The sequence below is a fragment of the Bombina bombina genome, chromosome 3 (genome assembly GCF_027579735.1).
Source record: "Bombina bombina isolate aBomBom1 chromosome 3, aBomBom1.pri, whole genome shotgun sequence".
NCBI classification, from domain to species: Eukaryota; Metazoa; Chordata; class Amphibia; order Anura; family Bombinatoridae; genus Bombina; species Bombina bombina.
The window spans coordinates 1,244,277,586-1,244,349,674 of record NC_069501.1 but is presented as its reverse complement, the minus strand read 5'-3'; positions in this window follow the sequence as shown (position 1 = coordinate 1,244,349,674).

Below are 72,089 nucleotides of genomic sequence, written 5' to 3'. Positions count from 1 at the left end.
AATTGCAATGTATATCAATGAAACAACATAAGAATGCGGTTATAAAATAGCGGTAAAAATGTCCGTTATAAGATATTGCTCCTATAGGAACAAAATATAAAAGTGCTGTATATCGCTTGGAGTACCGGTTGCAATAATACTTGCGGACTGTCAGTTACAGTTAAGTTGTGGCCACAACTCTATTTCCCAATTAAAAGGTGTAGTGTCTTATTCTCCATGGTTAGAAAATTCTTTTCTCTCCCCCTAACCGGACCTCTGATGTCTCTTACCTCCTTTGTTTGGCGGATCCGTGGGTCTTGGAATGGTTGCTGTATTCTTTATTGTACCTTTGGAGAGGAAAGGAAACTCGTCCTGTGTTGTCGTCTCTCTGTTGGATTTCCCAGCAACTCAATCTACCTAATTGTGTGTTGTGTCCGTATCACGTGATCCTGGAGGGCCAATCAGGTAACTGGATCATGGGGGGAGTGTGTCTTCTTCGTGCTCGATGCTTCTAGGAGCCTGTATATCCACACTGTATAGTCTTTATGTCTACGTGTTTCAGCGTTTCACTGCGCCTTTATCAAGACTTCTAGTGTGTGTGTATAGCTTGGCTCTTTTATTGCTCCGGTGGGGCCGTTGAACCTGTAATTTCTTTTACTTTTTATACAATAAATACATTTGTACATAAAATAAAGGGTGTGCGTTTATTTAATTGTTTGCAAACAGTTCCACATATTGATTCTAACTTTGGCTTAGATTATTAAGTAGCAAACTATAATAGTCAATAGCGCTGTTTTCTCTCAGATTTTATGAGTGCCATATAATACAGGAATATATCTTTCTAACTTGTATATTAATAGTTTCTCTATTGGGTGTTCCATAAATATATATGGTTAGACATACACAAAGAGATAGAACTGATATTAAATAACCACATTCCCCTAACACCGTGGACGTTTCTGTTTAACCACTTCCCTCCTTTAAGGTGCACGCTCCGACTTCAACTACTGACAATTATGGTAAACACAGCTAAACAGTATATCCAATTTAATTGGAAAAAACTTACATTACCGACGGTACAGTTATGGATGGACAGAGTTACTATTGCTTTAGAGTTAGAACAATATCATTATACCAAACTTAAGAAACTAGATGACTATCATGCCATACGTTTTATATGGGACAAATATATGTTTTCCCTAACATCCCTCATCAACCAATGATGAGCAAATATGAACGTACACACCTACAGCTAGATTACAAGTTGTGCGTTAAGGTAAAAAAGCAGCGTTAACAGGTCCTAACGCTGCTTTTTTGTGCCAGCTGGTATTACGAGTCTTGCAGGTATAGGTGTACCGCACACTTTTTTGGCCTTACCGCAAAACATCTTACGTAAATTTCGTAAAGCCTTTTTTCTATGGGACTTCCATAGCACTGGTGTTACGAGTTTGTCCTGGGAGGCCAAAAAGTGAGCGGTATACCCTCTACCGACAAGATTCCTAATGCATTTTAAAGTCAGTATTTATGAGTTTTACACTACAAAGCTGTAGCATAAAACTTATAACTAAAGTACTAAAAAGTACACTAACACCCATAAACTACCTATTAACCCCTAAACCGAGGCCCTCCCACATTGAAAACACTATAATAACATTTTTAACCCCTAATCTGCCTCTCCGGACATCGCCTCCACTATAATAAACATATTAACCCCTAAACCACCGCACTCCCGCCTCGCAAACACTAGTTACATTTTATTAACCCCTAATCTGCTGCTCCCAACATCTCCGCCACCTACATTATACTTATAAACCCCTAATCTTCGGCTTCTGACATCACTGCCACCTACATTATATTTATTAACCCATAATCTGCTGCTCCCAACATCGCCGCCACCTACCTACATTTATTAACCCCTAATCTGCCGTCCCCAATGTCGCCGCCATTATTCTAAATTTATTAACCCTTTAAACCTAAGTCTAACCCTAACATCCCCTAACTTAAATATAATTTAAATAAATCTAAATAAAATTAATATCATTAACTAAATTATTCCTATTTAAAACTAAATACTTACCTATAAAATAAAACCTAAGCTAGCTACAATAAAACTAATAGTTACATTGTACCTAGCTTAGGGTTTATTTTTATTTTACAGGCAAGTTTGTATTTGTAACTAGGTAGAATAGTAACTAAATAATTATTAAATATTTAATAACTACCTAGCTAAAATAAATACAAATTTACCAGTAAAATAAAACCTAACCTAAGTTACACTAGCACCTAACCCTTCAATTAAATAAATTACCTAAATTAAATACAATTACCAAAAATAAATACAAATACCTAAATTACAAAACAAACACTAAATTACAGAAAATAAAAACAAATTACAAGATATATATATTTTTTTTTTAACTAATTTTTTTTATTGAGGTAATGGAATATAATCACAAAACAGAAAATGTGTCATAAACAAGAGGAATAGTTGTACAATTCTCATATAGAAATTAAACTGGAACTAAAGCATTAAAGTACCAGCATTACAATTATTAATGTCACTATATTCAATCAGAAGCAGTGCCATATGTACATAGTTGAGAGCCGTTATTATACAATACATCAGGTTCAATAGACAGAAAATAGCTACTTACATGAGTTAGTACATCATACCTGAAACCATGAGCATAAAGTGTAAAGTAGTTTTATGGTAAACAAGAGTGTCTGGGACACATAACGAGGAAACCTCAGTTTTTATATAATATATCTAATGATCCCTACCCTGATGTAAAAGGTACTCTATAAACTAACAACGGGATGGTGTAGGAAGTTAGCTTTTGTCTGGCCACTCTTGGGCCAGAGAATATAGGGGGGAAATTCAGCGGGCAAGAGCCGCTTGGTGTAAGGGAGGGGGATAATAAGGGGGGGGGTGGAGCCTTTAGAGATAGCTATATTGTATATCAAAGTTGCCAGAAATGTTATGTTTGCTTGTGTTGGTATACACAATTTGGAAAACCTTCTAAGTAGGGCGTAGCAATCCAACATGAAGCAGAGCACACATGGAGTGTAATCTTATATATATAAAGGAAAATTTTGACTTATAGCAGAGTTAGCCCTTAGTTGGGTTAGGTGATGGGGAACTTGGAATGCGAATGGTAACCTTTGCGTATATGGATATACATCTAATACACCACAACTTAAACAATATAGGCAGTTATCACTAATATTCCCCATCCAAGGGTTCTAATAATACAGATACTATAGTAGCATTGTAAGGGAGCTTCCTAGTATGTAAAAAGAGGGAGTAGTTATAGAAAGTGTTAGATATACCACCTAAGTGATGCTTACAAAAGGTTATGACTGTAGCACAAAAGATATATCTAAAGTGTAGGATAAATGGCAAGTAGTTTTACCCTGACATGCTCCTGATAACTACATGGCATATTAAAGCATAAAATGTGAGTAATCCTGTAAGAATAAACAGTCGCAATAAACTGTGCTGTGCAAATTAATTCATATGGGAGTTATGGTGAGGAGACCATGTCACTGTAACTAAGACAGTGATGTCAAAACAGGGGCAAACTATATAACAACATTCACAGTAGGGTAACCTGAGAGTATCCAATAAGATTGCTGAATGGATATATGATAGGTTGAAGTTATCATAAGGGCATAACTTAGGACTGTAGGTACATTCCCAATTGTCAAGTTTGTTCTATAACCCCATCTGGTATCAGTTTTTCAGGTACAAAGGAGTAATGAAGCAAATGTGAACTTGAGACCTCTGATATATACCGCATGCAACATTAAAATACAGTATAATGCCAAGGAGACTGAAAGCTAGATGCAATAAGCCAACATAAGTCTAGCGTCTGATAGAGCATATATGGTATAGTTCAACCACTGGTGCAAGACAAATAATAAAATAGAGTATGGTATTTAAATTAACAAAATGATTAGAAGCTCGTGTTCAGGTATCCCATATACAGTAGCTGGAGCAATAGATATGTTTATCAATAATATTCTCTACCTAGGATTCTCTTTCACGTCTATATTGTTCAATATAGTGTGTAGATAGAGTTGTTCACATAAAACAAACAAAAATGAAAAAAAAAAAAAAAAAGCAATCATCATAGAATATACCGGTGGACATAATATATATGGAGAAGCAACTATGTTCGTATAAGCAAGCTATTCTACTCTATAGAAACTGTGTTAAGGGAAGTAACAAAGGTTAGTAATTAGTACCGTATTTTTCGCTCCATAAGACGCACCTGACCATAAGACGCACCTAGTTTTTAGAGGAGGAAAACAAGAAAAAAAAAATATATAATTTAATTTCTATTTCCTGATGCCTGATGTGCCAAGGGGAGGGGGCTAACCCTAAACCCCTATCCCTAAACCCCTAACCCTAACCCTTAACCCTAACCAGGGGCATATTTAGGTTTTGTGCTGCCCTAGGCATTTAAGATTCTGCTGGGGAGGGAGATAAGGGAGGGAGGAAGGGAAGGAGGGAGAGGAGTGAGAAGAGGAGAGGAGGGAGGGAGAAGAGGGAGAGGAGGGAGAGGAGGGAGAAGAGGGAGAGGAGGGAGGGAGAGGAAGGAGGGAGAGGAGGGAGGGAGAGGGAGGGAGAGGGAGGGAGAGGAAGGAGGGAGAGGAAGGAAGGAGGGAGAGGAGGGAGGGAGGGAGAGGAAGGAAGGAGGGAGGGAGAGGAAGGAGGGAGGGAGAGGAAGGAAGGAAGGAGGGAGAGGAAGGAGCCAGGTAGTGCAGGGACACAGCATATTTTTAATTACTAATAAAGAGAAAGAGTAAGGGTCCCATCTTGCTGCAGTCCTGCTTCCCCTCAGCATTCTCTGCTTACTGGACTGGTAGTGTGACACTGTGCCTATTGGCACAGCACGAGAAAAAGAGCCAGTCTCAGATCAGTGTACTCTCTGTCTGTAATCAAACTGGTATCAAACTGTAAGCCGCAGCAGTGCACCACCATAAGAAAAAAATGAGTGGCTCCCGGTCCCGCCTCCAGCAAAGGGAAGAAGAATCATCAAACTACCGTATATAAAGTTAAAAAGAAGCGTTTATTCAAGTACAGTCTGTACTTGAATAAACGCTTCCTTTTAACTTTATATACCGGTAGTTTCTTCCCTTTGCTGGAGGCGGGACCGGGAGCCACTCATTTTTTTCTTATGGTGGTGCACTGCTGCGGCTTACAGATTACACTGACCGGCTCTTTTTGTTGCGCTGTGCTGATAGTAGGCACAGTGTCACACTACCAGTCCAGTAAGCAGAGAATGATGAGGGGAAGGACTGCAGCCAGCAAGATGGGACCCTCACCCTGCGCCTGGTCACTGGTGATATAAAGTTAAAAATGAAGCGTTTATTCAAGTACAGTCTGTACTTGAATAAACGCTTCATTTTAACTTTATATACCGTAGTTTCTCACTCGTTTGCTGGAGGCGGGACCGGGAGCCTTCTGACTGCAATCCATTATCTGCGGCTTACAATTGATTGTAACTGTAGATGCTTGCTATGCAGAAGCTACCGGTATATATTATCAATATATAGATGCTTGGCCAGGGGTTTAATTGAATGCACAGTAGCGCCTCTCTCTCTCCTGCTTGTGTGTCCGCTTCAATTGATGTTTATGGGTTATTATGGCTATGCAAAATCATCACGAGAAATAGAGCCGGTGTCAGATCAGTCTTATCTGACACCGGCTCTATTTCTCGTGATGATTTTGCATAGCCATAATAACCCATAAACATCAATTGAAGCGGACACACAAGCAGGAGAGAGAGAGGCGCTACTGTGCATTCAATTAAACCCCTGGCCAAGCGTCTATATATTGAAAATATATACCAGTAGCTTCTGCATAGCAAGCATCTACAGTTACCTTACCAGCATGCAGAATTATAAATGGAGCCAGTAGTTTGCTGGGCAGTATGGCGGTATGAAAACAAAAGCTAATGCCAGCAATAAAGTTCCCAAATAGAGTGTGTGGGTCTGTTCAATAAACTACTCACTCACTGTCTCACTCCATATGCTGCCGACTCAAGCATCCTAGCCTCATGCATTAGCGCGCCGTGGACAGTTTTTTCCATCTGTTTTAAGCGCGATGACTGCCTCCAAAAAGTGCCGCCCCCAAAATTTGCCGCCCTAGGTCAAGCGCAGGGCCTGCATTCGCTCCATAAGACGCACAGCCATTTTCCCTTACTTTTGAGTGGGGAAAAAGTGCGTCTTATGGAGCGAAAAATACGGTAAGTTGGGAATAAGAGAATAGGAGGGATATTCTATGGGCCATGGGTGAGCTATCCTAGCACAAATGAGGGCTTCTGGAATAGACAAAATGAGACCATGATATCCCATAGAATGTAATAAAGTACTCAATTATAAGATATTAATACAGCAAATAGTAGTACATATAATTAGGACAAATAATGTGTAGCTAAGATGAGAAGAACCAATAAGTGTAGTGATCTGAACCCATAGCTCCATCTCGGCCGCTGACAGAGCATAGGCAAAGTGTTAAAGTGATAGTACTCCTTATCAGAGATAAATAGTTAAATGCAAGAGGGATATATTAAAACTACAGCTCCTGACATGAAAAATGAAGGTATAAAATCTGTGTAAAAACACTACGGAGGGGCTACTCTATATGTAAAGTGTGGGTAAACCTATAGAAAAATTAGGGATGATAGTCCCACCTGTATTCTTATGGAGAACTGTGGAAATTCACAAACATAACCCTGATCTTTAATGCAGTCTAATCACAACAGTTTTAATAGGGTACATATAACTACAGCTAATGGTGATAAGCATATCCTATGAACAACAAAGATTAAGTTTCCAGCGCCTAAAACAATTAATATACCTGCTTCACTATAAGGAAGATCCCCTATCAGAACTCCAGCCATTTGTAAGAACCTTGCCATCTTACTTAAGAGATTCAACAGAAATCCTTATTTACTCAGAAATATGGAGTGGGATGACAGTTACATCATGGTAACAAGTGATGTAACATCCCTATATACATCCATCCCACATACGAAAGGACTTGAATCTATCGGTTATTTTCTAGAGAAAGATACTAACATGCCAGATCATCAGAAAACATTCATAATGGATGGTATCAACTACATTTTGGAACATAATTTCTTCTGTTGGGACGGAACATTCTATCGTCAAGTCTGTGGGACAGCCATGGGGACCAGGTTCGCGCCTAGCTATGCCAACCTGTATATGGGCAGGTGGGAAAACATCTTCTGGGAGTCATGAATTTTAAATTTGTTAGGATTCACAATTGATTAAGCACTGATTATTTGCATATTGTGATTTTTTGTTTTGTTTTCTTTGATACATTGGACACAATTTGAGTGTTCTTATCCACTGGTTTCACCAATAGATATCATTCAATTTTTTGATCAATAACAGATATTATTTTTATTATTATACCATTCTCAACTAGACCACCTGTGAATCTAGCGGCATTCATTATTGTCTAAAATTTTTCAATATGATATTTGATTTCTGCCATTAGCCTTTTTTTCTGTAGTCTTTTTCCTTTATCTTCTATATCCTCATTTTATGTATACAATTTTAGATTTACCACCATTTATGGTCCTTTAAGAATCGACACTATCCATCTGTGGAAATAGTGTATCCTCAATCTGTAACCAACTAGCTCAGATATTTTATATTTTAAGTTATATCTACATTGCACCGAGATTTTTATTAGTGTGATCTATTGCATTTTTTATTGTATATTTTTTATTGTATTTGTTTTTTCATTGGATTATCCACATTGTGACATCATTGGCTCATATAAGATGATTGTTTATAACCTTACTGATTAAAACGATTTTAACGAAGTATTTGGTCAGGTTTGTTCTAACTGTTTTAGCTGATCCTCCCATCACTCTTTGACCACAATTTAAGCCCTGTGATATACCTAAGCCTGTAGGCGCTCCTATATACACTTTCTACAGTAACTATGATAAGCATATCCTATCTCTTGAAATATTAACTAGAAAGGTTGAATAGTGCTAACCTAAAATGTATAAAAAAGCTTTTTAAAGCATTACATCATCAATCTGAGACATATGAGATCCGAGTGTAACAGGATGAGCAGTATTAAAAAATTCAGCACTCTTAGGGTGAGTTCCACAGTCAGATATATCTCTGGTAAAGTAGACGGTAATATATTATATATATCAGACATAGGGGTTAATGAAGTTTACCAGTAGAGCTAGCTTATACAGTAGTTTTATGCTAGGGACCTAGCCTTTATCTTTTGTATAGGAGCTGATCCAGGAAGCATATTAAGATTAGGAATAATAAAACAAATAAAATAATGCATCTGTAGGAAACACTGGCCTAAATAACTCAAAAACAGTATGTAAGCGATTCATTAGCAATCACACATATTCAATACAGGTCTCTTATAAACATATAGGAATAAGTAACTTGCAAGTACCGACAGGGCAGTAACAGATTACAATCAATGAGGGCAAAAATATTGCCAACTTGGAGCCATAAGTGACTAACTAGGTCTATGAATGAGAGATAATCCCTGTAAAAAAAGGTAATCACTGTTCTCTCCAAATGAAGCTGGGCCACATTCGTGTAGGGCCACATAGATGGGGGATCCGCCATGTGGGATCCGTTCTGCAGGAACATATCTCGTTCCGGGTGATTAGCATCAGCCTCCGGAGATCTCGCTAGTGAGAAGTAGAGATGTTTTTGCGGACCGTACAGTTCTGGTAGGTAGATTAAGCTGCAGCTGCTTTCACTTAGCGGGACGGCCCGACAAGTTGAGATCTTTTGTGGTGTGGGTCGGGTCGCTTCCTCAGGCCCCTCTGTGGGACTAGACACTTCTCGCTTAGTAATGTCTCTAATGCACATCACCAAGCTATCAAATCCAGCCTGCATAGCCTCCTCAAATCCTGCTAGCAGCTCCAATGCTGTATGATAGGAGATCTCCATTTTGCAGATACACGTGGCGTTACTGATTATAAGTAACGTGGCAATAAGGTGGATTTTTCAACCTCCTCAATGTTCCCTGATTTAGTTTAAGTTCATACAGGTATCTGTAAAGATGAATGGCCAATATTTATCAGATAGTCCCCTATATTAGGGATTAATGCTGGGAGCTCCCCATGTATGCGTCTTGCTATGTTGGCAGTTGGCTCCACCCCCAAATTACAAGATATTTAAACTAATTGCACCTAATCTAAGAGCCCTATAAAAATAAAAAGCCCCCACAAAATAAAAAACCCTAGCCTAAACTAAACTATCAATAGCCCTTAAAAGGGCCTTTTGCGGGGCATTGCCCCGAAGAAATCAGCTCTTTTACCTGTAAATAAAAAATACAAATACCCCCCCAACAGTAAAACCCACAACCCACACAACCAACCCTCCAAATAAAACCCTAACTAAAAAAAACAAAGCTCCCCATTGCCCTGAAAAGGGCATTTGGATGGGCATTGCCCTTAAAAGGGCATTTAGCTCTATTGCTGCCCAAAGCCCTAACCTAAAAATAAAACCCACCCAATACACCCTTAAAAAAATCCTAACACTAACCCCCGAAGATTAACTTACCGGGAAAAGTCTTCATCCAAGAGGCAAGATGTCCTCAACGAAGCCGGCAGAAGTGGTCCTCCAGACGGGCAGAAGTGGTAATCCAGACGAGCAAAAGTCTTCATCCAGACGGCATCTTCTATCTTCATCCTTCCAACACGGAGCGGCTCAATCTTCAAGACATCCAGCGCGGAGCATCCTCTTCAATCGACGGCTTCTTCGGAATAAATGTTTCTTTAACTGACATCATCCAAGATGGCGTCCCTTAAATTCTGATTGGCTGATAGAATTCTATCAGCCAATAGGAATTAAGGTAGAAAAAAATCCTATTGGCTGATGCAATCAGCCAATAGGATTGAGCTGAAATTCTATTGGCTGTTCCAATCAGCCAATAGAATGTGAGCTCAATTCTATTGGCTGATTGGATCAGCCAATAGGATTGAAATTCAATCCTATTGGTGATTGCATCAGCTAATAGGATTTTTTCTACCTTAATTCCGATTGGCTGATAGAATTCTATATTGGAATCTATGGTACGCCATCTTGGATGACTTCACTTAAAGGTACATTCATTCCGAAGAAGCCGTCGATTGAAGAGGATGCTCCGCGCCGGATGTCTTGAAGATGGAGCCGCTCCTCGTCGGAATGATGAAGATAGAAGATGCCGTCTGGAGGACCACTTCTGCCCGTCTGGAGGACCACTTCTGCCCCTCTGGAGGACCACTGGAGGACCACTTCTGCCGGTTTCGTTGAGGACATCTTGCCACTTGGATGAAATACAATGTTAAAATTGCAAAAATTCAAATATGGTTAATTTAGAATTATTTGCAATGTATATCAATGAAACAACATAAGAATGTGGTTATAAAATAGCGGTAAAAATGTCCGTTATAAGATATTGCTCCTATAGGAACAAAATATAAAAGTGCTGTATATCGCTTGGAGTACCGGTTGCAATAATACTTGCGGACTGTCAGTTATAGTTAAGTTGTGGCCACAACTCTATTTCCCAATTAAAAGGTGTAGTGTCTTATTCTCCATGGTTAGAAAATTATTTTCTCTCCACCTAACCGGACCTCTGATGGCTCTTACCTCCTGTCCTTGGCGGATCCGTGGGTCTTGGAATGGTTGCTGTATTCTTTTTTTTTTTTTTTTTTTAAATAGTTTTTTATTGAAGTCATAAACAAATGTAACAACAATGTCACATCCAACAATAGTGACATAAAAGAAAAGTACAGTGCTAATACCATGAACTTGCCAAGTCAACAACACAGGTTATGCCAACATAGTATACATGCATGAGTTTAAAGAGTGATACTCGATGATGAGTAGTAAAAGGATGGAGAAGCTATAGTTGGTTAGTGTTATGAAGAAGCATAGAGGTATACTAGGCAGTAGAGCTAAATAGAAGGGACATATAAATCCCGTTTATTAAAGGCATTAGCAAAGAGTTTGGACTATCAAGATTAAGACCTCAATTTTATATTTTATATGATATGTAGACTAGAAGTGACCCCACCTTGTGATAGATAAATACACCATAAAATATTTATTTAAGAAATATAGAAGCAAGGGGGGGTTGGTTTTATGGGGGTAGGGGGAGGGGGAAGATAGAGTATATTCTCCACATTGTCATAAAGAGCATTCATAACGTTATATAATCTAGTAAAAGTAGGATAGATGTGGATTAGCTTGTGTTTGGCAGCGGGGAGAGGGGTAAGGGAACGCAGCAGGCAAGAGCCGCTCAAAGTGGAGTGGGGAAGGGAATGGGGGTGGCGGAGCCATACAGGACAGGAGAGTTAGTATGGAAGGACTTATTATTAGTGATGTCCCAAACTGTTCGCCCTCGAACGGTTCACAGCAAACATAGCTTGTTCGCGTTCGCGGCTGCGGGCGAACACATGCGATGTTCGATCCGCCCCCTATGTGTCATCATTGAGGAAACATTGACCCTGTATATCACAGCCGACTGACACATTAATCAACATCAGACACTCCCTCACAGACCCTCCCTGCTACTCGGAAGCCGCAATTTTAGACTCATAACGACCTTGCTTTCTTAGTGAGAGGAAATACATAGCTAGACTAGTGTATTTAGTGTCCACTACAGTCTAGAAGGACTCCACTCATCTCTGCTGCAAGGACAGCACCCCAAAAAGCCCTTTTTAGGGCTATATTTTTCGTGCCGTATTTTTATTTATTTTTTTCGTATTTTTATTAGCATTTGCCTGGCTTTCAGCCTGTGTATTTAAAGCTCACAGCATATGCTGTGATTACTGCCACCACTGATATCTCCCTAACAACATTAGTTTAAATTTAACTAACCAAAAAAATGTTATTATTTTGCTAGTGTAATTTTTTTTCATTTTCTATCAGGCCTGTGTCACACAGCATATACTCTGGTTCATTGCTCTGTGCCAGTCACCATTGTTAATATCCGTTTATAACATTATTTTAAATTTTAAAAAAAAAAAAAATAATAATTTTGCTAGTGTAATCTAATTACATTTTCTATCAGGCCTGTGTCTGTCAGGCTCACACAGCATTAATATACCTCATTTTTTTCAGTCTTTTGGTTAATTGGTCTGTGCCAGGCAGCCACTACTCATATCTTCTTCACCTTAATTTAAATATAAAAAAAAAAAGTTAAATTTTTTTTATAGTGTAATCTAATATCATTTTCTATCAGGCCTGTGTGTTTTGCTGACATACAGAGCCTACTGTGTTTACTTGCTGCCCTCCCTAGTCTATGAGCCACGACTCATATGTGTTTAACCTTTTTTTAATTTCCCCCCCCAAAAAATAATTTAAATCATTTTTCTAGTGTAATCTAATAGTATTTTCTATCAGGCGTGTGTGTATCTGACTTACAGGGCCTACTGTTTTTAATAGCTGCCCTTCCAAGGCAATCAGCCACGACTCATATGTATGTGCTTAACCTTTTTCTTTAAATTCCCCCAAAAAAGTATTTAAATCATTATGCTAGTGTAATCTAATTTTATTTTCTATCAGGCCTGTGTCTAACTGTCTATCTGACTTACACAGCATACTGTTGTTAATTGCTGCCCTACGTAGCAGCCAGCCAGTGCGACCACTCATATGTGCATTGCACTTCTTAACATTATTTTAATATTAAAATCTAAAATTTTAAAATATTTTGCTAGTGTAATCTAACTTAATTTCCAATCAGGCCTGTGTTTTTGTCACTTACACAGCATACAGTGTTAAATTGCTGCCCTACCTACGATCCACGACTCATATCTGCCAGCCTGTGTGCCAGGCCCAACTAGCCAATTAGTGGCACCAATCATAATTCTTGTAACAGTATCAAAAAATTAAAATTCATAATTTTTTGGACTGCAAATATTCAGTCTACTAGTGCCATTGAATTGCAGTTTCCTCCTGCCTGCCAGCCTGTGTGCCAGGCACAAACTAGCCAATTAGTGCCACCAATCCTAGTTGTTGTAAAAGTATTGTTAATCTTTAAAATTCCAAATTGATCGCTTGTGATTCATCAGTTTGCTCGTGCCATTGAATTGCACTTTTCTCCTGCCTGCCAGCGTGTTTTCCAGGCACAACTAGCCAATTAGTGGCACCAATCATAATTCTTGTAACAGTATATAAAAAATTAAAAATCATAATTTTTTGGACTGCAAATATTCAGTCTCCTAGTGCCATTGAATTGCATTTTACTCCTGCCTGCCAGCCTGTGTGCCAGGCCGACTTTCAAAATATTTACACCAATCATATTTGTTGTCACAGTATTCTTAATAATTAAAAATTAAAAATTTTGGTAATTGTTGTTCTGAATCCTCAGTTTGCTCCTCAGTTTTTAGGGCTATATTTTTCGTGCCGTATTTTTATTTATTTTTTTCGTATTTTTATTAGCATTTGCCTGGCTTTCAGCCTGTGTATTTAAAGCTCACAGCATATGCTGTGATTACTGCCACCACTGATATCTCCCTAACAACATTAGTTTAAATTTAACTAACCAAAAAATTTTTATTATTTTGCTAGTGTAATTTTTTTTCATTTTCTATCAGGCCTGTGTCACACAGCATATACTCTGGTTCATTGCTCTGTGCCAGTCACCATTGTTAATATCCGTTTATAACATTATTTTAAATTTAAAAAAAAAAAAAAATAATAATTTTGCTAGTGTAATCTAATTACATTTTCTATCAGGCCTGTGTCTGTCAGGCTCACACAGCATTAATATACCTCATTTTTTTCAGTCTTTTGGTTAATTGGTCTGTGCCAGGCAGCCACCACTCATATCTTCTTCACCTTAATTTAAATATAAAAAAAAAAAGTTAACATTTTTTTATAGTGTAATCTAATATCATTTTCTATCAGGCCTGTGTGTTTTGCTGACATACAGAGCCTACTGTGTTTACTTGCTGCCCTCCCTAGTCTATGAGCCACGACTCATATGTGTTTAACCTTTTTTTAATTTCCCCCCCCAAAAAATAATTTAAATCATTTTTCTAGTGTAATCTAATAGTATTTTCTATCAGGCGTGTGTGTATCTGACTTACAGAGCCTACTGTTTTTAATAGCTGCCCTTCCAAGGCAATCAGCCACGACTCATATGTATGTGCTTAACCTTTTTCTTTAAATTCCCCCAAAAAAGTATTTAAATCATTATGCTAGTGTAATCTAATTTTATTTTCTATCAGGCCTGTGTCTAACTGTCTATCTGACTTACACAGCATACTGTTGTTAATTGCTGCCCTACGTAGCAGCCAGCCAGTGCGACCACTCATATGTGCATTGCACTTCTTAACATTATTTTAATATTAAAATCTAAAATTTTAAAATATTTTGCTAGTGTAATCTAACTTAATTTCCAATCAGGCCTGTGTTTTTGTCACTTACACAGCATACTGTGTTAAATTGCTGCCCTACCTACGATCCACGACTCATATCTGCCAGCCTGTGTGCCAGGCCCAACTAGCCAATTAGTGGCACCAATCATAATTCTTGTAACAGTATCAAAAAATTAAAATTCATAATTTTTTGGACTGCAAATATTCAGTCTACTAGTGCCATTGAATTGCAGTTTCCTCCTGCCTGCCAGCCTGTGTGCCAGGCACAAACTAGCCAATTAGTGCCACCAATCCTAGTTGTTGTAAAAGTATTGTTAATCTTTAAAATTCCAAATTGATCGCTTGTGATTCATCAGTTTGCTCGTGCCATTGAATTGCACTTTTCTCCTGCCTGCCAGCGTGTTTTCCAGGCACAACTAGCCAATTAGTGGCACCAATCATAATTCTTGTAACAGTATATAAAAAATTAAAAATCATAATTTTTTGGACTGCAAATATTCAGTCTCCTAGTGCCATTGAATTGCATTTTACTCCTGCCTGCCAGCCTGTGTGCCAGGCCGACTTTCAAAATATTTACACCAATCATATTTGTTGTCACAGTATTCTTAATAATTAAAAATTAAAAATTTTGGTAATTGTTGTTCTGAATCCTCAGTTTGCTCCTCAGTTTTTAGGGCTATATTTTTCGTGCCGTATTTTTATTTATTTTTTTCGTATTTTTATTAGCATTTGCCTGGCTTTCAGCCTGTGTATTTAAAGCTCACAGCATATGCTGTGATTACTGCCACCACTGATATCTCCCTAACAACATTAGTTTAAATTTAACTAACCAAAAATTTTTTATTATTTTGCTAGTGTAATTTTTTTTCATTTTCTATCAGGCCTGTGTCACACAGCATATACTCTGGTTCATTGCTCTGTGCCAGTCACCATTGTTAATATCCGTTTATAACATTATTTTAAATTTAAAAAAAAAAAAAAATAATAATTTTGCTAGTGTAATCTAATTACATTTTCTATCAGGCCTGTGTCTGTCAGGCTCACACAGCATTAATATACCTAATTTTTTTCAGTCTTTTGGTTAATTGGTCTGTGCCAGGCAGCCACCACTCATATCTTCTTCACCTTAATTTAAATATAAAAAAAAAAAGTTAAATTTTTTTATAGTGTAATCTAATATCATTTTCTATCAGGCCTGTGTGTTTTGCTGACATACAGAGCCTACTGTGTTTACTTGCTGCCCTCCCTAGTCTATGAGCCACGACTCATATGTGTTTAACCATTTTTTAATTTCCCCCCCAAAAAAATAATTTAAATAATTTTTCTAGTGTAATCTAATAGTATTTTCTATCAGGCGTGTGTGTATCTGACTTACAGAGCCTACTGTTTTTAATAGCTGCCCTTCCAAGGCAATCAGCCACGACTCATATGTATGTGCTTAACCTTTTTCTTTAAATTCCCCCAAAAAAGTATTTAAATCATTATGCTAGTGTAATCTAATTTTATTTTCTATCAGGCCTGTGTCTAACTGTCTATCTGACTTACACAGCATACTGTTGTTAATTGCTGCCCTACGTAGCAGCCAGCCAGTGCGATCACTCATATGTGCATTGCACTTCTTAACATTATTTTAATATTAAAATCTAAAATTTTAAAATATTTTGCTAGTGTAATCTAACTTAATTTCCAATCAGGCCTGTGTTTTTGTCACTTACACAGCATACTGTGTTAAATTGCTGCCCTACCTACGATCCACGACTCTTATCTGCCAGCCTGTGTGCCAGGCCCAACTAGCCAATTAGTGGCACCAATCATAATTCTTGTAACAGTATCAAAAAATTAAAATTCATAATTTTTTGGACTGCAAATATTCAGTCTACTAGTGCCATTGAATTGCAGTTTCCTCCTGCCTGCCAGCCTGTGTGCCAGGCACAAACTAGCCAATTAGTGCCACCAATCCTAGTTGTTGTAAAAGTATTGTTAATCTTTAAAATTCCAAATTGATCGCTTGTGATTCATCAGTTTGCTCGTGCCATTGAATTGCACTTTTCTCCTGCCTTCCAGCGTGTTTTCCAGGCACAACTAGCCAATTAGTGGCACCAATCATAATTCTTGTAACAGTATATAAAAAATTAAAAATCATAATTTTTTGGACTGCAAATATTCAGTCTCCTAGTGCCATTGAATTGCATTTTACTCCTGCCTGCCAGCCTGTGTGCCAGGCCGACTTTCAAAATATTTACACCAATCATATTTGTTGTCACAGCATTCTTAATAATTAAAAATTTTGGTAATTGTTGTTCTGAATCCTCAGTTTGCTCGTGCCATTGAATTGCACTTTCCTCCTGCCTTGCAGCCTGTGTGCCAGGCCCACCTAGCCAATTATTCCCAGCAATCATATTTCTTTTAACAGTATTGCAAAAATTGTCAATCATCACTTTTTTGACTGTCGGTATTCAGTCTCCTAGTGTCCTTGAATTGCATTTACCTCCTTCCTGCCAGCCTGTGTGCCAGGCCGTCTTGCCAACTATTTACACCAATCATAATTGTTGTCACAGTATTGTTACTAATTAAAATTAAAAAATGTTTTGATTGTTGTTCTTAATCCTCAGTTTGCTTGTGCCATTGATTTGCACTTTTCTCCTGCCTGCCAGCCTGTGTGCCAGGCCGACTTTCAAAATATTTACACCAATCATATTTGTTGTCACAGTATTCTTAATAATTAAAAATTAAAATTTTTGGTAATTGTTGTTCTGAATCCTCAGTTTGCTTGTGCCATTGAATTGCACTTTCCTCCTGCCTTGCAGCCTGTGTGCCAGGCCCACCTAGCCAATTATTCCCAGCAATCATATTTCTTTTAACAGTATTGCAAAAATTGTCAATCATCACTCTTTTGACTGTCAGTATTCAGTCTCCTAGTGTCCTTGAATTGCATTTACCTCCTGCCTGCCAGCCTGTGTGCCAGGCCTTCTTGCCAACTATTTACACCAATCATAATTGTTGTCACAGTATTGTTACTAATTAAAATAAAATAAAAAATTGATTGTTGTTCTTAATCCTCAGTTTGCTCATGCCATTTAATTGCACTTTTCTCCTGCCTGCCAGCCTGTGTGCCAGGCCGACTTTCAAAATATTTACACCAATCATATATGTTGTCACAGTATTCTTAATAATTAAAAATTAACATTTTTGGTAATTGTTGTTCTGAATCCTGAGTTTGCTTGTGCCATTGAATTGCACTTTCCTCCTGCCTTGCAGCCTGTGTGCCAGGCCCACCTAGCCAATTATTCCCAGCAATCATAATTCTTTTAACAGTATTGCAAAAATTGTCAATCATCACTGTTTTGACTGTCAGTATTCAGTCTCCTAGTGTCCTTGAATTGCATTTACCTCCTGCCTGCCAGCCTGTGTGCCAGGCCGTCTTGCCAACTATTTACACCAATCATAATTGTTATCACAGTATTGTTACTAATTAAAATTAAAAATAATTTGATTGTTGTTCTTAATCCTCAGTTTGCTCGTGCCATTGAATTGCACTTTTCTCCTGCCTGCCAGCCTGTGTGCCAGGCCGACTTTCAAAATATTTACACCAATCATATTTGTTGTCACGGTATTCTTAATAATTAAAAATTAAAATTTTTGGTAATTGTTGTTCTGAATCCTCAGTTTGCTCGTGCCATTGAATTGCACTTTCCTCCTGCCTTGCAGCCTGTGTGCCAGGCCCACCTAGACAATTATTCCCAGCAATCATATTTCTTTTAACAGTATTGCAAAAATTGTCAATCATCACTTTTTTGACTGTCAGTATTCAGTCTCCTAGTGTCCTTGAATTGCATTTACCTCCTGCCTGCCAGCCTGTGGGCCAGGCCGTCTTGCCAACTATTTACACCAATCATAATTGTTGTCACAGTATTGTTACTAATTAAAATTAAAACATTTTTGATTGTTGTTTTTAATCCTCAGTTTGCTCGTGCCATTGAATTGCACTTTTCTCCTGCCTGCCAGCCTGGTGCCAGGCCGACTTTCAAAATATTTACACCAATCATATTTGTTGTCACAGTATTCTTAATAATTAAAAATTAACATTTTTGGTAATTGTTGTTCTGAATCCTCAGTTTGCTTGTGCCCATGAATTGCACTTTCCTCCTGCCTGCCAGCCTGTGTGCCAGGCCCACCTAGCCAATTATTCCCAGCAATCATATTTCTTTTAACAGTATTGCAAAAATTGTTAATCATCACTTTTTTGACTGTCAGTATTCAGTCTCCTAGTGTCCTTGAATTGCATTTGCCTCCTGCCTGCCAGCCTGTGTGCCAGGCCGTCTTGCCAACTATTTACACCAATCATAATTGTTGTCACAGTATTGTTACTAATTAAAATTAAAAAAAATTTGATTGTTGTTCTGAATCCTCAGTTTGCTCGTGCCATTGAATTGCACTTTCCTCCTGCCTGCCAGCCTGTGTGCCAGGCCCAACTATCCAATTAGTGCCAGCAATCATATTTCTTTTAACAGTATTGCAAAAATTGTCAATCATCACTGTTTTGACTGTCAATCTGCAGTCTACTTGTGCCCTTGAATTGCATTTTCCTCCTGCCTGCCTGCCTGTGTGCCAGTCCCAACTAGCCAATTAGTGCCACCAATCATATTTATTGTAGCAGGATTAGAATTTTTGTTAATCATAACTGTTTTGTCTCCTAGTGCCATTGAATTGCAGTTTCCTTTCTCCCAGTGTGTGTGCCAGACAGGCCCATTTGCCAACTAGTGCCAACTATCATATTTGTTGTCACAGTACTTTTAATATTTTAAAAAATTAACAAATTGTGATTTTTAAAACATTTTTTTTTTGTTGTCAGTCTTACAGCGTATACTGTGCCCACTTGCACAGTGCCACCACTCATATAATTGGTGTAATAGTATTGTTAGTGTCCATTTAAAAAAAAATGACAGGCAGAGGCAGACCACCCCGCAGGTTCCGTGGTCGTGGTTGTGGTGCTGTGATTCCTTTAGACACTACAAATATGCACATTGTTCAGACACCGGGTGCCAGGGAGGACGCGAAAAGTTCTGAGGAGGACCTAGTTGAATGGCTAATATAGGACACCCAATCTTCTTCAGCTTCCGCTGCTAGTCCTCCTTACCTTGACGCACCATCTACATCCAGCTGTGCTTTGGGCAGGTCTCAAGTGACCAGTGCCACTCACCCGCCTGTCGCCACCACCAACACTAGCACCACAGCCGCTTCACTTGATCTGTCACAGGAGTTATTGACACATCAGAAATGAGTGATGTGCAACCATCATTGACAGAGAATGTAGATAATAGTGATCAGTCTCAGTCAGGCAGCATTCCCGACATGGAGGTATGGTGTGATGATGATGATGTTGTACCCACTGCTGCTTCCTTTCTTGATGTGTCAGATACAAGTGAAGCGGTTGATTATGATGTGTCGGTGGATGTCACGTGGGTGGCTGCTAGAAGAAGAGAAGAAGAAGAGGGGGAAAGTTCAGATGGGGAGACAGAGAGGAGGAGGAGACGATTTGGAAGCATGGGGAGGTCATCTCAAGGAGCTAGTGGCACAGTCAGACAGCATGCATCGGCACCCGGGGTCAGCCAGACAGCACGCCGACGCCCATCAACGCATGCTGTTGCCACCACCAGAATGCCGTCATTGCAGAGCTCAGCAGTGTGGCTTTTTTTTGTGTGTCTGCCTCTGACAACAGCGATGCCATTTGCAACCTGTGCCAAAAGAAACTGAGTCGTGGGAAGTCCAACACCCACCTAGGTACAACTGCTTTGCGAAGGCACATGGTCTCCCATCACAAAGGCCGATGGGAAGAAAACATGAGTAGAAGCAGCACACAAAGTGAAAGCTGCCCTCCTCCTCCTGCTCCAGCATCTTCAGCCACGTCAACCAGTGCTGTCCTCCTTGCCCCCTCTCAACCATCCTCCACTCAGTCTCTCTTACGTAGCAGTTCCTGGTCATCTGCCCACAGTCAGCTGTCTGTCAAGGACATGTTTGAGCGTAAGAAGCCAATTTCTCAAAGTCACCCCCTTGCCCGGCATCTGACAGCTGGCTTGTCTGAACTCTTAGCCCGCCAGCTTTTTCCATACAAGCTGGTGGAGTCTGATGCTTTCAAAAAAGTTGTATCTATTGGGACACCGCAGTGGAAGGTACCTGGCAGAAATTTCTTTCACAAAAGGCAATCCCAAACCTGTACTCTGTTGTGAGAAAGGAAGTTATGGCATGTCTGGCACACAGCGCTGGGGCAAGGGTCCATATGACCATGGATAGCTGGTCTGCAAAGCATGGTCAGGGCAGTTATATCACCTACACTGCGCATTGGGTAAACCTGCTGACTTCTGACAAGCATGGAATGCGTGGCTCTGCAGAAGAGTTGGTGACACCGCTACGACTTGCAGGCAGGCCTGCTGCTACCTTCTCTACTCCTCCTACTCCATCCTCTTCCATAACCTCTTCCTCGGCTGAGTCCTCTTCAACTTCTGTGTCTTGCTCCACATCTATGGCAACCCCCCAGCTCCCGAGGTACTATGCTACATCCCGGGTACGGCAGTGTCACTCTGTCTTGGGGTTGACTTGCCTGAAAGTGGAGAGTCACACCGCAACAGCACTCCTTACTGCCCTGAACACACAGGTGGATCAGTGGATGACTCCGCACCAACTGGAGATTGGCAAGGTTGTTTCTGACAATGGAAGAATTTGGTAGCGGCATTGAAATTGGGCAAGTTGACACATGTGCCGTGCATGGCACATGTGTGTAATCTAATTGTACAACGATTTGTCCATAAGTACCCAGGCTTACAGGACATCCTGAAGCAGGCCAGGAAGGTGTGTGGCCATTTCAGGCGTTCTTACATGGCCATGGCGCACTTGTCCGATATCCAGTGTTGAAACAACCTGCCAGTGAGGCGCTAGATTTGCGACAGCTCGACATGGTGGAATTCAACACTCCTAATGTTTGACCGCCTGCTCCAACAAGAAAAAGCTGTTAATGAGTATTTGTATGACCAGGGTGCTAGGACAGCCTCTGGGGAGCTGGGGATATTTTTGCCAAATTACTGGATGCTCATGCGCAATGCCTGTAGGCTCATGCGTCCTTTTGAGGAGGTGACAAACCTTGTCAGTCGCACTGAAGGCACCATCAGCGACATCATACCATTTGTTTTCTTCCTGGAGCGTGCCCTGTGAAGAGTGCTGGATCAGGCAGTAGATGAGCGTGAAGAGGAAGAGTTGTGGTGTCCATCACCCCCACAAACAGCCTTATCAGCATTGCTTGCTGGACCTGCGGCAACGCAGGAAGAGGATTGTGAGGAAGAGGAGTAAGAGGAGGAATGTGGCTTTGAGGAGGAGGAGGAAGACAGAGCACAACAGGCATCCCAGGGTGCTCGTTGTTGTCACCTCTCTGGTACCCGTGGTGTTGTACATGGCTGGGGGGAAGAAGATACCCTCAGTGAGATCAGTGAGGACGAGGAACGGGACATGATTAGCTCGGCATCCAACCTTGTTCAAATGGGTTCTTTCATGCTGCCGTGCCTGTTGAGGGACCCTCGTATAAAAAAGCTGAAGGAGAACGACCTGTACTGGGTGTCCACACTCCTCGACCCCCGGTATAAGCATAAAGTGCCTGAAATGTTACCAAATTCCCGCAAGTCAGAAAGGATGGAGCATTTTAAGAATAAATTAAAAACTATGATTTACACAGCGTATAAGGGTGATGTCACAGCACCACGGGAATGTAACAGGGGAAGAGATGAAATGAATACTCCTCCTCCTCCCATGAACATGGCGGCAAGGACAGGACGCTTTCCTGACGCCTTGTTGATGGAGGACATGTGTACCTTTTTAACTCCCATGCATCCCCAGAGCCTTTCGGGATCCAGCCTCAGAGAAAGAATCAACCGACAGGTAGCAGACTACCTAGCTTTAACTGCGGATCTCGACACTCTCAGGAGCGATGGACCCCTTGACTACTGGGTGTGCAGGCTTGACTTGAGGCCTGAGCTATCCCAATTTGCAATGGAACTTCTGCCCTGCCCCGCTTCAAGTGTCCTGTCCGAAAGGACTTTCAGTGCAGCAGGAGGTTTTGTCACTGAGAAGAGAAGTCGCCTAGGTCAAAAAAGCCTTGACTATCTCACTTTTATAAAAATGAATGAGGGATGGATCCTGAAGGGACTGACATTGGGCGATACATTTGATTAAAAAAGGCCTGATGATGAGATGAGCTGGCTTGGGCTACAACTGGTACACAGGTGTGACAAAACCAATCTCGCCACTGTACATTGGAGGGCCTGTTATGGAACATTCTTTGGGCTGGAGGTACATGGGCTTAAGGATACCCAGAGACTGCATGGAAATATGGAATTTTATATGCTGGACACCCCATGTACTTTCATACCTCTGTCTTATGTCTATGTCACCCTGTATCCATAAATACAGGATGGGTACAGGGTGTGAGTGCCCCTTGTGGGAGCAATTGTGACTCTATAAGCAAAGTGGGCATAAAAGACTTTATAGCTAATAAGAACTGTTCCTATATTCAGTAATAAGATGTATTCTATCTATGTATGTTTAAGATCTGATTGTGTCTCAGGAGTCTGTCTGGGTAAACTGATTGTGTCCTTGTGTGATATGTTAACTAGACTGCCCAACATCAGATTGTCTGAGTAAACTTTCTTCCCCAGTTAATTAACTTAATATGTTAATCTGTTTTACCTGTGAATAGACAATTGTTTGATGCATTGTTCATATGTCTGCTTTACTGTTAAACCAATGCCCTTTGTAACCTGAAGCGAGGGTGTATAAATCTGTGTGCTGCCTTCAAATAAAGCAGATATTCTGTTTAAACCTGAAAACTGGCTGGTTTGTGAATTGCTGATTCCCTATGCAGGACGTTGTTCCCTGGTATTAACCCTTGGTACACTGTTGGTACCGTAACATTGGTGGCAGCGACGGAATGAACCTTATCGCCCAGAAGAGCAACTACACAAGCCAGTAACCTCAGGAAGAGGGGGATTATTACAATACTGACTAAGATGGAAAAGAGAAAAGTAAATTTTGCAGCTTTTAAAAACTTCCTGGAAACAGAAAGAGAGATTGATGGGTACCTTGCGGATTTTGAGAGGCAATGTGCACTACACAAGGTACCCGCAGAGGACTGGGTCACGATATTATCTGGAAAATTATCCGGCCGGGCCAGAGAGGCTTTTCGGGCCATTCCAGATGAGGAAGTCAGGGATTATAATACTGTAAAAGAGGCTCTGCTCTCCAGGTATGCGGTTACACCGGAGGCATACCGGAGACGGTTCAGAGACACTGTTAAATTAGCTGGAGATTCCTACCTTGAGTGGGCATGTAAGGTGCACCGCACAGCAGCTCACTGGATAGCGGGGTGCCAAGCCATATCTGGGGAAGAGGTGCTGCAGCTATTCCTGTTGGAACATTGCTTCGACAAATTACCCGCAGGAGTTCGAGAGTGGGTTCGGGACCGTAAACCCTCCACCCTGCAGGAAGCGGCTCGCTTGGCAGATGAGTATACGGATGCCCGCAAACTGGACATTGCTACCACTAAGCCCCCTGCTAGAGTGGAGTACAGACCCCCAGTCACCCCAGCAGCTGCCAGTTACCAAACCCCGGCGCACCGCTATACCACACGGCCTCCGGCCACGAACTACCCTCAGAGAGCCCTGTTCAATTCGCGGGGCTACTCACAACCTATTCGGTGCTTTAGATGTAAGCAACTAGGGCACAAAAGACCAGAGTGTCCCCTAAACGCAGCGAACCAAGCGCAGTCCTGGAGAAGACCCGCCGGCGGAATCCCACGTAATCCTCAGCCTGCGGCCCGCTACGTAGAGGCGCAAGAATGCTGGAGCATCCTACATGAGACAGACCTTGTGCAAGCTGCCCACCGGAATAACCGGCAACTGGTTAAAGTGAATGGGAAGAAGGTCAGTGGTCTACGGGATACTGGTGCTACCATGACCTTGCTTCAAAAGAACTGGGTGTCTGAGAAACAGTACACTGGAGACACTGTGGCTGTGAGGGTAGCAGGGGGCGATGTGTTCAGCCTACCTGTTGCCAGGGTACATTTGGATTGGGGAGTGGGCGCTAGACCTGTGAATGTGGGGGTCAAGAAGGACTTACCTGCTGATGTTCTTCTTGGAAATGACTTGGCCCCCCTTGTTTCTGCCTACGCTCCTATGGGTCCCGCTGATGTTAACTCTGTGACTACCCGTGCCCAGATCCGTGCAGCAGAGACTGACCCACCTGCTGCTAAGCCCCAGGACGCTGAGCTCAGTAAATCTCTATCCGCTATTGATATGTGGAGGTCCCGTTACAATGCGCTGATGAAGGAGAAGAGGAGCGCAGAGGAAAAAGCACGTTTAGAACAGGAATCTCTGCTAGACAAGCTGCACCGACAGACTGCAGAAAACACCAGCTTGAGAGTGGAACATGAAACATTAAAGACAAACTTAGTGACACTGGAGGAGAAGCTGACGCTGGCTCATAGTGAGGTGCAGCAACTCAAGGGCACCCTATGTCAGTATGAAGGGATTGTGGATACCTATAAAGAGCAGGTACAGAAAACTCGTAAAGAAGCTGATGGGATTTTGAAGGACTGTTTGGCCCTGGTCTGGGCACTGAGGAATTTGAACCCTTGTTTGTATGGACAGGAATTCTCTCTCATAACGGGAATACAGATGGATTGTCCCAGCAAACTGACATGCCTACCAGGCGCTCTGGTGGTATATGCCACAGTATATACCCTGGACAGCCGAGCATGACAAACCAGAGGGAGAGGAGTTTGATGGTCCTGTCCCCCAGCAACACGGCTGTTTAGCCAAAGGGGAGACGATTGGTCTCCCCCTCCAGCAGCACAGCTATGTATCCGAAGGGGAGACAGTCGGTCTTCCCCTCCAGCAACCAGGCTCCCACCAGGCTACTTCCATGGTAGTGCTGGCACCCGGGCAGAGTACAGCTGGTCTCTGCCCACCTCGCAACCCACCAATTCAGCGTACCAGTCCCCCACACAGCTGTGGTGAGGCACCTGGACATGGACAAGTTTTCCCCGTACTCAGGTGTAGTAACCATTTATTGTGGGTGGGCTGTACTACTAATTGTGTTTTATGGGTGGGTTGCTGGACTAACCAGGGCACTGACCGGCAGGAGGTCAGATACCCTGTTAGTCTGTTTGGAAAAGGGGAGAGATGTGACAAAACCAATCTCGCCACTGTACATTGGAGGGCCTGTTATGGAACATTCTTTGGGCTGGAGGTACATGGGCTTAAGGATACCCAGAGACTGCATGGAAATATGGAATTTTATATGCTGGACACCCCATGTACTTTCATACCTCTGTCTTATGTCTATGTCACCCTGTATCCATAAATACAGGATGGGTACAGGGTGTGAGTGCCCCTTGTGGGAGCAATTGTGACTCTATAAGCAAAGTGGGCATAAAAGACTTTATAGCTAATAAGAACTGTTCCTATATTCAGTAATAAGATGTATTCTATCTATGTATGTTTAAGATCTGATTGTGTCTCAGGAGTCTGTCTGGGTAAACTGATTGTGTCCTTGTGTGATATGTTAACTAGACTGCCCAACATCAGATTGTCTGAGTAAACTTTCTTCCCCAGTTAATTAACTTAATATGTTAATCTGTTTTACCTGTGAATAGACAATTGTTTGATGCATTGTTCATATGTCTGCTTTACTGTTAAACCAATGCCCTTTGTAACCTGAAGCGAGGGTGTATAAATCTGTGTGCTGCCTTCAAATAAAGCAGATATTCTGTTTAAACCTGAAAACTGGCTGGTTTGTGAATTGCTGATTCCCTATGCAGGACGTTGTTCCCTGGTATTAACCCTTGGTACACTGTTGGTACCGTAACAACAGGTTGGCCTTTTTTTTTGTTATAAAGCCGGAGGACTTGCTTGACTTATCCGCCAACAACTAGTGTTCAAGCCACAAGCTTTTAGGGCACTTTATAAATGTTTTACAAACATCATTTTTTCTGGCCGCTGCTACAGCAGTTGCTACAGCAATACCCAAATTTTTCAGTCATTTGTACATTCTTAATTTTTCTGGCCTCTGCTGCTGCTCTGTGGGTACAAAACTCAAATAAAAAAAATAAGGCACATAACAGTGATTAAACTGTTACGAATAGTACAACTTAGCACACCACTCATATCTGGTGGACCATTAAATTGAACGTGGAGTGCCCCAAATTTGAAGGAGGAGGACCGACCAAGCATCTTTATCTGTCTCTTGGTTGCTCTAAATTATCTCCGTGTTCCATATATGCCATACCTGTACTCTATTGTGCAAAAGGGTGGCATATGTGGTGTTTCATGCTGTTGTGCCTGTTGCGGGTCGTGGCCCATGGTATAAAAAGGCTGAAGGAGAACGACCTGTAATGGGTGCCCCAGCAAATTTTTAGAAAAATGTTCCTGGTTCCTCTCAATTATCTCCGGGTTTCTAAAATGGATGCCATACCTGTACTCGCTTGTGCAAAAGGATGGCATATGTGGTGGTGTTTCCTGCAGTTGTTTCTGTTGAGGGTGCTGGACCCTCTTATAAAAAGGCTGAAGGAGAACGACCTGGAGTGGGTGTCCAAGCATGGTTTTTTGGGCAATTTCACGTTTCCAAACAATTATCTCTGGGTTTATAAATTCAATGCCGTAGCTGTACTCTATTGTTCAAAAGGATGCCATATGTCCTCTTTCCTGCTGGTGTTTTGTTTGAGGGTCCTGGACCCTCTTATAAAAAGGCCTAAGGAGAAAGAAGTGTACTGGGTGTCCACTTAATGTTTTTTTCTATTTCCCATTTGCCCAAAATTATCTCTGGGTTTGTAAAATCAATGCTGTACCTGTACTCTATTGTTCAAAAGGATGCCATATGTCCTCTTTCCTGCTGGTGTTTTGTTTGAGGGTCCTGGACCCTCTAATAAAATGGCCTAAGGAGAAAGAAGTGTACTGGGTGTCCACTCAATGATTTTTTCTATTTCCCATTTGCCCAAAATTATCTCTGGGTTTGTAAAATCAATGCTGTACCTGTACTCTATTGTTCAAAAGGATGCCATATGTTCTCTTTCCTGCTGGTGTTTTTTTTTGAGGGTCCTGGACCCTCTTATAAAAAGGCCTAAGGAGAAAGAAGTGTACTGGGTATCAACTCAATGTATTTTTCTATTTCCCATTTGCCCAAAATTATCTCTGGGTTTGTAAAATCAATGCTGTACCTGTACTCTATTGTTCAAAAGGATGCCATATGTCCTCTTTCCTGCTGGTGTTTTGTTTGAGGGTCCTGTACCCTCTTATAAAAAGGCCTAAGGAGAAAGAAGTGTACTGGGTGTCCATCAAATCATTTTTTTTATTCAAATTTCCGGTTGCAACAAATTATCTCTGGGTTTCTAAAATCAATGCCTTTCCTGTAATCTATTTTTCAAAAGGATGCCATATGTCCTCTTTCCTGCTGGTGTTTTGTTTGAGGGTACTGGACCCTCTTATAAAAAGGCCTAAGGAGAAAGAAGTGTACTGGGTGTCCATCGAAACATTTGTTTGATTCAAATTCCCGGTTGCAACAAATTATCTCCGGGTTTCTAAAATCAATGTCTTTCCTGTAATCTATTATTCAAAAGGATGCCATATGTCCTCTTTCCTGCTGCTGGTTTTGTTGAGGGTCCTGGAGCCTCTGCTAAAAAGGCCTAAGGATAAATAAGTGTACTGGGTGTCTAATCAATGTTTTTTTAGATTTCCCGGTTGCAACAAATTATCTCTGGGTTTCTAAAATCAATGCCTTTCCTGTAATCTAATTTTCAAAAGGATGCCATATGTCCTCTTTCCTGCTGCTGGTTTTGTTGAGGGTCCTGGAGCCTCTGCTAAAAAGGCCTAAGGATAAATAAGTGTACTGGGTGTCTAATCAATGTTTCTTTAGATATCCCGGTTGCAACAAATTATCTCTGGGTTTCTAAAATCAATGCCTTAAATGTAATCTATTGTTCAAAAGGATGCCATATGTCCTCTTTCCTTTTTTTTTTTTTTTTTTTTTTTTCTCGGTATTTTTGTTTATTTTAGAAAATTTAATGCACATATAGGTACACTAAGATTATGACTTTGCACACTGCCATTTTCCATGCAGCATTTTGACATGTCGTGTGATATGACTAGAAGAATGGTATGTTTTGAATCTGCTGAGCATAATAATAAAAAAAAAAATTTAATTTAATTTAACTTGAGTTACTAACTGAAGCATGACTTCAGGAGTCAGGCGTGGTCCTAGGTAGTGGTTGTTAGCAGATTCTTTTCACTGCAAATTGCAATTGCCACAGCTTGCATAACAGTAAATAAAATGTGCGTCACCACAGTCTCCAAATCTGATGTCAAATGTCTACAAAAACACTGATAAAGTATTCCTTTCGGGGCGCAAAGAGATGGCTACCGGAACACTCCAGGAACTTCCCAAGAGTCGCTGTCTTGTGTTTCGGGTGATGTTGGAGACATCTGTGTAGTATACAGGGAAACCAAAAATCCTCTCCATCTCTGTGCACCACAGGACGTCCTCCTTGTCATCCATAAGCACAGGAAATTGCTGGCATTTTCATTGCTTCAAGAAGTTCAGCTTTTGTGGTGATAGTACAGACTTTAATAAACTTTGATTTCCTACCATACTCAAGAAAATCTTGTAGTTCAAGCTTATGACTTGCTGTGGCAAACAGTGGCCTGTCCATACCAGGAAGATTTAGACAGAAGTAACGATCTCTGCTTGCAGGTGACACATTTTTAGCGTCAATCATCAAAGGGGTTGCGTGCAGAATATGGCAGATGGCCCCTTATTCACATGTTTGTCCAGAGCCACAACATTTTCAAACAGCCAGAAGAAAGGTCGGTTCTCACCAGCCTTAAGTCACGCTTCATTTACCAAATGCTGATATTCAAAAAATAGACAAACAGTGCCTTAAAAAAGACATTCGCAATATGGATTCACCAGAGCAAGGTCATTGCAAGTACTTCCCACGATAACAAATTCAAAATGCCACAACTCCGCAATCTTCCCTTTCACATTATTATTGTCACACTCCCTTGTACTCCTATGCCCAGCTCCCTGCTCTTGTTTTTGTTGAGGGTCCGGGACCCTCTTATAACAAGGCAAAAGGATAAAGAAGTGTACTGGGTGTCCAATCAATGTTTTTTTTTATTTCTCAGTTGCAACAAATTATCTCTTGGTTTCTAAAATCAATGCCTTACCTGTCATCTATTGTGCAAAAGGATGCCATATGTCCTCTTTCCTGCAGTTGTTTCTGTTGATGGTCCGGGACCCTCTTATAAAAAGTCCTAAGGATAAAGAAGTGTACTGGGTGTCCAATCAATGTTTTTTTCTATTTCCCGGTTCATATAAATTATCTCAGGGATTCTTAAATCAATGCCTTACCTGTAATTAATTGTTCAAAAGGATGCCATATGTCCTCTTTCATGCTGTTGTTTCGGTTGAGGCTCCGGGACCCTCTTATAAAAAGGCCTAAGTATAAAGAAGTGTACTGGGTGTCCAATCAATTTTTTTTTCTATTTCCTTGTTCATATAAATTATCTCAGGAATTCTAAAATCAATGCCTTAACTGTAATCAATTGTTCAAAAGGATGCCATATGTCCTCTTTCATGCTGTTGTTTCTGTTGAGGCTCCGGCACCCTCTTATAAAAAGGCCTAAGGATAAAGAAGTGTACTGGGTGTCCAATCAATGTTTTTTTCTATTTCCCTGTTCATATAAATTATCTCAGGGATTCTAAAATCAATGCCTTATCTGTAATCAATTGTTCAAAAGGATGCCATGTGTCCTCTTTCCTGCTGTCGTTTCTGCTGAGGGTCCGGGACCCTCTTATAAAAAGGCCTAAGGATAAAGAAGTGTACTGGGTGTCCAATCAATTTTTTTTTCTATTTCCCTGTACATATAAATTATCTCAGGGATTCTAAAATCAATGCCTTAATTTTAATCAATTGTTCAAAAGGATGCCATATGTCCTCTTTCATGCTGTTGTTTCTGTTGAGGCTCCGGGACCCTCTTATAAAAAAGCCTAAGGATAAAGAAGTGTACTGGGTGTCCAATCAATGTTTTTTTTATTTCACAGTTGCAAAAAAATTATCTATGGGTTTCTAAAATCAATGCCTTACCTATCATCTATTGTTCAAAAGGATGCCATATGTCCTCTTTCCTGCTGTCGTTTCTGTTGAGGGTCCTGTATTTATAAAAATACCTAGGGATAAAGAAGTGTACTGGGTGTCCAATGAATTTTTTTTCTATTTCCCATTTGCCAAAAATTATCTCTGGGTTTCTAAAATCAATGATGTACCTGTACTCTATTTTTCAAAATGATGCCATATGTCCTCTTTCCTGCTGTTGTTTTTGTTGAGGGTCCGGAATACTCTTCTAAAAAGGCCGAATGAGAACGACCTGTACTGTACTGGGTGTCCAATCCTGTTTTTGTTTTCAATTTCACGGTTCATAATAAATATCGCTGTGTAACTAAAATCAATGCCATACCTGTACTCTATTGTTCAAAAGGATGGCATATGTGGTGTTTCATTCTGTTGTGGCTGTTGAGGGTCGTGGCTGTGGGACAGCGTATAAAACGACTGAAGGAGAACGACCTGTACTGCCTTGCTGCTCTTTTTATGCAGGCAAGCTCTTTGCATACATGCCCACAGACTCTGTAACGCATTCCTCTTTTAGGGAGAGGTGCAGCCATAATGCAGAGTCAGAACCTCTGCCTGCAACTGTTATACTCGATTTTGCGAAAGGAAGTAACCTTACCATGGTTCCCTGCATGCACGTATTGTTGTTATATTTTGGTGAGGGTAATCATGATGGCCATGTAGACCACCCCCGAGAGGCATGAAAGTAAGGGATGAGATGAAAGTGCTAAGAATAGTACAACTTGAAAACAAAGAGTTAGCGATGGGTGTTAGTGCAAGACCGCTTGGCTTTTTTTGGACTTTGGGTGTGGCTAATCATGCAGGCCATATAGAGCTGCCACCATTCGGTGTTGTATCATCTATTAAACTAATAAGAACAGAACTACCAAAATACAGCCAATGAAGGGCCTTATGAAGACTGAGCCAAGGTTGTATTGTAGTATTTGGTTTGGCTAATCATGATGGCCATGTAGACCACCACCGAGAGTCCTGGAAGTAACAGGGATTACATGAAAGTGCTAAGAATAGTACTACTTGAAACAACCGAGTTAGCCATGGGTGTTAATCCAAGACCTCTTGGCTTTATTTTTGTTTTGGGTGCGGCTAATCATGCAGGCCATATAGAGCTGCCACCATTCGGTGTTGTATCAGCTATTAAACTAATAAGAACAGTACTACCAAAATACAGCCAATGAAGGGCCGTATGAAGACTGAGCCGAGGTTGGATTGTAGTATTGGGTTAGGCTAATCATGATGGCCATGTATACCACCACCGAGAGTCCTGGAAGTAACAGGGATGATGAGATGAAAGTGCTAAGAATAGTACTACTTGAAACAACTGAGTTAGCCATGGGTGTTAATCCAAGACCGCTTGGCTTTTTTTTTGGTTTGGGTGCGGCTAATCATGCAGGCCATATAGAGCTGCCACCATTCTGTGTTGTATCAGGTATTAAAATAATAAGTACTACCAAAATACAGCCAATGAAGGGCCTATGAAGACTGAGCAAGGTTGGATTGTAGTATTTTGTTAGGCTAATCATGATGGCCATGTAGACCACCCCCAAGAGGCCTGAAAGTAACAGGGATGAAAGTGCTAAGAATAGTACTAATTTACACAACCAAGTTAGCCATGGGTGTTAGTCTAAGACCGCTTGGCTTTTTTTTGTGTTTGGGTGCGGCTAATCATGAAGGCCAGATAGACCTGCCACCATTCGGTGTTGTAACAGGTATTAAACTGCTAAGAACAGTACTACTTAACACAACCTAGTTAGTTACCATGGGTCCCAGAGCATATGTTTTGTTATTATATTTTGTAAGGGTAATCATGCAGGCCATATAGAACTCCCCCAATAGGGTGAGTAACAGGTATTGAAATGCTAAGAACAGTATTACTTAACACAAAGTTACCATGGGTCCCAGAGCATATGTCTTATTATTATATTTTGTTAGGGTAATCATGCAGGTCATATAGACCTCCCCCAATAGGGTGAGTAACAGGTATTAAAATGCTAAGAAGACTACTACTTTACACAACCTAGTTACCATGGGTGCCAGACCGCATGTCTTGTTATTCTATTTTGTAAGGGTAATCATGCAGGCCATATAGACCTCCCCTGATAGGGTGAGTAAAAGGTATTAAAATACTCAAAACAGTACTAATTAACACAAGCTAGTTACCATGGGTCCCACACCACGGGTCTTGTTGTTATACTTTGTCAGGGTAATCATGCAGGCCATATAGACCTAACCCAAAAGGGTGTAACAGGTATTAAAATGCTAAGAACAGTACTAATTAACACAACCTAGTTACCATGGGTCACAGACCCAGAGCAGATGTCTTATTATATTTTGTATGGGTAATCATGCAGGCCGTATAGACCTCCCACGATAGGGTGAGTAACAGGTATTAAAATGCTAAGAACAGTACTAATTAACACAACCTAGTTACCATGGGTCCCAGACCGCATGTTTTGTTATTATATTTTGTAAGGGTAATCATGCAGGCCATATAGACTTCCCCTAACAGGTATTAAAATGCAAAGGAAATTACTACTTAACACAAACTAGTTACCATGGGTCCCAGATCGCATGTTTTGTTATTATATTTTGTAAGGGTAATCATGCAGGCCATATAGACCGCCACCGATAGGGTGAGTATGAGTAACAGCTATTAAAATGCTAAGGACATTACTAATTAACACAACATAGTTACCATGGGTCACAGACCCAGAGCAGATGTCTTATTATTATATTTTTTATGGGTAATCATCCAGGCCGTATAGACCTCCCCAAATAGGGGGAGTTACAGAGATTAAAGTGCTAAGAATGGTACTACTTAAAACACAACCTAGTTAAAATGGGTCCCAGACCGCATGTCTTATTATTATATTTTTTCAGGGTAATCATGCAGGCCATATAGACCTCCCGCGATAGGGGGGTAACAGGGATTAAAGTGCTAAGAAAAGTACTAATTAACACAAGCTAGTTACCATGGGTCCAACACCGTGTGTCTTGTTGTTATACTTTGTCAGGGTAATCATGCAGGCCATATAGACCTCCCTTGATAGGGGGAGTAACAGGGATTACAGTTCTAAGAATAGTACTACTTAAACACAACCTAATTAACTTTGGTCCCAGACCAGATGTTTTCTTGTTATACTTTGTCAGGCTAATCATGCAGGCCATATAGAGCTCCAACAAAAGGGTGGGTAAAAGGGATTCAAGTGATAAGAAAAGTTTTACTTAAAACAACAAAATTACCATGGGTCCCAGACCGCGTGTCTTGTTGTTATACTTTGTCAGGGTAATCATAACCGCCATATAGACCTCCACCAATAGGGGGAGTTACAGGGCTGAAAGTGCGAAGAATAGTACTACTTAACACAACCTAGTTGGGTCCAAGACCGCATGTTTAATTATTATACTTTATAAGGGTAATTATATATCTAAAAAATCTATCTATTTTTCTTCTATCGATTCTATCTAACTATCAATCTATGTATATCTATTTATCCTATCGATCAATCTATCTTCTGTCCGGACTGTTTTGAGACAGCCACTTGTGTTTCTGACAAATTTGAAGTAGGAGGACAGAACAATCATCTTCTTCCATCTCCCGGTTCCAAAAATGAAGGCCATATAGACCTCAACCGATAGGGGGAGTAACAGGTTGTAGTAAAATGTTAAGAATAGTACTACTTTACACACTACGGGTCACAGACCACATGTCTTATTGTTATACTCTGTCAGGGAAATTATATATATTTCAAATCGATTTATTTATATATCAAATCGATCGAACTATCAAACGTATCGATCAAATGTAGATTGCATCTATTGATCAATGTAATTTGTATCTATAAAATGTATATTACATATTTTGGTTGATGTCATTCGTATCTATAAAATGTATATTGCATCTTTGATTCGATAACTTTCGTATCTATCAAATGTATATTGCATCTATTGATCAATGTAATTCGTATCTATCAAATGTATATTGCATCTATTGAGCTATGTACAGTGTATCGATCATATGTATATTGCATCGATTGAGCTATGTAATCTATGTATCTATCTATCAAATCTACCTATCTCGTGGTTCTGCAAGTGGACTGTTTGCGGTTGATTGCGGTGCGTTACACTTGGAGTTTGCTCTGTCACTGTGATGCGGCCGTAACCCTTACACTACCTGATAGATACAACATCATTACTGATGTTTTAAAGCACGTTATTGCAAACAATTTGGGAATGTTAGGTGATTTAGGCCCTTTATGGGTTAAAAGCAGACTCTGCATAAACTATGTAATTTTACATGGGAGTTTTGCCAGGTATCCCCCTCCAGCATGCCACAGTCCAGGTGTTAGTAACCTTGAAACTACTTTTCCATCACTATTGTGGCCAGAAAGAGTCCTTGTAGGTTTTAAAGTTCGCCTGCCTATTGAATTCAATGGTGGTTCGCGGGTTCGCGAACAATACCAAAAATTTTAAGTTCGCAACATCACTACTTATTATCTGGTTATTAGGGTGGGCTTCGCAGGAGGGACCTGTTGTTTACATAACTAATAGGGAGGGCCATAGCTTTATCAGGGTAAAGTAATTATCTAAATGAGGTGTTATGCTCATATAACGAGAATTTAATAGCAAGTGTGTAGAATATGCAGCCAAGAGAGATCTAAAACTTAATTATGGGAAGTAATGGGCCGCAACAGTCACTCTGCAGTAGTATGTGGAGAGGGGGACATTAGAATGTTTGGAGCATAGGGAATCTCTGGATGAGCCCCTCTCCTAGGGGAGTGCCATCTATAGACGATGCTGGAAAAAGGAGTAGGGATATGACCCGCAGGCAGTAAGCACCGGCGGGAAAGGGAGGAGAGAGGCTTAACATGAACAAGTAATATATACTGATGATGGGGACAAAACTATGAAGCAACTAGTGATGACAGTCCCACAGTCACTAATAATGATAGCAAATAACATATAGATTATAAATAAAACAACATTTAGGAAAAAATAACAGATACCCAAACAACTGAATATATCGGCTCAGTATAAATCTATAGAGATCTCCTTAGAATACAAAAATGAAGGAAATTATATTTATACATAAAAAAAAATATATATATATAAAACTGTGGGACTATTAGAAAACGTTATACATGGTTGGGCACAAAGAGAAAAGTAGAAGAAACATCACATAAAACTTATATAACACAAGTCAGGGGGAGTATATGGGATTTAAATTTTTTGTCTCAGATCATAGACCCTGAATGGGAGAAGTTTACTAGTATCTAGGAAAGCTAACTATGAAGGCTATACTGCAGAGGGTATGAAGTATATAGTACTAGGCATAATTGTTAACTGTATTACGGCGCTCATTCACACATAGGTATAAGAGCATAATGACAAGCTAGTGCCTAAGCTAGAACATTTCAACATGCTTGTCAGTGGATAGAGAAGTGAAAGCTCTCATGAAACCGCTAGCACTATAAAAGCATATTCTTACGTAAAAAACTAAATAGCAACCCATCTCTCCTCAGGTTAAATAGGTGTATGAGAAAATATATAATATTATATAACACTTAAGGAAATAATAAACAATAAAATCTGATAACTGTAAAACAAACATTTCACAACCCAATACCTAAAGCTGCCCAGGCACAGGGTAAGTAAGAAAATGGGATGACATTAATATAGAAATAAAAAGGAACAAGCAAGTGTTAAGAGAGCAATTCAGCACAGAGTCTTACAATACATTTTCTCAGAGGGACAGGCTCAGTCCGTGGTATCAAACTGTTCAGTTTTGATTTACGACCAAGTCTCTAGAATGGTAAGCGACAAGTTCTTACTGTAGCAGCAAAAAGTTAGTGATTAGTTCGGGAGCAGCTAAGGATAGTTTAGCCGATGCCCATCTTGAGATTCTACCCGACTCCTGTAGCAGGCAGGCCTGAGAGGGGAACAGTGGGTTGCAGCCTCTGACCATGCAAGAAACCCAACGTGGGCCATTTAAGCACAGCACCTTGTAAAGGAGAGCAAACCAGCAGAACTCTGTAATATAGAAGGATCTCCTTGCATCTCTGATATCTGCCACTTTCGGTGCTCATTCTCTGCAACCGGTTTTGGAGTAGCCTGCCCTCTGAGATCCTATCTCTAGGAAGCTTCGATTTTCTGCATCTGTGCTTAGAGTTTGCCTTGACAAGAGAATGTACTCTTCCTGAGCGTAAACTCCTTCCAACTTTCGACTGTGCTCTCTGCCATAGTGTCAGCCGTGTTGCTCCACAGACACTGGTTCTGACCTTTCGCAGCCACTGAGTAGAGTGAGTAAGTGTGCGGCTGTACATACACTTCTTCTGATACGCTCCAGCCACTCTCATAGACAGCTGTGTCCCCATAGACCACCTCTTCCCTCCCATTGCAGGATCATTCATAGCATGCTTGAGACACTGGGTTTTATAACCCGACCATGAACTCCCCTTCGCGGTCTCATGGAAACTACGTTCACTCTGCTGAATTTGCCTGGCTCTCAGAGTTTCTATCGGGCTGTTGTCAGGGTAGATGTGTGTGGGCAGGGAGGAGGGTGAACTGACTGTAGATCATAAGATGGCTACGCACCCTGCATGATGATGGTCCAGCCGGGTAATCATATGTTTTAGGAGATAACCAATTAGTTTCTGAGTGGCCATCTGGTGTGCTGGGTTGTGAGAGGCTTCCATGCTGTTGCGTGTTCTTTGCTCTGTCCTGAATAGATGTTGTAAAGGCCGACTGTAAATGGGATTTGGGCTTCTGGGTTTCTAAGCAGAAAATGTCCACGTGGATATCGCACAGGTCCCAGATTCTCTGGGTTTCTAAGCAGAAAATGTCCACGTGGATATCGCACAGGTCCTATGTAGTGTATAAAGGATGTTTGGCCCCAAAAAGCAAATCAGGGGCTTTATCCACTTCTTCTCTACCTGTAAGCTTAAAGTAAGTCTATTAAAGAAGGTGGTTTGGTGATTTTTAGCATTTTATATGCGGCCCATATCTAGAGCACAAGGTAGATGCGACTTCTCTCCATAGCTGCTGGCTCTGCCACCCTCGGTTGCTGTATTCTTTATTGTACCTTTGGAGAGGAAAGGAAACTCCTCCTGTGTTGGCGTCTCTCTGTTGGATTTCCCGGCAACTCACTCTACCCAATCATGTGTTGTGTCCATATCACGTGATCCTGGAGGGCCAATCAGGTAACTGGATCGTGGGGGGAGTGTGTCTTCTTCGTGCTCGATGCTTCTAGGAGCCTGTATATCCACACTGTATAGTCTTTATGTCTACGAGTTTCAGCGCTTCACTGCGCCTTTATCAAGACTTCTAGTGTGTGTGTGTATAGCTTGGCTCTTTTATTGCTCCGGTGGGGCCGTTGAACTCCTCCCCATTCTTGTCTTAAAGGACATGTGCTTATAACCTGTAATTTCTTTTACTTTTTATACAATAAATACATTTATATATAAAATAAAGGGTGTGCGTTTTTTTAATTGTTTGCAAACAGTTCCACATATTGATTCTAACTTTGGCTTAGATTATTAAGTAGCAAACTATAATAGTCTATAGCACTGTTTTCTCTCAGATTGTATGAGTGCCATATAATACAGGAATATATCTTTCTAACTTGTATATTAATAGTTTCTCTATTGGGTGTTCCATATATATATTAAGATGATAATATGTTTGGGGACATATATAGTTAAATGGAGTAACATACGGCTAGATTTAGAGTTTTGTCGGTAAGGACCCGCGTAGCTAACGCTGGCTTTTTTCTAGCTGCACAATAAAAATAACTCTGGTATTGAGAGTCCACAGAATGGCTGCGTTAGGCTCCAAAAAAGGAGCGTAGAGCATATTTAATGCAGCTTCAACTCTCGAAACCAGAGTTGCTTACGGATGCGGCCAGCCTCAAAAACGTGCTCGTGCAAGATTCCCCCATAGAAAACAATGGGGCTGTTTGAGCTTAAAAAAAACCTAACACCTGCAAAAAAGCCGCGTTCAGCTCCTAATGCAGCCCCATTGTTTGCTATGCGGAAACACTTCCTACGTCTGCACCTAACACTCTAACATGTACCCCGAGTCTAAACACCCCTAACCTTACACTTATTAACCCCTAATCTGCCGCCCCCGCTATCGCTGACCCCTGCATATTATTTTTAACCTCTAATCTGCCGCTCCGTAAACCGCCGCTACTAACATTATCCTTATGTACCCCTAATCTGCTGCCCCTAACACCGCCGACCCCTATATTATATTTATTAACCCCTAATCTGCCCCCCACAACGTCGCCTCCACCTGCCTACAATTATTAACCCCTAATCTGCCGAGCGGACCGCACCGCTATCATAATAAAGTTATTAACCCCTAATCCGCCTCACTAACCCTATAATAAATAGTATTAACCCCTAATCTGCCCTCCCTAACATCGCCGACACCTAACTTCAATTATTAACCCCTAATCTGCCGACCGGAGCTCACCGCTATTCTAATAAATGTATTAACCCCTAAAGCTAAGTCTAACTCTAACACTAACTCCCCCCTAAGTTAAATATAATTTAAATCTAACGAAATAAGTTAACTCTTATTAAATAAATTATTCCTATTTAAAGCTAAATACTTACCTGTAAAATAAATCCTAATATAGCTACAATATAAATTATAATTATATTATAGCTATTTTAGGATTAATATTTATTTTACAGGTAACTTTGTATTTATTTTAACCAGGTACAATAGCTATTAAATAGTTAAGAAGTATTTAATAGCTAAAATAGTTAAAATAATTACAAAATTACCTGTAAAATAAATCCTAACCTAAGTTACAATTAAACCTAACACTATACTATCATTAAATTAATTAAATAAAATACATACAATTACCTACAATTAAACCTAACACTACACTATCAATACATTAATTAAATACAATACCTACAAATAACTAAAATGAAATAAACTAACTAAAGTACAAAAAATAAAAAAGAATTAAGTTACAAAAAATAAAAAAATATTTACAAACATAAGAAAAATATTACAACAATTTTAAACTAATTACACCTACTCTAAGCCCCCTAATAAAATAACAAAGACCCCCAAAATAAAAAAATGCCCTACCCTATTCTAAATTACTAAAGTTCAAAGCTCTTTTACCTTACCAGCCCTGAAAAGGGCCCTTTGCGGGGCATGCCCCAAGAAGTTCAGCTCTTTTGCCTGTAAAAAAAAACATACAATACCCCCCCCAACATTACAACCCACCACCCACATACCCCTAATCTAACCCAAACCCCCTTAAATAAACCTAACACTAAGCCCCTGAAGATCATCCTACCTTGTCTTCATCTCACCGGGTATCACCGATCGGTCCTGGCTCCAAAATCTTCATCCAACCCAAGCGGGGGCTGGCGATCCATCATCCGGTGGCTGAAGAGGTTCAGAAGAGGCTCCAAAGTCTTCATCCTATCCGGGAAGAAGAGTAGATCCGGACCGGCAACCATCATCTTCCAAGCGGCATCTTCTATCTTCATCCGATGAGGACCGGCTCCATCCTGAAGACCTCCACCGCGGACCCATCTTCATCCGGCGACGTCCAACTGAAGGATGACGGTTCCTTTAAGGGACATCATCCAAGATGGAGTCCCTCGAATTCTGATTGGCTGATAGGATTCTATCAGCCAATTGGAATTAAGGTAGGAATATTCTGATTGGCTGATGGAATCAGCCAATCAGAATCAAGATCAATCTGATTGGCTGATCCAATCAGCCAATCAGATTGAGCTCGCATTCTATTGGCTGATCGGAACAGCCAATAGAATGCGAGCTCAATCTGATTGGCTGATTGGATCAGCCAATCGGATTGAACTTGATTCTGATTGGCTGATTCCATCAGCCAATCAGAATATTCCTACCTTAATTCTGATTGGCTGATAGAATCCTATCAGCCAATCGGAATTCGAGGGACGCCATCTTGGATGATGTCACTTAAAGGAACCGTCATTCTTCAGTTGGACGTCACCGGATGAAGATGGGTCCGCAGTGGAGGTCTTCAGGATGGAGCGGGTCCTCATCGGATGAAGATAGAAGATGCTGCTTGGAAGATGATGGTTGCCGGTCTGGATCTACTCTTCTTCCAGGATAGGATGAAGACTTTGGAGCCTCTTCTGGACCTCTTCAGCCACCGGATGATGGATCGCCAGCCCCCGCTTGGGTTGGATGAAGATTTTGGAGCCAGGACCGATCGGTGATACCCGGTGAGGTCAAGACAAGGTAGGATGATCTTCAGGGGCTTAGTGTTAGGTTTATTTAAGGGGGGTTTGGGTTAGATTAGTGGTATGTGGGTGGTGGGTTGTAATGTTGGGGGGGTATTGTATGTTTTTTTTTTACAGGCAAAAGAGCTGAACTTCTTGGGGCATGCCCCACAAAGGGCCCTGTTCAGGGCTGGTAAGGTAAAAGAGCTTTGAACTTTAGTAATTTAGAATAGGGTAGGGCATTTTTTAGTTTGGGGGTCTTTGTTATTTTATTAGGGGGCTTAGAGTAGGTGTAATTAGTTTAAAATTGTTGTAATATTTTTCTTATGTTTGTAAATATTTTTTTTATTTTTTGTAACTTAGTTCTTTTTTATTTTTTGTACTTTAGTTAGTTTATTTCATTGTAGTTATTTGTAGGTATTGTATTTAATTAATGTATTGATAGTGTAGTGTTAGGTTTGATTGTAGGTAATTGTAGGTATTTTATTTAATTAATTTAATGATAGTATAGTGTTAGGTTTAATTGTAACTTAGGTTAGGATTTATTTTACAGGTAATTTTGTAATTATTTTAACTTTTTTAGCTATTAAATAGTTCTTAACTATTTAATAGCTATTGTACCTGGTTAAAATAAATACAAAGTTACCTGTAAAATAAATATTAATCCTAAAATAGCTATAATATAATTATAATTTATATTGTAGCTATATTAGGATTTATTTTACAGGTAAGTATTTAGCTTTAAATAGGAATAATTTATTTAATAAGAGTTAATTAATTTCTTTAGATTTAAATTATATTTAACTTAGGGGGGTGTTAGTGTTAGGGTTAGACTTAGCTTTAGGGGTTAATACATTTATTAAAATAGCGGTGAGCTCCGGTCGGCAGATTAGGGTTAATAATTGAAGTTAGGTAAGTAAGGTTATGAAAGGAGGGTTATATGACTTTAATTTTGACTTAGGATAGACTTTTAGTTTGTTGTACACATATATATTTTGTTATATGCCCATTAAGAAAGGAAGAGGTTGGGTAAAGGTGCAAGAAAAAGGAAAATATGATGTTTTATAATGTTTTGTTGACTTATAACCTACCCTGTGTGGTAGGCTGAAATATTAAGTTTGCCCAACTATTATTGTTGTTCATTGTTGGATGTCTAATAAAAGATTTAAAAAAAAAAATAATAATTGAAGTTAGGTGTCGGCGATGTTAGGGAGGGCAGATTAGGGGTTAATACTATTTATTATAGGGTTAGTGAGGCGGATTAGGGGTTAATAACTTTATTATAGTAGCGGTGCGGTCCGCTTGGCAGATTAGGGGTTAATAAGTGTAGGCAGATGGAGGCGACGTTGAGGGGGGCAGATTAGGGGTTAATAAATATAATATAGGGGTCGGCGGTGTTAGGGGCAGCAGATTAGGGGTACATAAGGATAATTTAAGTAGCGGCGCTTTGCGGTCAGCAGATTAGGGGTTAATTATTGTAGGTAGCTGGCTGCGATGTTGTGGGGGGCAGGTTAGGGGTTAATAAATATAATATAGTTGTCAGCGGTGTTAGGGGCAGCAGATTAGGGGTACATAAGGATAACGTAGGTGGCGGTCGGCAGATTAGGGGTTAAAAAAATTAAATCGAGTGGCGGCGATGTGGGGGGACCTCGGTTTAGGGGTACATAGGTAGTTTATGGGTGTTAGTGTACTTTAGAGTACAGTAGTTAAGAGCTTTATGAACCGGCGTTAGCCCAGAAAGCTCTTAACTACTGACTTTTTTCCTGCGGCTGGAGTTTTGTCGTTAGATGTCTAACGCTCACTTCAGCCACGACTCTAAATACCGGAGTTAGAAAAATCCCATTGAAAAGATAGGATACGCAATTGACGTAAGGGGATCAGCGGTATGGAAAAGTCGTGGCTGAAAAGTGAGCGTTAGACCCTTTTTTGAGTGACTCCAAATACCGGCGGTAGCCTAAAACCAGCGTTAGGAGCCTCTAACGCTGGTTTTCACGGCTACCGCCAAACTCTAAATCTAGGCCTAAGTGAATGTTTTTGGTTCCTTATATTGTTATGTAGTAATCTACATGTCTATCTTCCACCTTGTATACATTGTGAGGTGGAACATGTAACTTGTATCATGCTGTATATAATTCTCTATATGAAGAAAGTTAACATCAGGGTGTTAGGTTTAGGATAAATTTAGAATAGTGGCAGCGACGTTGGCTTTTTGTCAGGTGCTTTTTCTCAGCCGGCTGTCCCCGTTGATGTCTATAGGGAAATCGTGCACGAGCACGTAAAACCAGCTAACCACTAACTTAAGCAGCGCTGGTATTGGAGTGTGATATGGAGCACAATTTTGCTCTATGCTCACTTCTTGCCTGTTAACGCCGGGTTGATAAAAACTCGTAATACCAGCGCTGTAGGAAAGTGAGTGGTGAGAAAAAACTGCACATTAGCACTGCATCCCTGTTATCGCAAAACTCGTAATCTAGGCGCTAGTTTGTCCAGGACCTCTTTGAACTAAAGAGTTTCATTCTTTTCCCTCTAGGGGAGCCTCTCCACTCAATGATACATGCAACTTACTGCACTACCTAGAACACTAAAGACACTGTAACAGAATGCTATTACATGTTTATTCCACAATGTTATGCAAGATGTTGAGTCAATTTGGCTCTACATTTTAAGTTTTCTACATTAGCATGTATGTCACTATTTGTTACCTAAGACCTCGCGGTCTCATTACATGAGAAACCAGTGGACTTATTTAAATGGACTTTGAGGACAATTATGTATAACACTCTCTTTCATATGTTTATTGATTGTAAGATACTTTTGTACCAAAGTCAACAGTTTGCTGCTTAAAAATGACCTGTAACATTCACTTTCTTTTCTTATAATAAAGCTTTTTTGAAAACTGTAAAAAAAATAAATTACTTTTGATCTGTGACAAAAAAGAGTGCATTTATTTGCTGTATAGATATATATATGCTGTGCTGTGTGCACCTGCAATACAACATGGACATTTTAAAGTTGTTCTTTTTAGGACACATTATTTGTTTTTACCTTTTGTCCCAATAAATTGTTTCTACTTTTTATACTGGACTTTTGGGCGCTTTTTTCCTATTTTTTGTACATTTTATATATATATTATGTATGTATTCATGTGTTGTTTATATGTGGATATATGTCTGTAAATATATATATACTGTATATACACATGCATATTCATATTTAGACATAAATATATATCAGAGTGATTACAAGGTGCACCTTTTATATAGGGGTACCCTTGCATTCCTATTGGCTGATTTGAGTCTTCAAATTCAAATCAGCCAATAGGATGAAAGGAAAAGGGGTACCTTGCATTCAATCTTCAGTGTGTGGCTGGAGGCCGCATGAAGAGGAACTCCGTGTAGATGGTCTGAAGATCGCCGCTGACCTCACTGCTGACACCGGGATGAAGATAGAAGATAGACCGTTGCTGGAATGAACATTGAAGAAGATGGTATCAATATATGAAATTGACCTTCTCACTTTTAAGATCGGCTAATTCAAATAAACAGTCTTTTTTGTTCCAATATAAATTCACGGTCCACTTTTTGTATTTATATATATTGAATTCCACAGAATAGTCACAGGAAAGTAAACACAAATTTGTAAGGAAAGTCGGGTCAGTCTCGGTCATATAATATATATACACACTTGTATTTCTTTTGTGTGATTGAACGGTTCCGGTCCACGGAGAGAGCAGTTTGCGGGGTAAAGGAAATAATGTCTGCTTCATATACCAAAAAAGGAACTTTGCCTGTAATGCATAAACTTTTCTACTCACCGCTGCCCCTCTCCTCTTCGGCAACGCTGACCCGACTCCTTCCTGCTCTGTGAGCACTATGTGCATCCGGGGTCTGTGTTCCGTGTTTCCGCTCCTCAATGCTGAGTTCAACCCGGGTTTCAGGTGCTGGAATCAATGTGATGAAAGAAACTCACCGGGGAACTCTTTAAAAACCAAAATGCTTTATTTCCATTGTATTAAAAACTTTTTTCGGCAGTGCAAAGAGAACAAAGGGTGTTTTACTCAAACACCCATATTGATCAAAGGTAGCGCCAAGGGTTCAGCTGACGCGTTTCAGCCTATTGCCGTAGTCCAAGCTGTATGACCCACTATACACACCCCCATCATTTAAAACAAATAGTCACATTTCATTGGTTGTTCAATACATGATGCTACAGTTTCAATCCATTGATACATTTCATCGATAGAAACAATTCTTATATTACACTATTAGTTGGTTATGAATATCACCATATTAATTGCTGCCTTATTCAAACTTTGTTTACTCTTTACCCCTTGAAAACTGAAAAAAATTTATAACTCGTAGCCAAATACACGTGAGCATAATGCATAATATAATCGCTAACATTTTTTCTTTTCCTCTCTCTTCTAAGTTTCATATTATTGGGTATAATTATTATTAGCTTCCCATATTTTGTTTAGAATTAACCATTTATTATCTTACTTATCAAATTTTGCTCTCTTTTTTAGTCCTTTTTTGATCGTTAGCAAATATTTTTCATTTTTAAGCTCCTTACATTTGGCTCTCCCTCCTAAAAGAAGTTCTCTCAATAGATTATTCGCCCGCATTTGCTTATGAGAGATAAGGCACCTGGACTAGAGATATTGTTGTTACTTTCTCTTATTTTAGAGCACTATCTAAAGTGCATCGGTATACACTCCAATATTATTTACCTTATTTGGCACATGAGTTTGAACCATCATAGCTCCTTTATGTTTGCTGATATTACTTACATATTTCTATTTTGTGTCTAATTGTTTGTCACACTGATTTCCCTTGGGACTGTGTTATCAGTTTATTGCCAAAAATTAATTACATCAGATTCCAGATTTAATCCTTTTGGCATTCTGGTCTCTAATTTTATCATCCAAAACACTTCTTGTTTTGATAGGAGGTAGTTTATATCTCCCCCTCTTTTGGGGGTTTTTACCTTCTGTATGATTGTCCACCCTAAAATGTTAGGACTTTTATTGTGTTTTCTTAGGAAATGTTGAATCAAAGGTGTTGTCATTTTACCTGCTTTGATGTTAGTTACATGCTCCCTGATACGACTCCTCACCTCTCGAGTAGTTAAACCTGTGTATTGAATGTTACATGTTTTACAGGTTAGGAGATATACACAATTTGTGGCCCTGCAATTTAAACATTCTCTGTGATTAAACTCCTTTCCAGTAGCTTCACTTTTGAACTTGTCCCCTGGGATTAGGTACTCACATGCTGTGCAAGTACGATTACTACAAGGATATACTCCTATACATGTCAGCCATGAGCTCTCAACTTCTCTATTTTCCTGTAGTTTGGTTGGTGCTACTATATTCCCTATAGTCTTCGCTTTCCTATAGGAAAATTGACATCCCTTCTTTGCAATGTTAGCCAAACAATCATCTGCACTCAATATAGACAAATTTTGTCTTATGATTTCACATACAGCATGGTACTGGTCGCTGTAATCTGTTACAAAAAATATCCCCTTGTTATAATTCGGGTTATCTTTCTTTCTTTGTTTATTTCTTAGTAAGGTTTCCCTTTCTACTTTCTCTATCTCTGTTTTTGTATTTGTCACCATAATATGAAACTTAGAAGAGAGAGGAAAAGAAAAAATGTTAGCGATTATATTATGCATTATGCTCACGTGTATTTGGCTACGAGTTATACATTTTTTTCAGTTTTCAAGGGGTAAAGAGTAAACAAAGTTTGAATAAGGCAGCAATTAATATGGTGATATTCATAACCAACCTATAGTGTAATATAAGAATTGTTTCTATCGATGAAATGTATCAATGGATTGAAACTGTAGTGTCATGTATTGAACAACCAATGAAATGTGACTATTTTTTTTTAAATGATGGGGGTGTGTATAGTGGGTCATACAGCTTGGACTACGGCGATAGGCCGAAACGCGTCAGCTGACCCCTTGGCGCTACCTTTGATCAATATGGGTGTTTGAGTAAAACATCCTTTGTTCTCTTTGCACTGCCGAAAAAAATTGAAGAAGATGGACCTGCGATAAATGAAGATGGAGCACTGCCGAGATGAAGATGGAGTGCCATCATCATTGGTGAGTACCAATTTTGGGGTTACTGTTAGTTTCTCTTTTTTGGGGTGTTTTTTAAGATTAGGGATTTTTTTATTTTTGGGGGCAGCAAAAGAGCTGAATGCCCTTTTAAGGGAAATGCCCATCCAAATACCCTTTTCTGGGCAATGGGTAGTTTAGTTTTTCTTAGTTAGCATTTTTTTATTTTGGGGGTTTGGGGGAGGGTTTGTAATTTTGGAAATATTATTTATTTATGCAAAAGAGCAGTTTGCTTTAGGGCAATGCCATACTAAAGCCCCCATCCCCTTCACATTTGCACTCTGGAACTCACGCTCTGTATGCAACAAGCTCACTTCTATCCATGACCTCTTTATCTCCCACTCTCTCAATCTTCTGGCTCTTACAGAAACCTGGTTCTCTCCTTCAGACACAGCTTCCGCCACTGCACTGTCACATGGGGGTCTTCATTTCAGCCACATTCCTAGGTCTGATAATAGACAAGGAGGTGGTGTTGGTATTTTACTTTCCTCTCGTTGCACCTTTCAAAAAATACAACCCTTCTCTTCCCTCACATTTTCTTCATTCGAAACACACACAATTTGCTTATTCTGTCCCCTCTCTATATGTGTTTCAGTCATATACCGCCCCCCCTGGCTCATCATCTTTATTTCTAGATCACTTTGCTGCCTGGCTACCTTATGTCCTTTCCTCAGACACCCCTGCCCTCATTCTTGGTGACTTCAACCTCCCTGTTGTCAACCCCACTACCTCCTCTGCAAAACAACTTCTGCAACTCACTTCCTTTTTTGGCCTGTCTCAATGGACTGACTCTCCGACTCATAAAGATGGTCACTTCCTTGATCTGATTTTCAGCTATTGATGCACTATCTCAAACTTAAAAAACTCCCCTTTTCCCTTTTGGACCATCATCTCCTCACTTGTAACATCACATCCCTCCCTACAACTCTCCCTCTTTCTACCCCTCAGACCAAACTTCACAGAAGCATCAAGTCATTTGATCAGAAACAGCTCACTAGCTCTATCGAACCTCTCCTCTCTTCCATCCCCTTATTTTCCTGACCTGATGAATCTATCTGCCACTATAACTCCACCCTTACATTGGTCCTTGAGAATCTGGCCCCACCTACCATAGCTCGAAAATCATACACTCATCCTCAGCTCTGGCATACTCTTCTGACACAGTACCTATGCATATGTTCCTATACTGCTGAGCGACACTGGAGAAAATCTCAAAGTTCAGCTGACTTTCTTCACTACAAGTTCATCCAAAACGTCTGTTCACATTCAATACTCTTCTCTGCCCATCCCCACCTCCTACTACAACTTCTTTCTCTCAAACCCCTCAAAACCACAATATCATCCAAAACCTACATAGCCATACATTTATCTCTTTTGCCCCTGTTACAGAGAATGAATTTTCTGCCCTTATACTATCCTCTCACCTCACTACCTGTCCCCTCGACCCCATCCCCTCACAGCTACTGCCTGCCCTCTCTTCTACCTCTACCCCTATACTCACACACATCTTCAACATCTCCCTCAGCACTGGTATATTTCCCTCAACTGTTAAACACCCACTGGTCACAGCTATCCTCAAAAAAACATTTTCTCGACCCAACCTCCCCATCCAACTATAGCCCTTCTTCCCTACTCCCTCTTGCCTTGAAGTTTCTCGAAAAGCTAGTATATGTACGTCTATTCCATTTCCTTACACTAAACTCCCTCCTTGACCCACTGCAATCTGTTTTTTTCCTCCACCACTCCACTGAGGCATCAATTGTTAAGGTTACCAATGACCTACTTACAGAAAAATCCAAAGGCCACTTCTCTCTGCTTATCCTCCTTGATCTATCTCCACCCTTTGATACTGTCGACCACCCTCTTTTGCTCGCTTGTGGTTCTCTTCCTATCTGTCTAACCGTACCTTTAGTGTAGCCTTCTCTAGGGCATCCTCTGCCCTGTTACCACTTTCTGTTGGGGTACCTCAAGGCTCTTTTCTTGGTCCCCTTCTCTTCTCAATCTACACATCATCTTTAGGTTCCTTAATAAAGTACCATGGGTTTCAATACCATTTGTATGCCGATAACACCCAAATTTACCTCTCTGCACCAGACCTATCTTCTTTCTTGCTAACCTGTGTCACTAACTGTCTTTCTCATATCTAATCTTAGATGTCCTCTCACTACCTTAAAGGGACACTGAACCCAATTTTTTTCTATCGTGATTCAGATAGAGCATGCAATTTTAAGCAACTTTCTAATTTACTCCTATTATCAAATTCTTTTCTTTATCTTGGTTTCTTAATTTGATGTCCTCTCACTACCTTAAAGGGACACTGAACCCAATTTTGTTTTCTATCGTGATTCAGATAGAGCATGCAATTTTAAGCAACTTTCTAATTTACTCCTATTATCAAATTCTTTTCTTTATCTTGGTTTCTTTATTTGATGTCCTCTCACTACCTTAAAGGGACACTGAACCCAATTTTTTTTTATTTCGTGATTCAGATAGAGCATGCAATTTTAAGCAACTTCCTATTATCAAATTATTTTCTTTCTCTTGGTATCTTTATTTGAAATGCAAGAATGTAAGTTTAGATGCCGACCCATTTTTGGTGAACACACTGTGTTGTTCTTGCTGATTGGTAGGTAAATTCACCTACCAATAAACAAGGGCTTTCCATGGTCTGAACCAAAAAATAGCTTAGATGCCTTCTTTTTCAAATAAAGTAAGCAAGAGAACGAAGGAAAATTGATAATAGGAGTAAATTAGAAAGTTGTTTAAAATTGCATGCTCTTGAGGTTCCGGTGGAGGAGGAGCAAGCACGTCTAGCTGAGCTCTGCTCTCCAGCCCAACAGCTCTTGGCGGTGGAAATTCGCGCCTTACCTCAAATCTGAGGGTGCCTCCTGGACAGTAAGAAATATCTTCTCTGGAACCTGTATCGGTGGAACACCATCCCACCGTGTCTGCAGTAAAAATACCTAAAACTGGAATTGTACCTTGGTGTAGTTGTTAACCCAAGTGGAACAAACGACTTATCCCCTCTCCCCTCCTACGGAAGCTAACTCTCCCTCTACACGGAGGTTCTAGGAAAAGGAGACAAAAAAAAAAAGGGACTGGTAATCTGCCTTATAACCCTGAACCTATACCCGTTACTATTAAACTATACTAAGGAACCACTTATTCTATCTGTTGGCTTCTTACCCCTCTCTGCCGCTGTCGTGCCTGTGGACCCACTGCGGACATAGCATCATACAGGAAAACTTGGCGGCTTCCGCTGGATTGTCTGGAACCTCAGCTGAGAACACGGCGGCGGTCTCCTTCTCCCCCAACGATGCTGCGTGGGAGGTAGTGAGCCTGCGCTGTGTCCAATAGGAATCTGGAGGCCCGACCCTAACTTCGTATTGTGGCTTCTCTCAGGGCATCATCTTTTTCACAGCGGCTGTCTCCCCCTCCCCCACTGGTGCTGTGCGGGAGGTGGTGAGCTCAAGCCGCATTTTCCAAAATATTGGAGGATTGACCGCGGAGGTGATTGCCGGAGCCCCCATCGCTCCCCCCTTACCCCCCTCCAACTGGGGTTCTGTGTAGGGAAGTGAAGATGGCCCGGACGGAGCTCAGAAGCAAAATTACGTCCAAACAGGCAGCAGGAGGTCTGACTTATCCACGGCATCACAAGTAAGCTTTTCAAGTAACAGCTACACAGGCGAGCGACATCAGAGGGGGTAAGCTATAATTTATAAGTGATAAAAATAATACTTTACTTACCGAGGTCTAAAGGAAGGATTTATACAGTATATACACTTTGAATATATATGCTGAGAAGAGTTCCTAGGCCCTACAGGAATTAACATTAAAATACATCCCTTATAAACTCGCCCAGCTCAACAGAGAAAAAAAAAAACTGTTATTAATAGAGCAAGAACTAACTCCCCACTTTTTTCAATTGAAGGGGAAGGGGAGAGAAAGGAGGAGAAGGGTGTAGTAGAAACAGAAAGGACATTTTTTTTCTCAATTGTCTCAACACAGCAGCTTAATATTTAACTCCCTAAATAAAATGCACCTAGTGAGCTGTGAGAAAGCAGGCTCACATCAGTCCTAAAACACACAGTCAGGACTCCTGTATCGTGCGAAGGTGGAAGGAGGAAGAAGGGGGAAAGAGAGAGAGAAATATCTCTGAAGGGACTATCAGAGCATATATTAGCACACTACACACAGGCAAAGGAAAATTTGTTGTTGAACTATCTAAAAATCTCACAGCAGGATAAAGAATAATAGCTGCTAACTCTTTGGGTTTTTTTTTTACCCAAATTATTTTTTTGGTATAGGACCCTGGACCTGTGCTAGTGTGGAAAGTGTTCACTAAACTGCAATATAACCTAACCCCCTCCTTTTTTTCTTTTTTCCTTTTCCTTTTCTCTCTTTCTTTTTTAGAGATGATGCCTATTGTATGATTAAACTAATCTGTTTAAAGTTTGTAGTTGGCTAAGGCCACTAAGGTATCCCAGCAGCCAGCACCCTAATGCTATTCTTTCTATGATCCCTGTTGGTATAGGGTTACTTAACTTAAGCTACTTCTCTCATCTTTGTTCTTTCTTTGTTCTCTCAGTTAAACAAGGTGTTTAGCTTTAAAAAGGAAAAAGCATTGTTTCTACTGTTATTTTTTACAAAGAGACCCTATCATGAGACCTTTATATATTTGAGATAACTCTGTACAAGATTTAGTATATGTACTAAGTTAACTGGAAGTAGAGTTAACCTGTGATTGTATAGAGTAAATATTTATTTGAAAACTTGAACAGATCCAGTATCCTATAAAAGCTCCTTGTTAGAATAAAAATTAAAATCATATATGGGCTATTAAAGTAGCAGCAAAATAATATTTGTCTCACTCGCCTGGTAGAGTAAGACTCAGCCGGAGACAGGCAGCTGCTGGGGTAATAGCTCTCATATCTAACTGGTTGAAGTGTAATATAGCTAAATACACCTAGGGTGTATTAAGGCTATATATTCCCTTACCTGTAATTTTATCTCTCTTCTCTTCTCTAACTAAATAATGATTTAAAGCCATATCTCCACTCAGGATAATTAGAGAATTATATTAGGAATAGAAAGGATATCTTACAACATCAGAGCTTAATAAGATCTGAAGGGCGCATATATACTGGTTAATATAGAATTTTAGTTTCTTCTTATTTCTATATAAACTGGCAAGATATAAGTTCTTATATACATTTATCTGCACAATATGCTAACAATTTCTATCTAAATCGAATTAAAAGAAGCAATACATCCTAGTATTCTCTGAAATATATGCTTTTTTCTATCTTTAGAACCTCGGAAAAGGTTTGAATTACCTATTTATCCCAGCCTACTGGGTGACGCTGTAGCTCATATAGCTTGAATTACATATATATATCCCACCCAGTGGATCTAAATACCTACTGTTTTAAAAACTAGGTCCAATCTCTCGGGACAAAGCATATTTAATCTCATTAAATATTCCCTCTTCCTCACTCCCACGGCTGGACCTTCCACACAATTAATCTATTCACCCCTATATAGACACTTCACCCCCCCCTCTTTTTTTTTCCCCCTTCACTTGTCCCACACTGTTCACTTAGTCCCCACTCTCTCGCTTTGAGGTTTAATTACCTCCCTAACCCTGCACTTCTTGGTTCTTCTGCGTCTATAGAACACTTCAATCACATTTTTTTCTTCTACGTCACAATACAAATTTCCACCTTTTCAAGTTTTTCCGGCACATGGATAAATTCCTACACACCCCACACAAGACCCCCTCTCCAGCCATGGCAGCCAGACAGAGGGATAGGAAAATGAAGAATACACAGGAAAATGCTACCGACATACAACCAATACTGGCTAATGCACCAGTGATACAAGAAGTAACCAATATTCAAAACTTGGTTACTAGCATCTCGGATGCCCTCACCCCTAAATTTGACGCCCTTAAAACTGAATTAAAACAAGATATCCACCTGTTAACACAGGATGTTCGGCAGTTTTCTGCCAGACTGCAAGAAGCGGAACAAAGGGTATCTGATTTGGAAGACCTAACAAATCTACATAGCTCTAAACTTGAATCGGCAGAAACTAATATACAAAAAATCCAAAATAAATTAGAAGACTTAGAGAACCGTTCCAGAAGGAACAATATAAAAATTATTGGTCTGCCAGAGGAACAACAAAATGAGAACCTTCTATCTTTCATTTCAGAGTCACTACCTAAAATCCTTAAAATGCCAACTACACATCAACCAATAATGGTTGAGAGAGCGCATAGGTTAGGCTCCCTACACACAGACAACAAAGGCAGAAATAGACCTAGGCCAATTTTAGCAAAGTTATTAAATTACCAGGACAAAAATACTTTATTTCAGCACTATCGCAGGCAGCAGCCGATTACTTTTAAAGGAGCCACAATCTTAATGTTTCAAGATTTCTCCGCTGATACAGCAGCAAAAAGACGGGAGCTAGCTCCCATCTGCTCCAAATTTATCCAAAAAGGCTACCGAGCAATGATAATATATCCCCATAAACTTAAGGTTATAGTACAGGAAGAAACACATTGGTTCGAAGAAACCACTTCGGCTGAAATTTTTTATAAAACACTTGACTCCTTAAACTAACAATAGAACGTAGGAGTGTAGTAAATTCTAAAAGTTAACAAAAGAATGATTAGAAATGCAGGCTTTCAATAGGAAAGACCCATGTCTTTTGATAGACAAGGATCGAGGGACCCCTCCCTCCCATGTGTGTGGTAATTTTAAAAGAAAAAGCTTCCCTTCGGGGTTTGTTTGTTTTCTTTCCCCCCCCCCTTTTTTTTTTTTTCTCTCCTCCATCAGGTTGGTCCCTTTCTCTCTATCTTGATATACTCCACTCCTAAATGGAAAAAATAGATAAATGTAAAATAGTATCATGGAATGTAGGAGGGATTTCTACGCCCATTAAACGTAAGGCAATCCTTACACAATTACGCAAATCCCAAACTGATATTGGTTTCATTCAGGAACCACACTTATCTGCAGAGGAAACTCTAAAACTAAAAACTTCCTGGGTTAAAGAAGTATACTTTGCTGCTGGTGTCAAGAGAAAGAGGGGGGTAGCAATACTAATAGGTAAAAAAATCAACCCAGAAGTTGTCCACTGTGTGGCCGATCCGGGGGGGAGATATGTTCTTTTAAAAATAAAGATTGCTAAGAAGATGTACACACTTTATAATACATATGGCCCAAATGTGTTTGATCCAGAATACTGGAATATTCTTCAGTCGAAGCTTTTATCTTACACAGAAGGCTTGCTAATCATTGGTGGTGATTTTAATATGGCACCTCAATGCCCATTAGATAGGTTAAGACAAGATACTAAGCATCCGAAACAAAAAAGAGATAATTTAGAAACCAAATTGTATAAAAAAATCATGCATAATCTAGCCATATATGACATATGGAGAACTCAGAATCCAACTGCTCAGAGTTTTACTTGCCTTTCAAAAGCCCATAAAACCATGTCTAGAATAGACATTTTTTTGATCGATGAGCGTATCTTAACAACAGGGGTTAAAGCGGCAATAATACCGATATTAATATCAGATCATGCACCCATCTCTCTTGAATTACAACTAGCACAAGTGCACCCCACTTCATCACGCTTCTATTTTCCCTACTACTTAACACCTGATTTAAAGTTTAAAAATTGGCTATTAAATAAGTATAAAGAGTACGCATACTTTAACAGAGAATATCTTAATAGTCCCGTAATATTTTGGGAGACGGCGAAAGCAGTGATGAGGGGGGAAATTATTGCATATGGTGCCGCGTTACTAAAAAAAATTAGGCTAAGGGAAAAGGAAGCTCACAAATTCTTGCTCAATTCTTATAATCATTATTTATCTGATAGAACTTCTATTAATTGGGCAAAATATCTCAGAGCAAAAAATGAGAGAGATGCTTTTGTACTATCCCAAGAAACACAAAAAGAATTGAAAATCCAGGCCAGAATGTATAGATATGGCAATAAGTCAGGCAGAATATTGGCTAAATTAATTAAAAATGAAAAAAAAACAACTAAATATAGACAAATTGCAACATAAAGGGGAACATCTTACTAAACCTGATGATATTTTGAAAGTATTCTATGAATATTTTAAAGAACTGTATATGCTTAAAGCCACTGATGTAAACAAATCGGCTGAGTTTTGGAGCAAAATCGAATGCCCCACATTGGCTCCAGAAGTTACTAATAGCCTTAATGTTCCCGTTACGGTGGAAGAGATTGAGAAAGCAATATCTAAACTATCCTTAAATAAAGCACCTGGCCCTGATGGCTTTCCTAGTGAATTTTACAAGATTGTGCTCAGTGAAGTCACTACGCATATTTGTACCCCTTTTAACAGTTTCTTTATCGATGGTAAACCCATTCCCCCTTCTTTCTCTCAGTCCTATACAACATTAATACTTAAAGGAGACAAAGACCCCATTTGCAAGGAATCATACAGACCCATAGCCCTCCTCAATGTTGACTATAAAATTTTAACAGCAGTATTGGCGGCTAGATTACAAGGAGCTCTTGCAAAAATTATCCATCCAGACCAATCAGGGTTTCTAAATAACAGAAATTCTGCTGCAAAAATTAGAGAGGTATTACTTGTGACAGAATACCATAAGACAATGTCGGAAATGAGCAGCGGGGGTGAGGGCATACAAGATCTTGCTATCATTTCCATTGATGCAGAAAAAGCATTTGATTCAATTATCCACGAACATATCTATTCCTCATTGAATCATTTTGGTATCAAGGGTAAATTTACTGACTTCATAGTGAATCTTTATACTCTATCCGCTACAAAATTGATAGTAAACAATAATTTCTCTCCCTCTATTCCCCTAGGTAGAGGGACGCGGCAGGGCTGCCCTCTCTCCCCGCTTCTCTTTAATATTGCCATTGAACCTCTGGCAATTAAAATAAGACAATCTCTTGACGGTTTTAAAATTCATAATCATGAAATTAAAATTGGGCTTTATGCAGATGATCTGCTTGTTTATATGACCAATACTAAATTAAATATCCCGAAACTTTTCTGTATAATGGATTACTTTAGTTAATTTTCGGGATATAAAGTAAATTACACGAAATCTGAAATATTTTGGCTTAAGAATACGGAAAACTCTGTAACAAATATACCGCTTCGACAGGTTACAGATTCCTTTAAATATCTAGGGATCCATATCCCGGTCAAAATTGATGACCTTTACAAACTCAATATCTCCCCAGTGCTGAAAGCGATCAAAGAAAAACTTAAAAACTGGCATAACTTGCCAATATCACTATCCAGCCGAATCGCCTTATTTAAAATGGCTCTCCTCCCGAAATTACTCTACATCCTTCAAAATACATCTATAATATTACTAGGGAAGGATATTCGATCACTTAACAGCGCATTCACAGAATTTCTGTGGCAAGGGAAGAGAGCAAAAATATCTCTTGGGAAACTTTCAGTACCAAGAGAGTGCGGGGGATTGGCTTTGCCTGACATATGGTTATATAATCTTTCTTTCCTTGCGCGCATAGTCACAGACTGGATCTCCTGTAATAACTACATCTTAAATAATGATTTAGAATCCAATGTCTGTTATCCATATTGGCCATCCGCATTGATCCATCTTGATTTAAAAGAAATTCCGGCAGAAATCAAGAAGCTCAAAACAATTTACAACCCGCTTAAAGCCTGGCAAAAAATATCAAAGCTTCTTTCAATAAATAGTAAAGCTTCTCCATATTTGCCGATATTAGGAAATCCTAAATTCCAGGCAGGTATTCACTCAAGTATTTTTAAGAGATGGCACTATACTGGTTTGAATAAGGTCTATCAAATAATAGATAAAGAAAGACATTGTATCAAATCATTTCAAGAATTAAATATAGAATTCGGCCTGCCAAATAAAGATTTTTTTCGCCTATTTACAACTTAGACATCTTGCGTTGGAATTAGTCAAAGAAAAAGGCTGGAATTGGAACATAGGTACATTGGAAGACTGGTTGATACTAACCAGAAGTGGCTGCATGTCTATCACACCATGCTATTATTTTTTAGGTATAAACAAAGGTGTCTCTGTTTTTACACAATTGACTGCAAATTGGAATACACTAATTGCTCAGAGCAATATAGAAACAAAAATTCTCCAATTTTCAATTAAAAAGATTACTCAGAATACACTCTCGGCTACATGGAGAGAAACTCATGTTAAATTTCTACATAGGGCATATTTCACCCCTGAGAAAGGCTACAGGTGCGCCAACTAAGGATTTTACAAATGTCCCAATGTTCATACTTTGCAGCCAACTTTCTACATATGATGTGGTACTGTCCGAAAGTCAGGAGTCTCTGGCTTAAAGTAGAATACTGGTTAAAGAACGTACTAAAAATAACCCCTCTTTCTCTAACACTATTCCAGATAGTATTCTGCTTAAGGGAAGAACTTGGTAAACAAAACAGTGAAAAGGTTGTAATTTCTACTATACTAGCCACAAGATATTTAATTTGCAAAAAATGGAAGACCCGGTCAATTCCATCTCTCTCTGAAGTAAAAAACTGTTTAAAAAAACAGTGTATATTAGAACAAAGGGACACAAATATAGATAATGAACAGGACGTCAAAAGATTCTTCGATAACTGGGCAATTTTTTTAAAAATATTTTCCTCCACAGAAATAAACCACATAATCTTTCCTTTTCAGAACACAGAAATAGTCTTGCTAGGAAACTGGTAGATAGTAGGAAAATTCTACCGCAAGAGCGATTAAGATAGAGGGGAAGCAATCTTTATTTTTTTTTTATTTTTTTTTTCCTGCACACACGGGGGAGGAGGGGGAGAAATGAGGTGGGATTGGAAATATAAATAAAACCCCAAAACATTAATAATCTTAGATATCGAGGCTAACTTGAATGGACATAGATCCATTTAAACTAAGCAAGGTCATTATCTCATGTTACGGCTTCATAACTTTGTATTTTTGTTTCTATTTCATTGTTCTGGATGAACAATAATTATATTATTTTTTTTTTACTTGTACTAACTATGTTTTGGTTCTAGATATCTTCAAGGATAAATGTATAAGATGTAATAATACTATGTAGTGTAACTAATATAGCTTTAAATTTGTATACTTTGTAAAAATTATCATAATTCTGCTTAAATTTTAATTTAGCAAGACCATCATGATATATTGTGCTTTTATGGTCTTGGAGCTTGGTCCTTATTTTTGTTTTTTGCATAATATAGCAAATGTATGATATTTGATTCTTGTAATTTGTTTTGGTTTATAAAAAAAAATAAAAAAAAAATAAAAATTGCATGCTCTTTCTGAATCACGAAAGAAAGAATTTGGGTTCAGTGTCCCTTTAAGCTAAATCTCTCCAAAACTGAGCTCCTTATTTTCCCCCCTTCTTCAAAAAACTTCTACCCCTACCCCACATGCTCGATGTCTTGGAGTCACAGTTGACTCAGCTCTTTCTTTCACTCCTCATATTCAGTCGTTGGCTAAAGCCTGCCGCTTCCACCTTAAAAACATCTCTAAAACTAGACATTTCCTTTCACAAGACACAACTAATCCACTCTCTCATACTTTCCTGCCTCGATTACTGCAACTCCATCCTCTCCTTAGCTCCTTTACAATCCATAATGAATGTCTCTGCCATTCTCATCTTCCTTACATGTCGCTCTTCATCTGCTGCACCTCTCTGCCAATCCCTTCACTGGCTTCCTCTTGCCTCCTGGCTTAAACACAAAATTCTCACTCTGATATACAAAGTCCTCAACTGCACTGCTTCCCCCTACATCTCAGACCTTGTCTTCAGATACTCTCACTCCCGACCCTTTGCTCTGCCCACGATCTCCTCCTCTCCTCCTCTCTTGTTACCTCCTCACATTCCCATTTACAAGACTTCTCCAGACTGGCTCCCATCTTGTGGAACTCGCTCTACAAGACTCTCCCCTAGTTTTGAAAGCTTTAAGTGCTCCCTAAAGACTCTACTATTCAGGGATGCATACAACCTACACTATCCTTTCCTAACTCCACTGATATCCCCTTGAACCTCTTAGCATGTAAGCCTATGAGTCCAGCTGTTTGTAGAGGACCTGCATAAGAGCCAATTACAACAGTTCCATTCTCGGCAGGGACCTCTACCTATTTTACCCCCTATAAATGTTACCTTGTATACCACCTATGTTTATAGCGCTGCAGAATCTGTTGGCGCTCTACAAATACCTGATAATAATAATAATAATAATAATAAGTGTGCATTATTCTTTTCCTAAAGTCACTATATAGACTGCATTTCCAAATAGAGTTTTGCAATGTACTCTGTTAAAGGGACAGTATGATCAAAAATAAACTTTCTTGATTCAGATAGGCCATATCATTTTAAACAGCTTTCCAATGTACTTTTATCACCAATTTTGCTTTGTTCTCTTGCTATTCTTAGTTGAAATCTAAACCTAGGTAGTCTCATATGCTAATTTCTTACCCCTTGAAGACTCTTATCTGAATGCATTTTGACATTTTTTCCACATCCAGAGGGCTTTAGTTTATGTGTGCCATATAGATAAAATTGTGCTCACATCCGTGGAGTTACATAGGAGTCAGCAATGATTGGCTGAAATGCAAGTCTGTCAAAAGAACTGAAATAAGGGGGCAGTCTGTAGAGGCTATATAACTGTGTTGGTTATGCAAACTGGGGAATGGGTAATGAAGGGATTATCTATCTTTCTAAACAATAAAGATTCTGGAGTAGACCGTCCCTTTAACAGCTTTTACATACATAAAGGTAAATTTAAGGAATGATATATTGTGCTATAGTACCGGCATAGGGGAAGTAAACGGCAGTAGTACAGACCTTTGAATTTATATTAACAAAGTTAAAATAATCCCTATACCAAATGTATAGCAATTAGTTTATTTACTGAACTCTTTTTTAAATACTCATAATTACCATTACATATAAGAGCCTCAAAGTATTTCATGTTCCTTTAACATACCTTTAAGATCTCAGTAAAATGCTAAACGTTGGGGAAGTCTTGGTTTCAGCTCTCCTTTATTAGTCCTTTCAAACACACGGCTAGATTACGAGTTGTTCATTAGGGTAAAAAAGCAGCGTTAATAGGTCCTAACACTGCTTTTTTACGCCCACAGGAATTACGAGTCTTGAAGGTTTAGGGTGACCGCACACTTCTTTGGCCTTACTGCAAAACGACTTACATAAACTTCGTAAAGTCTTTTTTCTATGGGACTTCCATAGCGCTGATATTACGAGTCTGTCCTGAAAGGCCAAAAAGTGAGCGGTACACCCTACCCTGTCAAGACCCGTAACACATTCTAAAGTCAGTAGTTAAGAGTTTTATGGTACAAAGCCGTAACATAAAACTCATAACTAAAGTGCTAAAAAGTACACTAACCCCCATAAACTACCTATTAACCCCTAAACCGAGGCCCTCCCGCATCGCAAACACTATAATAAAATTATTAAACCCTAATCTGCTGCTCCGGACACCGCCGCCACCTACATTATATGTATTAACCCCTAATCTGCTGCCCCCAACATCGCCAACACCTACAATATATTTATTAACACCTAATCTGCCACCCCCGACATCGCCGACACCTACATTATAATTATTAACCCCTAATTTGCTGCCCCCAATGTCGCTGCCACTATATTAAAGTTATTAACCCCTAAGCCTAAGTCTAACACTAACCCTAACACCCCCTAACTTAAATATAATTACAATAAATCTAAAGAAAACTTACTATTATTAACTAAATAATTCCTATTTAAAACTAAATAGAATGCAAGCTCAATCCTATTGACTGATTGTATCAGCCAATTGGATTGAACTCCAATCCTATTAGCTGATTGCATCAGTCAATAGGATTTTTTCTACCTTAATTCCTATTGGCTGATAGAATTCTATCAGCCAATCGAAATTTAAGGAACGCCATCTTGGATGACGTCACTTAAAGGTACCTTCATTCAGCTTTAGTTGTCGGATGAAGAGGATGCTCCACGTCGGATCTCTTGAAGATGGACCCGCTCCACGCCGGATGGATGAAGATAGATGATGCCGTCTGGATGAAGACTTCTGCCCGTCTAGAGGACCACTTTGCCCGGCTTGGATGAAGACTTCTCCCGGCTTTGTTGAGGACTTCGGCCCGGCTTGGATGAAGACGTCTCCCGGTAAGTCGATCTTCAGGGGGTTAGTGTTAGTTTTTTTTAAGGGTATATTGGGTGGGTTTTATTTTTAGGTTAGGGACTTTGGGCTGCAAAAGAGCTAACTGCCCTTTTAAGGGCAATGCCCCTCCAAATGCCCTTTTCAGGGCAATGGGGAGCTTAGGTTTTTTATATAGTATTTTATTTGGGGGGTTGGTTGTGTGGGTGGTGGGTTTTACTGTTGTTGTTTGTATTTTTTTTTACAGGTAAAAGAGCTGATTACTTTGGGGCAATGCCCCGCGAAAGGCCCTTTTAAGGGCTATTGGCAATTTAGTTTAGGCTAGGTTTTTTTTTTTTATCTTGGGGGGCTTTTTTATTTTAATAGGGCTATTAGATTAGGTGTAATTAGTTTAAATATCTGTAATTTGTTTATTATTTTCTGTAATTTAGTGTGTTTTTTTGTACTTTAGCTAATTTAATATAATTTAGGTAATTGTATTTAATTTAGTTAATTTAATTAATTATAGTGTAGTGTTAGGTGTTAGTGTAACTTAGGTTAGGTGTTTTTTTTTACAGGTACTTTTGTATTTATTTTAGCTAGGTTTAATAACTATTCTACCTAGTTAAAATAAATACAAACTTGCCTGTAAAATAAAAAATAAACCCTAAGCTAGCTACATTGTAAACTATTAGTTATATTGTAGCTATCTTAGGGTTTATTTTATAGGTAAGTATTTAGTTTTAAATAGGAATAATTTAGTTAATGATAGTAATATTTATTTATATTATATTTAAGTTAGGGGGTGTTAGAGTTATGTTTAGACTTAGGTTTAGGGGTTAATAAATTTAATATAGTGGCGGCGATGTTGTAGGTGGCAGATTAGGGGTTAATAAATGTAGGTAGGTTGCGGTGACCTAGGGGGATTATGGGTTAATAAATAGCATGTAGGTGTCGGCGACATTGGGGGCGGCAGATTAGGCGTGAATAAATAGTATTTGGTGTCGGCGATGTTGGGGGCAGCAGATTAGGGATTAATACATATAATGTAGGTGGCGGCGGTGTCCGGAGCGGCAGATTAGGGTTTAATAAATATAATGCAGGTGTCTGCGATGTCAGGGCCGGCAGATTAGGGTTAATAAGTGTAAGCAAAAGAGGAAAAAGGAATGCTGAGTCTTTAAAGTAGATGAAATTAAGTTTTATTTGGGAGCAGGCTTATCATCAGACACTTGGTAAGCTCCTATCTTATGCGTTTCGCGCATGGGCACATGCGCTTCATCAGAGGTCAATAAGTGTAAGGTTAATAAGTGTAAGATTAGGGGTGTTTAGACTCGGGGTTCATGCTAGGGTGTTAGGTGTAGACATACATTTTATTTCTCCATATGAATCAATGGGGCTGCATTATTGAGATTTACGCTGCTTTCTTGCAGGTGTTAGACTTTTTCTCAGCCGGCTCTCCCCGTTGATTCCTATGGGGAAATCGTGCACGAGCACGTACGACCAGCTCACCGCTGACTTAAGCAGCGCTGGTATTGGAGTGCAGTAATTTTGCTCAACGCTCACTTCTTGCCTTTTAACGACGGGTTTCTGAAAATTCGTAATACCAGCGCTGTAGGTAAGTGAGCGGTGAGGGAAAACTGCTTGTTAGCACGGCACAGCCCAAAACGAAAAACTCGTAATCTAGCCCACAGTTTTTTTCTCCCATATGCATTTTTAACTTTCTTGTGGATAAAGCGCTACTTGGAAGTATAACTAGAAAAAAAATTATATCACCTTACACAAGAGTTCTTTATTTAACAACAGAAGGTTTTGAATTCCATGAGGTATGAATATAACGTTTATGATTGAAATTTCTGTTAATAAAGTTTAAGGGTTTTTTTTGTGTTTTAAATGTTTATTTATCAAGATATTAATGTTTTGTGTTTTCATTTATTTTAGTATTCTTTGTAAAATAGGTTGTATGCTAGAAAAGAATGTTATATTTTAAAGTATAAATCACTAACTAAGCACAGTATCTCCTTGAATCACATATCCACACACAGCAGCATTTTAAAAACAGAAACAACCATTATGTCCAATACGTTTGGATCATATGTAAAGCTACATTTGTCCACCTGGCCCTTAGTCATGCATAGCTAGCATGAAATGATGCACAAATATATAGCCCTACCCTTATCTTAGCCACCAATCAATGACTGGCTATATATACATCCTAAAGTGGCTAAAACAATTATTGTAAAATGATATAAAATTTCTTTTTTACATATACATACTGTACTATATCAATATATTTAAAAAAAAAAATAAAATAAAAAAATATATATATATATATATATATATATATATATATATATACAATATCAACTAACTAAACAAAAGCAAAAATACAACAAAAGTTATTTACATTTTTTTTTTTAAATAAACAGAATGATCCAATTCCTTATTAAAACCAATTGGTTGCATGACATTCAATTTATGAATCCAAAATTCTTCTTTCCTCTTGAGAAGTTCCAAGTCAACCCCCCCACAGTGGATATAATAAAGTATCAAGATTTTGAAGACAGAGCTGACTAATGTTATGCAAAAAATGGGAAGAAATTGGTGCTTCATGTTTATTGCCCCTAATGTTATTCTTATGCTGGTTAATTCTGCCACGCACTCTATCAGTGATCCCTCCAACACAGATCACCCCACATGGATACTTAATCAGATACACTGCATAAGAGGTATCACAGGTGAAATACCCTCTAATGTCATATTTTTTTACAAGTTAGCAAATGTGCAAAGGAAGGGCCATTTATCATTGAATTACAATTTCCAAGGCTTAAACAGGGATACCAGCCTAAACTCTTATAGCTTAAATAACTCTATTTAACACCTTTTGCACTCCCTAAATCCATACAGGGAGTGCAGAATTATTAGGCAAATGAGTATTTTGACCACATCATCCTCTTTATGCATGTTGTCTTACTCCAAGCTGTATAGGCTCGAAAGCCTACTACCAATTAAGCATATTAGGTGATGTGCATCTCTGTAATGAGAAGGGGTGTGGTCTAATTACATCAACACCCTATATCAGGTGTGCATAATTATTAGGCAACTTCCTTTCCTTTGGCAAAATGGGTCAAAAGAAGGACTTGACAGGCTCAGAAAAGTAAAAAATAGTGAGATATCTTGCAGATGGATGCAGCACTCTTAAAATTGCAAAGCTTCTGAAGCGTGATCATCGAACAATCAAACGTTTCATTCAAAATAGTCAACAGGGTCGCAAGAAGCGTGTGGAAAAACCAAGGTGCAAAATAACTGCCCATGAACTGAGAAAAGTCAAGCGTGCAGCTGTCAAGATGCCACTTGCCACCAGTTTGGCCATATTTCAGAGCTGCCACATCACTGGAGTGCCCAAAAGCACAAGGTGTGCAATACTCAGAGACATGTCCAAGGTAAGAAAGGCTGAAAGACGACCACCACTGAACAAGACACACAAGCTGAAACGTCAAGACTGGGCCAAGAAATATCTCAAGACTGATTTTTCTAAGGTTTTATGGACTGATGAAATGAGAGTGAGTCTTGATGGGCCAGATGGATGGGCCCGTGGCTGGATTGGTAAAGGGCAGAGAGCTCCAGTCCGAATCAGACGCCAGCAAGGTGGAGGTGGAGTACTGGTTTGGGCTGGTGTCATCAAAGATGAGCTTGTGGGGCCTTTTCGGGTTGAGGATGGAGTCAAGCTCAACTCCCAGTCCTACTGCCAGTTTCTGGAAGACACCTTCATCAAGCAGTGGTACAGGAAGAAGTCTGCATCCTTCAAGAAAAACATGATTTTCATGCAGGACAATGCTCCATCACACGCGTCCAAGTACTCCACAGCGTGGCTGGCAAGAAAGGGTATAAAAGAAGAAAATCTAATGACATGGCCTCCTTGTTCACCTGATCTGAACCCCATTGAGAACCTGTGGTCCATCATCAAATGTGAGATTTACAAGGAGGGAAAACAGTACACCTCTCTGAACAGTGTCTGGGAGGCTGTGGTTGCTGATGCACGCAATGTTGATGGTGAACAGATCAAAACACTGACAGAATCCATGGATGGCAGGCTTTTGAGTGTCCTTGCAAAGAAAGGTGGCTATATTGGTCACTGATTTGTTTTTGTTTTGTTTTTGAATGTCAGAAATGTATATTTGTGAATGTTGAGATGTCATATTGGTTTCACTGGTAAAAATAAATAATTGAAATGGGTATATATTTGTTTTTTGTTAAGTTGCCTAATAATTATGCACAGTAATAGTCACCTGCACACACAGATATCCCCCTAAAATAGCTAAAATTAAAAACAAACTAAAAACTACTTCCAAAAATATTCAGCTTTGATATTAATGAGTTTTTTGGGTTCATTGAGAACATGGTTGTTTTTCAATAATAAAATTAATCCTCAAAAATACAACTTGCCTAATAATTCTGCACTCCCTGTTTCATTCCTCAAACTGCACCACATACTTAATGCTGGTATGAGGGGTAACCCAAATTCATTTAGGTCAGGATAACAATCTTCGTTATCTTATGGTTTATTGACTACGTGGTAGTGATCTCAAAATATTTTTAGGATGGAAACTCTGAAAGTGTAATAAACTTATAATAAACTTATAAACTAGATTATGTAATTTAGTTAAGGAATCCCCAGTGTCTGTTATATAGGAATTCGAAATAGATACAAATGGCTGCAAAACCTTATCCAGCATAATAGCTATGTTATTATATATAGTCATTTGTGTGCCTTAGGAAGGGTATAAAAAACGGGTATACATGGGTACTCCTTAATTAGAAACTGGGAAAAATCATTAGTGATTATCTCCAACCTTAGCCCTTTCTTAACTATGTGAGTTATTTATTTTTGTATTGAATGGGTAGGATTACATGTTGATTCCCTATATACCTCTTTCTATGATAATTGGTTCTTAATCTCAGTGACATACATGCACTTATTCATCACAGTAATGGCTCCTCCCTTGTCTGCAGTTTTTAATATAAATCTTTATTTGATTTTAAAGTTTGCAATGCTTCTATTTCACCCTTTCTTTGTACATCCACTAACTTGTAAAAAATATGACATTAGACAGTATTTCACCTGTGACACCTCTTATGCAGTGTATCTTATTAAGTGTACATGTGGGAGGATCTATGTTGGAGAGACCATCAATAGAACGTGTGACAGAATAACCCAGCATAAGAGTAACATTAGGTGTAATAAGCATGAAGCCCCAGTTTCTTCCCAATCTTTGCAAAATGGCCATGACATTAGTAAGCTCTGCAGTCAAATTATTTATATTGTATTATATCCACGGGGGGGGGGGGGTGACAGGGAACTTCTCCTCAAGAGGAAGGAAGCATTATGGATTCATAAATTGAATGCCATGCAACCAATTGGTTTAAATAAGCAATTTGATCTCTCTGTTTTTTGTAATGATTATTTTTATAATAAATTTGGTTGTATTCTTGCTTCTGTGTAGTTGGATGATATTTTTTATATATATATATATATATATATATATATATATATATATATATATATATATATATATATAAATATATATATATGTTTTTAGAAATATATTGTTATTGTATGTATATGTAAAAAAAAGAAAAGTTGTATAATTTTGCAAATTTTTAGCCACTAGAGAGCGTATGTATAGTCAATCATTGATTGGTGACCAAAATAAGGGTAGGGCTATATATTAGTGCATCATATGATGTCAGCTATGTATGATTAAGAGCCAAGTGCTCGAAATGATGCTTTACATATGACCCAGATGCTGTGGAAACAAAGGTTGTTTTTAGTGCGGCTGTGTGTGGATATATTTCAAAGTATAATAAGGGATTTCAATAATCTGTTTAATATCTAAACATTTCTTTTTAGGTACCAATGGTGAACAAACTGGCTAATTTATTTTTAACTATGTTAATATATTCTGTTGGAAAGTATAATGACACAAAACCTACCTGTAGCTTAACATCAAATACAGAACTAAAGAGCATATTTAAAGATGGTGACTTAATTATTGGAGGAATTTTACAACTCTCTATAACAAGTTCAGTCACTACGATCAACATTTTTGACAACAGGGAAACTAAACCTACTTGTACAATGTAAGTGCTTATAGCAACTAGCAAGATATACAATTAATGTCAATATTATAAGTGAATTTATTCTATATATAAAGATGCACGAGAGAGAGAGAGAGAGTGGTAAATAAAAAGTATTGAAAGGTAAAATAATGGTATTTTTAGGAACATATACTGTGCACCCATTTTTGGAAATAAAAAATAAACATGGAAGAGATTTCTTTCAACTCTAAGATTTCCTTTGTAACCCTTTCATTTGTAGGTTGTTTTCAGAATAAGATATATTGAAATCTATTACAATTCAAGTTATTTATGTATTTATTTATTTATTTATTTCTATGCTCAGCCACTCAATGTTTAAAGGGACATTAATAAACATTTATTGCACCATATGTAACATGATTTGATCATATGTCTATTTAATTGTTTTTGAGATGAAATTTCAGTTAAAGGGACAGTAAAGTCCTAATTAGACATTCATGATTTAGGTAGAAATGCAATTTTAGACAACTTTCCAATTTACGTCTATTAGTTAAATTGTTTCCTTCTCTTGTTATTCTTTTCTGAAAAGGTTTATCTAGGTAAGCTCAGGAGCAGCAAATAACCTATGTTCTAGCTGCTGATTGGTGGCTGCATATTTATATATATATATATATATATATAATATATATATACCAATAATCATCGGCTTACCCATGTGTTCAGTTAGAAACCAGTAGTGCATTGCTGCTCCTTCAACAAGTGATACCAAAAGAATTAAACTAATTTAATAATAAAAGTAACCTGGAAAGTTGTTTAAAATTGTATGTTCTACCTAAATCATGAAAGAAAAATTTGGCATTTCATGTCCCGTTAACTAGATTATAATCTATTTTTAACTGTTCCCCTATCAGATGTATAAAATAGTCATACGCATGTTGCAGACGTCTTTTGAGAAGTAAGATTAACAATATGAACCTTACATTTAACATCGCATGTGATGATTATTGGTTACTTTTAAAATTTCATATATGAACAATGTTTTTGCAGTTCCTCCATTTATTACCTCCGTCATCTGCTGTCATTTATGTTTGCTATTGATGAAATTAACAACAGGTCAGATATATTACCTAATAAAACACTTGGATTCTTTATCTATGATTCTTGCATTATGGAAAATGGAGCGCTTCGTAGCGCTATGAGCATTTTATCATTGAGAGACCAACCAGTTCCAAATTTTGTCCAGCAACAGCATGGCAAATTGGTTGCATTGATAGGTCATATTTTGCCTGCCCCCTCTTTATCAATTGCAAGATTAAGTGGAGTCTACAGATATCCACAGGTAAGCTGTTCTTCTCCTATTGTGTTCTATAATGACAAGTAAATGCTTTATTCTTTTATTACAATTTATAGTGTTATGAATATTACCTTTATCTATAAAAGTATATTATGTGAAATGGTGCAATTGTTAATGACACCCGAAACGTTGTGGACTTTGTTTGTGCCAGAATAAATTGGTAAAATACTTATGCTGCTGCATCTTTTGTTTGTATCCATTTGGGGGTTTGCAGGAACTCTACAGCGTGCATTGGGCATTTAAGGGTGCTGGACTTTGGACTGTTTGCAATTTTTAATGACACATTTTTTATTATAACTTGTCAAAGATAATAAACAAAATCTGAATCCTTTTAGTTGCTATCAGTCTATTAATTATACCGACACCAGATGAATAACAAAAATTAGCTTTATTAAAGCATTTTGATTGGAAAAATAATTAGCATTCAATAGTAACTTAAGCAATCAAAATATTACAGAGATATAAATTACAGCTCTATAATATTCTACTAAAGCGATAACATAATAACTCCAACTAGCAAGGAAAACAGAATAATGCAGAGATAAAACTATAAGGATAATTAAATCATATTTTCAAAATAATACAAACATTGGCATGGTAATAGGAACTAAATATTTGGTTATAAACCCTCTAAGGAAATTGCAGAAAATCAGGTAAATTAATAATTATGACAAACCTTCAGATAATAATTTTATTATAATTCCTGATTCACCCGGTGTTATTGTCAACAAATTGTAGACAAAAGTATTTTACATAAAGGTAAAGTGTAAATCTTAATGATATTAACATGTAAGGTGACTTAATTTCATACATCACCAAAGTAAATAAATTCCCCCTTTGCAGACAGAAATCAAACTGTCAGGTCGTAGGTCTGTCCGAATAGGCTAAACTAGCCTCAACAGTTATAATCCAATAATCTTGGACCTCTGTAGTTGATTAGCAAATTAGCAACTCCATATATTATGTGACCAGTTCCAAAACACAGGAAAATGACCCCCTCCCATTAGGCTAGACCCTATATATTCCCCTTCTCTCATCTAGGAGGAGTCATTAATTATAATATTTTAATCAATAATTAACATAAAATCAATTAGAGGAAATATTATTGTTCTAACAGTAGATGGCTCTCGCATATAGGGTAAAAATATTAGAAAAATACTTATTATATTTATGTTTACCCCAACATTCCTAGACTACAATCAAGGTTATAAACTGCACTTATTTACAGAAATAAGCGACTAGCTGGGGCCTAAGCAAATAAACTACCTTGAATAATTTTAAAACATATTGATATGAAACTTCTCAGTCAGCAAGACTGAGGAAAACAAAATTCAATGTTATAATAGATGAGCCCTGGTTAGGCTTAAATTAAAAAAAACAACATAGAGTCTGTTGTGTCATGAAAAATTCATGACATATTCCCCCTCATCTAGACTATCTTACCCTGACTAGGAAGGATGAGATTAGTCTAGATCACTGTCTTATATGGGCGATCATTATGGTCAACCATCCGAAGACTAAGAGGAGGAGGATATTTTCCCCTCTTGAAATTCTTATACCATAGAATTGTTAACCCACAATTACAAATTACAATAAATATATCAAAAATGGACATTATTGCACCTATCTTCTGGTTCCAAATGTTAAAAGGAGACATCCAGCCACTAAAAGTAGGATACATGAAATAAGAAATAGTTAAGTCATCTTTGCGGATGTTCATCTTTACAGTATGATTAGGTTTATTATTAAGGAGATACATTAACTCAGCATCTATAGGAATCTCACGACCTTGGAAGGCATCCACCACTTCTTCTTCACCATCTAATACTGAAGACTCAAAATAAAAAAGAGTAATATCACCAATGGTAACAAGATGATCTATAGGTACTTGTACGAGCATCACATTATAGGGTATTGGTATTGTATAAACTCCACAATGCATTATGTAAGTAACAGTTATATTCTTCAGATTTGTACTCACTAACCACTTATCTTTTACCAGCACAGCCCTCGTTTGAGTAAAGTCATCAGTCTTAGTCATAGTCACTTCACATTGTTCCTGAACCTGTGACATAAACCTGATACCACATAGTGCTTTTTAAGCATCATTTAAGAAAGGTTTACCAGGGCATAAATAATTATGATCCTTAAGCTTAACACAAGTTTCAAGTTTGGGAACCAAAAATGGGCTAGATGTACGTATTTGATATGCCACCACACTTGGGGTTTGGATTTGTACATGTATATTATTTTTCCAAGTACCCACATTATGTACAACTTTCAATTGATAAATATCATTAAATGACATTTGTGGCACCTTTATTAGGAAACAAAATTCCATGTTTTGGGGATCAATATAGAGTGGCAAAGCAGAACCTGCATCAAAAGCAATGTTTATTTGCATTTCATCAACATCCTTTCCATAAGCTCTTAAGAGCATTGTTTTTAAATAATGTCCTTGTTGACAAAATATAATGGAATACGTCCCTCAACAAGACTCTCAATTCCACTTTGGATCTCTCATAACCAGTTCCACTGGGTCCAAAAAAATTAACAGTTCATTCTGAATTATTTTGTGCTTATATTGGACCTTTATAGCTCGGATGGAAAGACCTGAATGCAAATTAGTGGTCACAACAGTATCATTAAAAATCTCCATCATATCTGACAAACTCTCCTTTTGTTTCTTTAAAACCTACATCATGGTTGCCATCTGTTCACGAAAAATTGACATTTCATGATTCAAATTACTGATGGAAATTGAATTAGACACAGCCGCGGCAGTAACAGCTGAAAACCCGATGACAGATGTTGCAACTAGTCCAGCAATAACTCCAGGTGAATGTTTGGTACGTGATTGCACATTGTAAGATCCACCAGGAATAGACTTCTGCAACTGCCCCAACATTTCCTTATTAGTAGACTGGATCCTTTTAGCATGTTCTTGATACCAATATTTTATTTCTGGTGATTCAACTTGAGAAACATCAAAATATTTTTCGATAGTAACCTTAGGATCCAGACTGATAAATATCTTTTGGGAGAAAACTTTACGGTTGGTAATCAGGAAACCAGGTGATTCCTCAGGCATGATCCCAGAAGATGGACCAGGTTCTATTACAGGCTGTACATGAATCTCAACCAAGACACCCTGGAACAAAAACAGGATGATCCAGATAACTGCCAACATCCTGGATCCCATCAATCCAAACCCAACTGGTAGGTGTTATTTATCTGTAATAGGGGAAAAAACATATTAAGTACCAAATATACACCTTTATCCTAAAGAAACCATTTTAATAATCAGTAATTATTTTTCTGTATATGGATTATTCTCCCCCTCTAGTTTTAACTTTGACCTAGGGTGACACGCATGCAATTGGTTAATGTGTTTCTATTGACTTCCCACTTGTAGGAATCAAAATCTTGTATGCCACAGGTGAAAGTTTATCAATAATGACATACG